This window comes from Rutidosis leptorrhynchoides, unplaced genomic scaffold, assembly GCF_046630445.1.
Source record: "Rutidosis leptorrhynchoides isolate AG116_Rl617_1_P2 unplaced genomic scaffold, CSIRO_AGI_Rlap_v1 contig189, whole genome shotgun sequence".
In the NCBI taxonomy this organism is placed as follows: domain Eukaryota; kingdom Viridiplantae; phylum Streptophyta; class Magnoliopsida; order Asterales; family Asteraceae; genus Rutidosis; species Rutidosis leptorrhynchoides.
This window is the reverse complement of record NW_027266438.1, coordinates 5,381-77,469: the sequence shown is the minus strand read 5'-3', so window position 1 is coordinate 77,469 and position 72,089 is coordinate 5,381. Positions and strand designations below refer to the sequence as shown.

The 72,089-nt window shown below is 39.3% G+C and overlaps 6 protein-coding genes, 1 non-coding gene and 1 pseudogene across 7 annotated transcripts; 5 read left to right on the top strand and 3 right to left on the bottom strand.

The window, feature by feature from the left end:
• Window positions 1-987: 987 nt before the first annotated feature.
• LOC139881737 (uncharacterized) lies at window positions 988-1,545 on the bottom strand. The gene has a single exon (XM_071866159.1). It carries the CDS (start codon window positions 1,543-1,545, stop codon window positions 988-990), a length of 558 nt encoding a protein of 185 aa, XP_071722260.1.
• Window positions 1,546-9,218: 7,673 nt separating this feature from the next.
• On the top strand, window positions 9,219-9,980 carry LOC139881736 (zinc finger protein AZF3-like). Its single transcript, XM_071866158.1, has one exon. The coding sequence runs from the start codon at window positions 9,219-9,221 to the stop codon at window positions 9,978-9,980; it is 762 nt and encodes a 253-aa protein (XP_071722259.1).
• An 8,088-nt stretch (window positions 9,981-18,068) lies between these two features.
• Window positions 18,069-19,078, top strand: LOC139881735 (uncharacterized). Its single transcript, XM_071866157.1, has 3 exons — window positions 18,069-18,149; window positions 18,374-18,538; window positions 18,647-19,078. The coding sequence occupies exons 1-3, from the start codon at window positions 18,069-18,071 to the stop codon at window positions 19,076-19,078; spliced, it is 678 nt and encodes a 225-aa protein (XP_071722258.1).
• A 19,324-nt stretch (window positions 19,079-38,402) lies between these two features.
• Window positions 38,403-38,798, top strand: LOC139881734 (uncharacterized mitochondrial protein AtMg00860-like). The gene has a single exon (XM_071866156.1). The coding sequence runs from the start codon at window positions 38,403-38,405 to the stop codon at window positions 38,796-38,798; it is 396 nt and encodes a 131-aa protein (XP_071722257.1).
• Window positions 38,799-48,618: 9,820 nt separating this feature from the next.
• LOC139881733 (uncharacterized) lies at window positions 48,619-52,348 on the bottom strand. The gene is made up of 7 exons (XM_071866155.1): window positions 52,121-52,348; window positions 51,673-51,833; window positions 51,207-51,553; window positions 50,502-50,987; window positions 50,260-50,312; window positions 50,123-50,176; window positions 48,619-49,413 (listed from the first exon to the last, which is right to left on the bottom strand). The coding sequence occupies exons 1-7, from the start codon at window positions 52,346-52,348 to the stop codon at window positions 48,619-48,621; spliced, it is 2,124 nt and encodes a 707-aa protein (XP_071722256.1).
• A 72-nt stretch (window positions 52,349-52,420) lies between these two features.
• On the top strand, window positions 52,421-52,530 carry LOC139881740 (small nucleolar RNA R71). Its single transcript, XR_011771751.1, has one exon. It is a non-coding gene; the product is annotated as a small nucleolar RNA R71 (small nucleolar RNA).
• A 7,805-nt stretch (window positions 52,531-60,335) lies between these two features.
• On the top strand, window positions 60,336-63,462 carry LOC139881738 (phototropic-responsive NPH3 family protein NPY2-like; annotated as a pseudogene).
• Window positions 63,463-64,352: 890 nt separating this feature from the next.
• On the bottom strand, window positions 64,353-68,505 carry LOC139881739 (QWRF motif-containing protein 2-like). Its single transcript, XM_071866160.1, is given in 10 exon segments — window positions 64,353-64,468; window positions 64,569-64,677; window positions 64,765-64,851; window positions 64,941-64,970; window positions 64,973-65,059; window positions 65,182-65,301; window positions 67,057-67,629; window positions 67,632-68,009; window positions 68,012-68,151; window positions 68,154-68,505. Coding segments are annotated over 10 exon segments (1,992 nt in total).
• Between the last annotated feature and the right edge of the window lie 3,584 nt (window positions 68,506-72,089).

Below are 72,089 nucleotides of genomic sequence, written 5' to 3'. Positions count from 1 at the left end.
AAAATAACGATATCGATCCCATAAGCAAGTTTGAAGGGTTTTTCACCGGTTGCAATTTTCGCAGTTGTCCGATATGCCCAAAAGACCTTCGACGATTCTTCAACCCATTTATTCTTTGGCAAGTCGAGGAGCTTTTTCTTGAGCCCATAGAAGATTAATCGATTGTAACCTCGACTTGGCCGTTGGCGGATGGGTGTGCAACTGAAGTGAATCTCTGCTCTATTTCATACTTCTCGAGGAAGTCTTTGAATTTCTTGCAGTCAAATTGCTTTCCATTGTCCGATATGACGAAGCGAGGAAGTCCGAAGCGACAAATGATGGATTCCCACACAAAGGATTCGATCCGTTTCTCGGTGATTGTGGATAAGGCTTTGGCTTCTACCCACTTGGTGAAGTAGTCGATGGCGACGACTACTCACTTCTTTTGACCCGATTCGGGAGGAAAAAGGCCAAGAATATCGATGTCCCAGATATCAAATGGGATTGGGGACATAATGGGAGCAATTTTTTTGGCTGGTTGCCAGGGATAAATGTAAATCTTTGGCACGGATCACATCTTTTGATGAAGTCCAGGGAGTCCTTTTGAATGGTAGGCCAATAGAATCCTTGTCGGAGTATCTTGTAAGCGAGGGATCCCGATCTCTTGAACAATGCGCCGTCAATGATCGCATATTTTGCCGCTTTTCGGGTGAGCTTTAATGCTTCGGCAAGATCATTGGGCACGGTCCCATCAAGTATGTAAGAACGGATCGGCATCATCCAATCAGAAGGGCACATAATCGGTGCTACCATCAGAATGTCAATTGATGGTTTCTCTAAGACTTCGGCATAAACGGGACGGTCAAAGTCTTCTAGGTCACCCGATGAAAGCTTGGATAGCGTATCGGCCTTTGTGTTCTGATCCCTTGGGATGTGAATAACTTGGAACTTATCGAATTGGCCCAACATGTTTTGCACCATCTTTAGGTACTAAGCCATTCTTTCATTTCAAGCCGTGTAGTCTCCGGTTACTTGGTTGGCCACCGATTGAGAATCACTATAAATCCGAATATTTTTCACGTCGACACTTTGTGCTAGGCTGAGTCCGGCTAACATAGCTTCATATTCGGCCTCATTGTTTCTGGAGTCAAAGTCGAGGGCTAGGGCATATTGGATGGTAAAACCATGGGGACTTGTGAGAATAATGCCGGCTCTATTTCCCAACTTGTTTGAGGCTCCATCAAAGTACATGTTCCAATATTCAATATCTAGTTCTTCAGACCCAAGAGTTTGGGTGGGATTCTTAGGCTGGGTCTTCTTATCATTGGTCTTGGTCCTCTCGATCGGCCTGTCTGGGATAGTACATTCGAGGATGAAATCCGCCAAAGCTTGACCTTTCACTGATGGCTGAGGGTGGTAAGAAATGTCGAACTCACGCAATTCCACATCCCAATTGATCATCCTTCCGCTAGACTTGAAGTCATGGAGGATCTTTCGCAGCGGTTGTTCCGTGAGAACTCGGACTGAGTCTGCTTGGAAGTAGGGTCTAAGCTTTCTTTCGGCCATTACAAGTGCGAAGGCAAACCTTTCGACCTTAGAGTATCTGATCTCGACTCCTTGGAGGACGTTGTGAGTAAATTGGCTTCTAAGATCGGCCTTCCTCTTTGACTAGTACAACACTGACTGCGACTTCGGAAACGGCAAGGTACATGAAGAGGGGCTCACCCTCGGTCGGCTTGGCTAACAAAGGAGGCGATGCTAAGCAGTTCTTGAGCTCTCGAAATGCCTCTAGGCACTCGGGCGTCCACTCGAAAGCCTTCTTCAATGCATTGAAAAATGGTAAGCACTTATCTCCAGAGCGTGACATAAATCGGCCAAGTGCGGCAATCCGACCAATGAGTTGTTGGACCTCTTTGGTGTCGACCGGCTCGGCCATCTCTATGATAGCTAGGATCTTGTCCGGGTTCGCTTCGATTCCACGGCTGGAGACCATTAAGCCGAGGAGTTTCCCCAACTTGACTCCAAAGGTGCACAGGCTGGGTTCAGCTTCATCCGATATTTGCGAAGTACCGAAAATGATTCAGCGAGGTTGGCCATATGATCTTCCTTCCGAATGCTCTTGACGAGCATATCGTCAATGTACACCTCCATGTTTCAGCTGATCTGAGACTTGAAGATTTTGTTCACTAGCCTTTGATACGTCGCCCTGACATTTTTTAGACCGAAAGGCATCACGATGTAGCAGTATAGCCCTTTATCGGTGATGTAGGAGACTTTCGGCACATCAGATTAGAGCATAAGGATCTGATTGTACCCCGAGAAAGCGTCCATGAAGCTTAAGAGCTCATGTCCGACCGTAGCATCAAAGAAAATGTCTATGTGGGGAAGAGGATAGTGATCCTTCGGGCATGCATCATTAAAATCTCTGAAGTCGATACAAGTGTGCCATTTACCGTTTGACTTCTTGACCATCACGGGGTTGGAAATCCACTCCGGGTAATGTATCTTGTTGACGAAACTAGCATGAAGAAGCTTATCGACCTCTTCGTCACTAGCGGCTTGCCTTTTGGTAGCATAAGCTCTCTTCTTCTGCTTAATCGGCTTTCTTTATGGGTCGACATTGAGCTCGTGAACCATAACATCGGGATCAATCCCAGGCATGTCGGTCGCGGACCAAGCGAAAACATCATTGGTGGTTCTTAGGAAATCGATGAGGTCGTCTCAGAGCTAGCATCGAAGCTCGGACCTGATAAACGTCACTTTTTTCGGGTCGTGTTCTACTAGTTCCTCTACGGGCTCGGCACGGGGCATTGTGAACTCATCGCGAGCGTCGAAATCTATAACCATTGCGGAACCGACAACCTTCTCCTTTCCCTTTGAAGATGAACCAGGTTCTATCTTGATTTGCTTTCCTTTGGCATCCTATGGACCCGAATCGGTGGGCTTGACTAGAGAGCCTGACATGATCAGCTCATGATATTGTCGGTGCTCATTTGATTGGAAAGTAGCCAGGTGACACTCTCGGCTGCGTGTCGGTTTCCTCGGACCACTCCAATGCCATTAAGAGTAGGGAACTTGAGGGCTTGGTATAGAAATGACACTACCCCACGGAAAGTAAATATACCTTCCCGTCCGAAGATCCCATTATAGTGAGTCGGACCTTTGATGACAAGCCAATTAATGAAATGAACGACCTTTTGATCACCGGACCCGAGAGTCACGGGCAGTCGGATGGTGCTCTCGACGGGTACTTTAATATGGTTCACTGCGTAAATGGGTCCGGGCGAAGGGGCTAAGTGTCTATCAGCAAACCCCATCTTCTTGAAGGCATGATATTAGATGATGTCGACAAAACTCCCATCGTCGACTAGAATCTCCACACATCAGTTCCTGATATGATCATGGCCACGACCAAAGGATCGGAGTAGGGGTATAACACATTCGCCAAGTCTTCGTGCGAGAAGCCGATGGCCGAAACATGCGCCAAGACTTTTCTCTTCTTCTGAGGGATACCGATCGACACCACCTCTCAGACTCTCTCTTTCTTCTTTTTATTACTCATTCTGAATTCTTCACTAGCTATTACATGTACTTCACCTCCACCTTGGGGCATGTCAGCCTCGGAAGGAGGAGTCCTCTCTTTGTCGGCTTTCTTCCCTTTGCCTCGATGGTTGTCGTTTCGATGTCTGTTTTTAAACTTGATCGGACCTCTTCTCCTGCGCGTCACGGCCATCTTTAGCATGAGAATCGAGTTTTTCTTTTTGAATGAGATACTCGATCTCATCTTTAAGTTGTCGGCATTCGTCCGTAGTGTGACCGTAATCCTTGTGGAATTGGCAATAAGAGTCGGACTGCTTCCGATTCGCCCCCGCTCTCATGGGCTTTGGGTAGCAAATGTAGTTGGGACTGCACTGTTGGATCGCCATAAGGATGCGACTGCGTGGAGCATTCAAGGGAGTCTAATTGTCATATCTCGAAGGATACTCTGATCGGGAGTTATCCTTATCTCTGTTCAGCTCTCAGTTATCATCCCGGTTGCGCTTCTTATCATGGTTTCGGTTTCCTTGGTTCTTATCATTGGGCTTTCTCTTCTTATCGGCCTCCTTGTGCTTGTTCGTCTCTTGCATCACATCTTCCACTAGAATCTCCTCTATGGCCTTGGCCAAGAGCTCAACCATAGTTCTAGGGGCCTCTTAGCTAAGGCGGCTATTAGTGCTTCATTTGTTGTGTCGATGATCATAGCTGCGTTGCTAACTTCGAGCGCGAGGTCTGGGAAATCATTGTACGCGCCCATAAAACGGGCAACGTAGTTCCGCAGACTCTCGCCCCGACGCTGTTGGACCAAGAAGAGAGAAGTCGAGCTTCGAGCAGGGGTTCGCTAAGAACTCGCTGAGTAAATGGAGACGGAGCCATCATATATCCATGGTTCACGAATGCCATCGGGTTTAGCCCTAGGAGGGGTTGGTTCTGGTATGCCGCGGGAAGCAGATACAAAGGAGGAGGCATGTTCGGATTGTAGGGGTACTGCACTATCGGCGCTTGTCCTTTCGGGGCTTGTTGGGCTGGGAGGGGAGCTTGTTGAAGCTTATCAGTTCTGCCTCTCAAGCGTCGACAAGCCGATCCAAGGTATCTAATAGATAAGAGTGAGCGGGTGCGACACGCTGAGGAGCTTGTCGGCTTTGGTTCAAGCTCTGGCATAGGTCTCAGGATCAAGGGGATCGACTTTCTACAGTACCCTGGGGCAAGTCCCCATAATTTCTCGCGTCATACAAAATGCTATTTCGACGACTTTCAGACAAGAGTCGCTCTCCAAGGTCTTCCGTTATCCTTCCTCGGGCATCATGGTAGGCTGGCAATCGGTCATCTCTTTCATGTCTTCGGGTAAGAGAGTCACGCAAGTCATCATGTGAGTTAGCTTGGCGATGAGTATTAATGTCGTCTCTAAGATCTCCATCGGCGCGTGGAGCCGCTGGGGGTCTCATGGACGTTTCTCCGGCGAGGATAGGCCTTTGAGCATCATTATCATCAGGCCTAAGAGAGAGGCCGACTCGACCTTCGAGAGAGGTCGATCTTCCCTAAGGGGATCAGACTTGGTCATCACAAGGGCGCGACATATTTTTTGCAGCAGCGGCAATATGAGAAAATACTTCTGCTTCTTCATCAGCAACCTCACGGTTTCCGGCAGAGGGTCAACCATGGCGACGACGACGCGGAGAGGGAGCGACGGCACGGGCCGTCTCGTTCTCTCGGTCTTCGTCCGGACGTACCACTTCAGATCTGGTCCTAGGCGGCATTTTAGTTGTAAAGATGCAGGCCTGACCAAGAAAACGGCTTGAAACAACGAAAAAACCTAATATTCATGATTCCCACGGTCGGCGCCAAATGTTTCGTCCACAGATGGATAGTAGAGAGTGGTGAGGAGCACGCGCTTTCTCGTATGGTTATAGCAGTTCTTGATGAAAGAGGGGAAAAGACTCTGATAAGAGTGGTTGAGCGTCTACGGCCTATACGGGCCAGCAAGATTCACCCAGAGACCGATAACTTGGTTAGGTCTCGGGGGGCGTGGACACGGTTCTCGGATGAGACGTGTCAACTTGTGTGTGTGAGTGTGATTATGTCTCTAGAGAGAGAGATTGTACGGAACCGAGCTAGTGAGTTGTGGTTGCGGATAATAGAGTGACTCTGTCTCTCTGTTCCTTTGTGGCAAATGTCCCATCACGAGCTATTTATAGGGGATTATTAGGGTTCTCCCAAAAATGACCATTTTGCCCCCGAGTGAGAGTCGTGAGAGTCAAGAGAGGGAGGCCGATAAATCCGTGCTGAGACGGAGTATCTATCGAGCTCTGTCTAAGAATCTCAGAATTGACAATCCTATCAGCCACTCTCAAACTCGATCTTTCAATCCTTTTCCCATCAAATTCCAAATAAATGTCACTATTTTCTGGCAATGTCTCATAATCAATTTTCACGTTTCTTAGTTACTTCTTAGATGAGAGTTACTTTTTGGTGTAATTTTAATTCAACATCGCAAGGTAATTCTCAACTTGTTTCTAGGGCAAGTTAATTAAAGCACAGTAGTACGAAAGAAAATCTATTTAAAGCTTTTATAAAATGCAACTTTTACCCCTTAAATTGTTTTTATGCATTTGAATCCCTCAAGTTCAAATGGGAGGAGCAAATGTGAAGATAAAGATAAGTGAGATCTAAGCATAATATTTGACACTAAACCGATCGATACTATGAAACATGTATACACATGACATTTGATTTGAACAACTTCCTATTGTCGTGGACCACAACAAACCAGATGTTAAAAATATCTTGAAAAAAAATGTGTTCGTTTCTCAACTTCATTTTCCTCCGAATTAATTAAATTATTTTTTATATTCCTATAAGTTTATTCATTTTCAAAATGTAAATATCCTAAGGAATAGCACTTTATCATAGTATATGTTTGTGTTATTATTTTTTTGACAATCATGTTTGTATTATTTGAGAGTGACAAAGTAAACAACATAATTTTATTTTTTTTGAAATTAATATAAATTAATTATTCCCATGTGATAATAAGCATACATAAAGTGGGAATGGCATAGAAAATTAGCCTAAATGACCCTCTAGATAAGTTGACTATTAATCCATAAATACCATTGTATATATAGTGATTATTTAGACAAATGTAATAACATCATATTAAAATGTTGTATTTTGGTTAAAAAAATAAAAGTCTCTGATATCTAAAGTGAAACAATCTAGAACATTTAGTAACGCCGTATTTGGATCTATATAGTATAGACGCTACTAACGGCCAAAAGTAACAGTTACGTGGCATACTTTCCTCAGAAGAATATACGTGGCGGCATGTGAAGCACGTATCTGCAAATGGACGGCTTCGATAGGAATTACTTGGCGACACCGACAGGTGAAGTTAAAGAAAAAGATACAGATGCCACGTGTCAATCAAGGAAGCATCCAACCCACACAGCTACGCGTTGCTTGTCAATGGAGGTGTTAACGGTTACGTGGGCGTCGGTATAATTACTTACGGTAGTAGTCAACTGCTCTTTCTTCGCTTCACTCCACACTCACCTTACTTACTTGTTAATCATCCACTCTTATTATACGTCTCAAATTCAAGAGCTATGAATTTAAATGTCCAAATTAAATTATTATTATTAATATTTTTTTAATTCAACGATTTTTAAATTATATAAAAAAAAATAATCTTTTTTTAATTCAAACAATTCTAAAAATTACGATACTGAAAAGTCGACCAATAACTTTCAAAATAAAAATCCATCCGATAACAATATTACTCTGTATATTTGGAGCATATAATTTTTATCATTATACTTTGAATTGATAAAATGATTTATTTTAAGGGTAAAATGATTATTTAAAATATATATTTTTCTCTTTTTCTGAAAACTAATCATTTATTTTAATATAATAAAGTGAGAAACTGAGAACCATGGTCACATGCATGGATGGGGGAAATGAAGAAAACATTGAAACTGAATTTTAAATATCTTTATATTTTTTTTTTAGGATCAATAATAATATCTTAAGTTGATTCTAGAAATTAATGAGACGAAAATATTGAGTGTTATTACACACGTGGCTATTATAGGAATATTAGCTGTCTTATTTAGCTAGAGAGGCAACTAACTAACACTGAACTATCAGCAATGAAGATTTCATTCATATGAAACTTCTTTTCAAATGAACATTTCAATGATCAACTAAATTAAACAAAGAATAATTAATTAAAAAAAAAATAGAGTTCACTATGAACAAGTTAATTAAGATGGGGACGCATTTTTCATGCGTGGCTGCACATGTTATTGTTGAGTGCGAACAATTAATTACTTAATCTCATTGCCTTTAGAATCCAACATCTACCTTTTACATGCATTGCATTTAAATAATACTCCTATACGCGATATATTAATATGTGAAAGAGAAAAATGATACCACAATATTTAACAAAATAAATTAGTAATATCAATATTTTTTTTTTTATTTTGACTCGTATTTTTTACAATTTCACGCTATTTTCATGATATGATCAGATCAATTTTATAAATAATATCTATACTGATATGGGTGCTTTTTTCTTTTTGTTCAATCTTTCGTAACTCTAGTATTCCTTCCATATATATACTAAAAGCAGTGTACTGCCAAATTTACTAAGAAAGTGAGCATATGAATTTCCTTTTTTCTTGACCTTGCAAAGAACTAGAAAATGACAAGATGATCCATTAACTACTGATACATGTTCGATTTGGTTAGAGCCCCACCGACTTTTAAACAGAATCGATCAAAACTAATCGAAAGACAAATTTTGCCAAACAATACCGGCCACCATACATTCGACCTTTAAACCGAATCGATCAAACCGGCCATTAAGTTGATCAATATATGTCACGCATAGTTACTAGGATTAATGAAAAATATTGCCTGCTACTGAAATTTTACGACAAGTCTATCTATCTATCAAAAAAACAGAGAAATAAAAAACGATGACCAAAAGATCTCCGAAATCCACAAACTTAAATATTCTGATTTTTTTGGATGCTAATTAGTTTCATTTGATAATTAAAACTCCACGTCCCACGAGTCTCATCCAATCTTTACTAATATCCATTATTAATTTATTTGCTAGACTTTTCAGATAAGTGATTTTCCTCTACTGAAAAAGGATTTTTTTTAACCCTTTTATATTATTACTATGAAATATTATTTCCGTCTTAAAATATATATCGTTTTATCATTATAAATATATTTAAAATTAATTAAATTAATTATTATTATCGTATAAATACATTAAATTTCGAATGTATATAAAGACAAAAAGAGTTTTATTAATTTTGAGTTTGCCATAAAAAATCTTGAAAACATTTTTTCTCCTTGACCAATACCTTTTTTTCTTTTAATTAAAATAAAAAAAAGAAGTCTCTAAGTAATTTTTTTTTAATACTTTTAAATTTGTTAAAAAATTGAAAGGTGTTTTGCTTTGACCTAGAATAGTCAAATTAAAAATAGTAAAACTCCACAGTCCACATTTTCTTCAGTCTTTTTCACCAAACTCTTTCATCGCTTTCCTTCCAACCCCCTCTATCAATTCTATTCCTATATATAAAAGCCCCATCACCACAATCTCTCTCACTCACCCACTCAAACTCTCATTACAAGAAAAAAAAAAATCTCTCTCTTTCGTCGACGACGGCTCTCTAGAAATGGCTCTTGAAGCTTTGAATTCTCCGACGGCCACAAGAAATCCAATATTCCATCAAAACGTCGAGGACGAAGATTATTTCGATCGTACTTGGGCTAAAAGGAAGCGATCGTCGTCCTCGACTTCTGTTAGAGATGTGGGGATTATAACTCAATCAGGCGGCCGGTCGCCGCCGTCTGAAGAGGAATATCTTGCTCTCTGCCTCATCATGCTCGCACGTGGCAACACTACCAGCAAAAAGACATCTCCCATCCCTCAATCTCATCAAAATTACAAGGAAAAACAAGAAAACAAAGATCAACTAGATGACAAAAAGACGTCACCTACCTATCAATCTCACCATGATAGTTACGAGTGTAATGTTTGCAACAAAGCTTTCTCTTCGTACCAAGCACTTGGTGGTCACAAAGCCAGCCACCGCATCAAGTCCTCCGCCGCTGACAACAATCAATCCACCTCTGCCTCCACCGTCGCCGCCATCTCCGGCAATAAGGCTCACCAGTGTTCTATATGTCAAAAGAGTTTCCCCACCGGCCAGGCACTCGGAGGACACAAGCGCCGTCACTACGACGGCGGAAATAGTAATAATAATACTGCCGCGACGAAGACGTCATCATCCAATAGCCGGAGTATTCACCTGGAGTTCGATCTGAATTTGCCGGCTGACAGCTGTAATTATACTATTGGCGGCGGCGAGCAGGAAGATGAGGTGATGAGTCCCTTGCCGTTCAAGAAACCCAGATTGTTGTTGTTTGAAGAATAAACCATCATCATCGAGACTTATTCAACAGATTTATTTGTACAGCATATGAAAAACAATTCAGGTTTAGGCAAAAATTTATTGAATTTCTAAGTCTTTTTCTCTTTTAATTATTATTAATTATCATAGATTTGTAATTGATATGATCGATTGATTTGTTGTAAATAGAAATTGATTTATTCGTTCGTATTTGTCAACTCTTCACGGTGTTATTAATCGGATATATTAATTATTCACGTTTTTCTTAAGATAAGAAAAAGTATATTTAATAAATTCCAAAGGAAGGTATAAATAAATACTCCATACTAACTAGCTTGAGTTTGCCGCGTGAACACCAAAAAGACAGCAACGCCAAAAGCAAGAGATAGATACACTCCACTCGTTGAGCTTTTGTAATAGTACGTCTTGTTTTACAAACGATTTCGTGAGATTTACTGCTTACTCCAAATATCAACTCATCATCTTTCTATTATAAAGATTTCGTGAGATTGATTCATCAAAAGAAAATCTTTATAATATAAAGTAATTTCAAAAAATAAAATAAAATATTTATAATATAAAGATCCAAATCATTTTACCGACTAATTTATACTCCCTCCGGAATAGATGATATTTTGATAATGGTGTTTGGTGGTGTTAAATTTGATCAAATGATAAAGAATATGTTTGGTGATAATAATTTGATATATGTATAAATTTAAGAAAAAATATGTACACATTTTCAAAGTATAATTAAAAATATAGAAGATATATATATTTTTTGAAATAATGTAAGAAATGTTTTTTAAAAAATTAAAAAAAATTCACTAATAAATAAAATATATTTTCTAAATTAATTAATAATAATTTAAATTTGAAAAATTAATTAATAAAAAGTTTAATTGAAATAAAAAATAATTATTAAAAATAATTATTTTAGAAATTATTTTAAATAATTAATTTTAAAAAAAATTGGAATCAAACTGCCCACATGACAATTTTTACATATAAATTGACATGTATAATCATTTTATTGGTTAGATGACACGTGTCAACCACATCGATGATATCTCAACAAAAATTTAACTTCAAAATAACATAAGGATCTTCAAATCAAATTTTTTTAATACAAAAACCTCCAAAATGTTTTTTTGACACGAAAACCTACAAACCTATTTTTTATCGGGAGAAAGACTTGAAACTTAAATATCCAAATTAAAATTAAAGGTGAGGTTGCTCTATATTTTCATTTACGTTATTGAAACTTTAGAAGGGGATTATTATTCTGGTATTTCCTCCTTCAACTGCAACTGGATGCTACATAAAGGAAATCCTTTATCAAGAATGAAGCAAATAATTAAAGATATTATTGGTTTATTTTATTTTCTTCAATGTGATTAAGAATAAAAAATATTTTTAGTATTGTTCTACTCCCTTTTCAAGTTCGAATATTGATAGGGAAAGGATTTTCGAAAAGATTGAGCCCGAGACTTGAGAGGAATATCGATAGAAAGAAATGCTCGGTATGGGGACAGAGCCTGATAGTCGGTTGGCTACGAGTCCCTAGACAGAGCCCGATGATCCTACCCTCTCGGCAAGGGCTTATCGGCCTTCCTCTCCCGACTTTCATGCGGGGGCAAAACGGTCATTTTCGGGAGAACCATAGGAACTCTCTATAAATAGTCCTTGACTGGACATTTGTCACATCATTCTATTATCCGCAACCCTAGCTCACTAGTTTGGTTTTGCACACTAAGTCTCTGTAAGAGACAACACCCATAAGACATATACACTCTCAACACCTCTCTCAGGAGACCAGTGCCAATGCCTCGAGACCCAGTCTACCTATCGGACTCTGGGTGAGGCTTGGAGGCCCGAGTAGGCCGTAGACACTCAAATCTCTTTACCAAATGTCCTCTCCTTCATCTGATCCAAGCTTGCTACAAACTAGCGAAATAACACGTGCTCCTCACCACTCTACTTATCCATCCGTGGACGAAACATTTGGCGCCGACCATGAGGAGCCGGATAAAAGGGGTTTTTCGCTCTTTTCAAGCTAAGTTTTGGTCATAGTTGCTTTTTCGCCACTAAAATATGCCAGCTAGAACTCGTTCTGAGATTGTGCGTCCTGACGTTGACCAACAGGGCGAGCCGACCAGAGCCGCCGCTTCGTCTCCTTGTTGTGACGTCATGGTCGGCGCTCTTCAGGTAACAACAAAGACGTTGATCAAGAAACTCGATTGTTCTCTCAAAATGCTGCTACAAACAATGTGTCACGCCCTTGTGATGACCATGTCCGATCCGCTCTCGGAAGATCGGTGTCTCTGGAAGGTCGAGTCGGTCTCTCTCCCAGACCGACTGATAATGAAGCTCATCCCACTCGAATCTACTCTTGAAGACCTATCCTCGCCGGAGAGACATCTCAAAGACCCCGAGTAGTACCGCCCGCTGGCGGAGACCTCCGTGATAATCTCAACTCCCGTCGCCAAGCTAACTCATGTGACGATTTCGTGACTCTCTGACTCGTAGGCGTGAAAGGGATGGTCGACTACCGTCTAATCATGATGCACGAGGACGCGTGAGGGAAGACCTCCGAGAGAGACTTTTGTCGAGGAGTCGCTAGAATAGTATCTTGAATGATCCACGAAACGACGGCGATTTTCCTGAACGTAGAGCTGAAAGCTGATCTTCCAGGTCCCGAGACCTCCATCACAGTTTGAGTCGGAGCAGACATGCTCCATTTATCGGGCCCCATGCCCCAGTCGGCCCCGCCCTCTCTTTATCTTTTGGACACTTTGGATCGGGTCTTTGAAGATGAAATTCAAAGGCGTTTGAGGGGCCGAAACGACATACCCCCACCAGCTCCCATCCCGCCACAATAAGCTTCGAATGGACAAGCACCTATAGTGCATTATCTGTATAACTTAAATGTGCTTCCTCCCGCATATCAGCTTCTCGTGGCATACTAGAACCAACAAGCCTATGGTACGCGCCAACACCTCTCCCTGGGCCGGACCCGATGGCATTCGCCAAGCATGGATACATGATGGCTCCATCTCCATTCACTCAACGCGTGCTTAGCAATCCTCCGCCCGATAGGCTACATATGCCGAACATAAAGAAGTTCACCGATATCGGGGACCCAAGGAGCCATATCCTCGTCTTCGAGTTGGCCATGATCCTTCACGGCTTCTCCGATGCAATCGGCTACCGTGCCTTCCCGACAACTCTAGAAGATGCCACGTAAATTTGGTTTTGCATGTTACCACCTAGGTCTATAGACAACTTCTATGACTTGGCTAATCATTTCTTGCACCGTTTTGGTGGGGGGCAAGTGCAAGGAAGGAGCTCGGCTTCCCTCTTCCTAGTCCGGCAACGTCGGGGCGAGAGCTTGCGCTAGTACATTGCACGATTCATGGACGCTTGCAATGAGATCCCAGGCCTCGCACTGGAAGTTAGCGTCGCGGCTTTGACCGCTGGTATAACAAATGAAGCGTTTACAGCCGCTCTAACCAAAAGGCCTCCAAGAACCTTGGTCGAACTCTTGGCCAAAGCCGGAGAAGAAATGTTGGTAGAACATGTGATGCAAGAGAAAAACAAGAACAGGCAGACCGATAAAAAGAGGAAGCCCGACAATAAGAATCAAGGGAACTGAAATAATGAGAAGAAGCACAATCGGGATGACAACCGCGAGCCGAACTGAGACAAAGACAACTCTCGATCGGAGTACCCTTCAAGATTTGATAAGTACACCCCCTCTGAACGCACCGTGCAGCCGCATCCTTATGGAAATTCAGGAGTCAAACCCTAACTACATTCGCTACCCAAAGCCCATGAGAGCGGGAGCAAACCGGAAGCAATTCGACTCTTATTGCCAATTCCACAAGGATTATGGCCACACCACAGACGAGTGCCGACAACTCAAAGATGAGATCGAGTATCTCATCCAGAAGGGAAAGCTCGACACTTATAAGGAAGGCCGCGAGACACAAGAGAGGGGTCCAATCAAATTCAACAACGGTCGTTGAAATGACAACCGTCAAGGTCGATATGCCTAAAGGAGGAGGAGTAGTGCATGCGATAGTTGGCGAGGAATATAGAATGAGTAACAAGGCAAAGAAAGAAAAGTTCCAAGAAGTAATGTTAGTCGACATCCCCTAGAGGAAGAGAAAAATCTCGGCCCAGATACCAACCATCGATTTCTCGGACGACGATTTGACAAATGTGTTGTATCACCATTTCGACCCATTGGTCATGGCCATGTTTATATCCAAAACTGATGTGTGGACGATTCTCGTCAACAACAGGAGTTCTGTCGACATCCTCTACTATCACACATTTAAGAAGATGGGCTTCGTCGATAGACAATTAGCTCCTTCGCTCGGACCCATATATGCTAAAATTTGATAGCCCTAACTTTTTTTGACTAAGTCACCTAAGAGGCAACTTAACCAGTTACAACTCAAATCTAATCTAATAATCACATGTATATATCTCGATTTTATTAAAATGATTAATCAGATGTAAAAATGATCTACTTAAGAATAATCTTAATACAATAAAGATGAACCTATTCTTAAGCTAGATATTAAACTACAACGGATAAACACCCGGTACTATCTTGAATAGTTAACTACTTAAATGTAAATCTGAGAACGATAACTCTAAAGCAATAGTGCAGTACAAACTAACACAGTTTATAATCAACAATCTAATGACAATTCAGAGAGTGATAAACTGTGAAAGATAAACTATTACTTGGTCAGTAGCAACTGGACCAGTACTTACAAACAACCTACAGCCTACAAATAAATTAAGTGCTGTGAACAGAGTATAGTGAGTTCAGTAGGAACTAAATGAGAACTTACAGTAGACTCCTAAGCTCCTGCCGATGTACCTTAGTTGAGTAAGCTGATGACGCCTAAGTCCTTTTTGATAGTGATCGTGACTTAGCGTTCCCAAGTGTCGAACTAGCTCGGTTAACCTGATCCCAAGTTAGAGCCCTCCTAGTGTCAAACCAAAGCAGTCAATTGAATCCTAAGTTAGTGCCGGTTTGATCTGATTCAATTGAGTTGCTACTGAACTAGAACTTTCTAATCTAACTCAGTTAAGTGATTACTGAATCAGATACGTCAGTAACAGTTGAGAATGCTTATGATCTTCTATATCTGATAATCTAAAGATCAAATGGACCGTTTGTGCTATGAAAGTCTCCTCTAAGTTAAACACATTTATGTTTGTTGCTAAGTTAAATGCAATTGTGCTCGAGACTTTAAGTAAATGAATCAGTTGTAATTAGTAGAGTTAAACTGATTTAAATGACTGACGTATAAAATGATAAGTCTCTTGAAGACTGGTGTCGAGGTTTAGAGACTTATAAACAAATCAAACTAATAATATTAAGTTAAATGTGTAGGGTTGATTTGAGCGATAGATGTAACACCTCAACGAGTAGATACTCGACCAGTTGTTACGATTGAAGGATACGTATACAATCCTGAAACAAATATGGATTTGCTCAGATTTGTAAAACGTGATTGAATGGATATAATAGTTCTCACTTAGAATATATCGAACTGTTGGAGCGTATAGACGTTATAGTATTTTGGCAAAAAATAGATTAAACAAAAATAAGAATAGTGAAGATTAACCCGAGATATTTTGTACGAAAACAAACACACCTTTGTTTTATTTATCAATAACAATATATCGCGATTCGGCGTTAAAGAGCCAACACCTACGTCCACGGACCAAAAGGGTCGGGTAGAAGTTCTTTCAATTGGGAGAGTAATTTCCAAATTACTTAGATGCTTTATACAAGCCACACAACAAGACTTTGTCTAGTAACTTGCTTAATCTCCTATGTAAATTCTAGACCTAGGACCAACCTATTATAGGACACTACCAATCACAATTGAAACCTGGCTGGAACTCTTGATCTCCACACACCACTCTTTGATAATTGGATAACCTATGACAACAAATGAAGGCTAGAGTGGAATGGACGTCACTCTACTTTAATCTCCTTCTTGTGCTCTGTTTGTGCAAAAACTGTCAGGTGGGAATACATCTTCTATTTATATGTGCGTCCTTCCTTGTTTGTTACTCAAATAATCGAGAATGAACTTAGACAAGATATGATCTCCGATATTCCAATTTCCGTATATAATTATACTCCATATATTTAGAGATCCTTGAGGACAAAGAAACTTCCATATGATTATCCTCCGTGTATGAAAACATATCTTTCCTTTTATATGTAAAATTTTGTTTCCTTTTATATCCAAAGTCTTCATGTCTCATGACAGCGTTTCCTTCTTGTTGTGTTCCTTTTGATCTCACACCTTTGCCTTGGAAAGCAAGTCTTTGATTGATAGCCCCTTATCATGCCACTTCATCAATCCAAATCGTTAATTGTATCTGGATCTTTGGTCGTCGAATATTCCAACATGACAATCCTCGTGATAGTATTGACATGAGCTTCTTATTAATTTATTTTTTATTACCACCATTCAACAACTATATTACATGGACTTATAATACTCATACTACTAACTTATTAGCATACATTATACGATCGAATACAAGGTTTATAACTAACTCTATTTTTTGGTCAAAAAGTGACAATCCTTAAATCGCGATCATGTATTCACATATGCAGTGAATCATATCGAAGTACCCGTCTTCGGCACCATCCAATTGTCCGTGGCTCTTGGGCCGGGTGATTGACGAGTTACTTAGTTTATCAACTAGTTCGTGATCAAAGGTCCAGCCCACTACAATGGAATTTTCGGCCGAGAGGGCATTGCCACTTTCCGTGGAGTAGCCTCGTTCTTATACCAGGCCTTCAAGTTCCCAAAAGGCGGCTTGAGAATGTCACTTAGCACCTTTAAATATGACGAGCACCAAGGGTATCACGAGTTGATCATGTCAGGCTCCTTGGTCAAGCCAGCTGACCCAGGCCTGTGGGGCAAAAGAGTGAAGTCAGAGCCCGACACATCTCCCAAGGGAAAGCAGAAAAAAGTTGTACCCACGAAGTTGAAGTCAGAGTCCTTCTCCATGCTCCACGAGTATCGTATGAATTTGAACCCACGAAGTGCGCTTTCGGTGTTAAGTCGGGAAAGTTTGAGTTGATGATCTCTTAGTGAGAAATCGAGGCAAACCCCGATAAAATCCGCGCTATTATCGATATGGTCGAACCGACTAACACCAAGGGAGTTCAATGCCTTAAGGGTCAGATCGCGGCCCTCGACCGATTTATGTCACGCTACGGAGATAGGTGTCTGCCATTTTTCAACGTGTAAAAGAAGGCTTTTGAGTGGACGCCCGAGTGCCAAGAGACATTCTGAGAGCTCAAGCATTATCTAGCTTCGCCTCCTCTCTTGGCCAAGTCGACTGATGGTGAGCCCCTCTTAATCTACCTTGTCGTATCCGAAGTCGTCGTAAGTGCCATGCTCGTCAAAGAGGAAGGCCGATCCCAGAAGCCTATCAATTGTGTGAGCAAAGTTCTCCAAGGAGCCGAAATAAGATGCTCTAAGGTTGAAAAGTTAACTTAACACTCGTTATGGCCGCAAGAAAGCTCAGACCCTACTTCCAAGCACACCCCATCCGAGTTCTTACAGAACAACCGTTGCGAAAGATCTTCCATGACATCAAATCTAGTGAAAGGATGATTAATTGGGCTGTGGAGTTGGGTGAGTTCGATATTTCTTACCACCCCCGACCGTCAGTAAAGTGTCAAGCTTTAGTGGACTTCATTCTCGAGTGTACAATCCCAGACAGATCGACCGAGAAGACCAAGTCCGATGAGAGGACCCTGCCCGATGATCCCAACCCAAACATCAATTGGTGGCCAACCAAGTAACCAGAGACTACACAGCTCGAAGTGAACGAATGGCAAAATACCTCAAGATGGTGCAAAACATGCTCGTTCACTTTAATAAGTTTCAAGTTATTCACATCCCAAGAGATCAGAACACGCAAGCCGATACCCTCTCTAAGCTAGCTTCAGGCGATTTGGAAGACATAGACCGACCAGGTTATATGGAGGCATTACAGAAGTCGTCGATCGATATACCTATGTTGGCCTCGATGATTTTTCCCCCTGATTAGATGACCCCGATTCGCTCCTACATCATCGATGAAGTAGTGCCCGACGACTCTGTCGAAGCACAAAACCTCGTCCGCAAAGTTGTAAAGTATACAATCATCAACGATGCTCTATACAAGAGATCCGCGTCGGATCCTTTCCTTAAGTTCTTGTTCCCGAAAGACGCTCATTACGCTCTCCAAGAAACTCACGAAGGCATATGTGGACAATACTTAGGAGGCCGATCCCTCGCTTACAAAATACTTCGACAAGGACTTTATGAGCCCACTATTCACAAAGACTCATTAGACTATGTGACCCATGCCAGAGGTTTGCTTCAATCCCTAGGCAACCAGCCGAAGAAATTGCTCCTATTATGTCACCCAGCCCGTTCGATATATGGGGAATCGACATACTTGGTCCTTTCCTTCCCGGCACGGGTCAGAAGAAATGGGCAGTCGTTTCTATCGACTATTTCACAAAGTGGGTACAGGTTGAGGCTCTATCTACAATCACCGAGAAAAGGATCGAGTCATTTGTTTGAGAATCCATCATTTGTCGCTTCGGAATTCCTCGCATCATAATTTCGGACAATGGAAAGCAATTCGATTGCGCCAAGTTCAAAGATTTTCTTGAGAAGTATGAGATAGAGCAGAGGTTTACTTCTGTTGAACACCCATTTGCCAATGGCCAAGTAGAGGTCACGAATCGATCAATTTTCGATGGAGTTAAGAAGAAGCTCCTCGATTTGCCAAAGAAGGAATGGTTCGAAGAATTGTCGAAGGTCCTTTGGGCCTATCGGACTACTGCCAAGATCGTAACTAGTGAAACTCCTTTCAAACTTGCTTATGGAACCGATGCTGTCATCCCCATTGATGTTCCGCTTTGTTCTTATCGGATCCAGCACTATGATCCGACTCCAAACAAAGAAGGGATCCTTCTCAACTTGGATTTTATTGACGAAGTCCGAGAGGATGCAGCAGCTAGGATAGCAGAACAAAAAATTCTCACCGCCAAGTTCTACAACAAATGAGTGCGTGGCCGAGCCTTCAAGGTGGGAGATCTCGTACTTAGGAAAACGGAAGAATCCAAGCCAATAGAAGCAAGTGGTAAACTAAGTCCAAATTGGGAAGGCTCGTAGTTGTACACATGTCTTGACCTAGCTCTTATCGTTTAGAGGAATTGAATGGCACCCCGATCCCACGAAGTTGGCACGCCGCCAATCTTCGCATCTACCACCCTTGAAACTCTTCGATCCTACGGATTCGAGTCGAGAAAGCCTGACCTCTATGATAATGACGGCATTTTCCCTAGTAAGCCTAACACTTCCAAGCGAAGTCGGCATTTACTTAGTTTTTAACGAAAAACATTGCAATTTGACCTTTATTGGCAAACTATCAGTATGTAAGTGTAACGACCCGAAAATTCGAACTTAGATAATCGTGTATCGACAACGACGTGCTAATATTTTAGTAATAAAATTTAATCGAGTGATATCGACCCGCGACTATTTTCATTGAATCGATTTGATTTTTCTTCGCGTAGAAAATGGATTTGTTATTTTTTCGAAAAATCTATTAGCGTTGTAATGTGAGTAAATTGTCGAGTAACATTTCGACCTAATACTGCAATATCGCGACTGGAGATCGAATTGCGGAACGGAAGATCTACTATTAATGGTCCACTAGTGACTTATTATATATAAATAATAATTAATGTGGTGGGACCCACAAGTATAATTGTGTTTCCCACCACCACCGACACTCACTTCTTTTCCCCTAATACTTTCTTTCTTTTCCTATCCATGCACAATAGAAACATGTATATACTTCCACCGTCTCGCCATTTCATTCTTCTTTGACAACAAACAAACCACACAACAAGCAACCACAAGCAAGTAAAGTTTCTTTCAAATCAAACCAATTCAATACAACAATTACATCCCAATTGTTCCGTAACAAGCCTACGGAGAAATAATTTCACGAAATCGACACATGCAATACACTGTTCAAACTCGAAATTTCCAGAATGATCCCAAATTGACATATGTCGTATTAGAGACGGAACGAAACATTTTTCATAGAAGGAGTATACCGATTCGATGGCCGGAAACCACTGAGTCACGACCGAGTTAAGATCGGGTCGTGACCGAGTTGGAAGAATCTTGACCGAGTTCGTGCACCAGAACCGTCCAGGAGCTTCGGCGAGTCGAACCGTGCATCAGCCGACGTGAAAGCTGGTGGCCAGAATTTTTCGAAGGTAAAATCCAAAGCTTTCCTGTGTGTAATTCGGTCGAATTTTAGCATAAAAACATTCCCAAACAACCATAGAACAACATACTAACAGCTTAGACCTCAATTCGACGATTTAGAAAAAATTAACCGAAACGTAGAATTGAAATTAAAGACTAACGGAGCGAAATTGAGAGGATCTAACCGGATATTCGTGATCCTTGAGACGAGACGAGTCGATTGGTATATGGATCGGAGGCAGTCGTCGCCGGAATCGGCAAGAACGACGACGACACAGTGAGTCGGCACGGAGAGATCGGGGAGAGGAGAGAGAGAGAGTTGTCCAGGGAAGAAGAAGATGAAGAAGTGATTGGACCGACCGGTCCAATCCTTTTTATAGCCAATCAGAAAAATCGATTTTATTGTTCAATTACTAATATGCCCATTCCAGTTTTAAGTATTTACAAAAATGTTAACGTGTTTTTACCGGTCAAAGAAAAAGTCAAAGGTTATATTTGTCTTTTCACAGAATTAAAATCGGTTCTTTCGGTTTATTTCGGTTCAATTTGGTTTATTTTAAACTGATTGGGCCGGTTTGATTTTAGTTATCCGCACCTGGGTTAAAAGACTTTTATACCCTTCACTGTCCTATAAAATTACAAAATTACCAACGAGTTAGATTTCAGTCAAAGGTTATTCTGGTTATTTTACAAAACCCGAACCAAATTTATCTTCCGAACTTAATATAACCTAAAATATATGTTCCGAACCTATGAAATTTTCACAGTAAGTTGAAAATATTATTTTGAACATAATATCAAAGATTCAGAAGTTTTAGAGAACAAATTTATTTTATTTGGATTTCTGAGCTAATTAAAGTTATAAGAATAATTCAAATGTAATTAAGTGTTTCCAAAATTATTTAAAGTAATATCTCAGTTTATAAAATTATGTAAAAATGACGGAATATTATTTTAAACTATTTGGACTATTATGTGAATTTTTAAATATTTTTTTATTATATAAGTATTTGGTTAAATTAAAGAAATGATTTTGAGATAAATATTGATGAATTAAATAAATATTTCCGTTAGTAATTAACTAACTAATCAATCGTGTAGAATCTAACAAGTAAGACGTACGAATTTCTCGTATCAATTCTATTCCGATGTCATTAATTAAGGATTTCGGATTAATAAATTATCGATGTCATTAAGTCGGTAATTCACGCAGATCGAGACGAGATGTAATATCTAACAACGAATTAACATCGAACTTTTCAAATACTTGAAATTTCTTTATCATGTAGAATTCGATGGTTATTAACGTTAGTATCGATTTCAGACAGAATCGCGCAAGCTACCCTACGAGGGACGTACACGACTTCAACGACTGTGAGTGTTACTTTCTTTTTAATTACGAAGAATATGTTGATACTTTATGAAATATATATATTACTATGCCATAGTTTTGATTACCTTGCTGCTTAAGTTTTATTTAAATATATGGCATAGATAAGTATTATACTTTTGAAAACTGGAGAGAACTTTCAAATACCCTAAAAGCAAAGTTTTATTTGCTTCTTAACGACGAATTTAAAAGCAAGTTTTGCTTTATTATACATAATATATATAAATGCGAACCCAATATAAAAGTTTTATTCGAGGGGGATTCGGTCGACTTCGTGGCGACCAATCCAATAGTACTTGGTCCTTACGCGACCCCATGTTTACGGTCTGATCAGAGGGTATGGTTTCATTAGTTTATCTAATGGAATTTATTATTACTTCCATGTTTACGGAAGTCGAGGTTATTAGGATATTATAACAGGTCATCCCTGTTGTAATTCCTAATGTTTTTCACGGAAAGGGGTTCGAAAAGTTTATATTGTTTTCGAGGGATAGTAATTTACATAATGTTATCAATGAATTATAAGTTTGGTAAAGTTTTATGAATTCAAGTTTTCCGAAAGAATGTTTTATGACGAGTTCTAAAGACAAAGTAATTCAATATGTTTAAGAATTCAAATATTTATCATTGAAAATATTTCATAAAATTTTGTCAATTTAAAACCTCACTAAGCATTATAGCTTACAGTTTTCTGTAAATAAAATGTTTTCTCCAGGTACAGGTTATGAGGCATGGCTAGGGCCCAGATTCCGCAGACGATAAAAGATACCAACGGGTCACACACTAGGCCCACAGGAGGGGTCGAAATGCGGGCGCCACAGTAAGCCCTTATGTGGCACTTAAGACTTACTTTGTTATCATTTATGTAAGCCCCGAGAGGCATTTATTGCACATTCAGTCTTAAATTTGCCTAAACATGCTTTGATGAAGGCGCCAAAAAAATTTTGGCCAAAATAGACCTAGTGTCTTAGCTAAATTGTACTAATCCTTAGGCTTTTCAGCCAAAATTTGAAGGATACAAGGCCAAAGACTGACAAAAGCAAGTTGGGATTCATCGCGAGCCGATTATCCTCAAACTTTAGTCATTCAGCCACAAGGACAGAGGCCGACGAAGATAGGAATGAGTCGAACTCGCTCAAACGCGAAACTCCTGTAACCTTAGTCTCCCTAATCCTAGGGGAAAAACGTTAAAAATCCTCTGTAAACACGCGAGAAGACCCGATAATTTCTTAGGAATTAAGCCGAACCGATAATATTTGGTTTGCTTCTTTTGGTCGGGCAATATCGCACGCTAACGGTTAATTCCAATCGAGCCGACTCAAACCGACGTCTAATTGATGTGGATTTGACTCCTTTCGATGGGGGCAACTGTATAAAACTAAGTGCAAAAATAAAAAACCCACGAGATACAACAAGTCATCCGACTATCACGAATAACCGATCACTTTGTTTCGTTCAAGCAAGTACCATAGACACAGTGAAATTTGACGCAAAATTCGCTAAGTATGCAAAAACTAGAAATGCAAGTAGGATTAAAAAAGTTCAAAACGAAATAATCCGAAAGCATGAAAAGTTAGAAACAATCATCCAAAAGTTAGGCAAATATCTGATACAATTATCCATAAATTGTTTCCAAATACAATAAGGAGACAAAGCCTGATAGAGGAGAGCGGGGCAGAGAGATGGTCGAGTCAGCTCTTGGGAAGCTCGGGCTTAGTCGAGATCATCTGGAGGGACTTGGCTGAAAGATTTGAGGTCTCGATTTTCGTGGGCCGCGACTTTGCCGACCGAGGTCTCATCGAGCCTGGTCTCTCCCTCAACCTGGGTCCGGTTTGGGTGGACATTGCCTAGCTCGAGCTGATCATCGGTCTCATGACCCTTTCCAGCGACCTCAACCTCGACATCCCCCTCAGCTGATGGAAGATCCTCATCCTCATCCTCAATGGCATAAGGATTCGAGACCGCTTCCTTCACCTTCACCTCTGGAAAGGCGGCTGCCACCTCATCCAGAGCTTCTTGATAGTATTGGAAGGCAAGTCAACCCATGTCATCTTCCATAACTTCATAGGCGTCCCTTTGGAACTCCTCGGACTGCTTGTACTCCGCGATGGCGTTGGCCGATGACTCCTCCAGAGCTCGGATCCTCTCCTCCGCCGAGGTCAGCTGCTCATCACGTACCCCGATGGCTTCCATGATATCTCGCCTCTCCCTCTTTAGCCCAGCAACTTCATTGGCTAGACCCTCAACCTCGAGTCGAGCTCTCCTTAGCTCCCTCTGAGCATCGGCTCGCTCTTCACGGGTACATGCAAGCCAACAACTCAGCTCAAAGTTGTGGTCAAAGACCTACAATAGAAATATACAGAAGGGAATTAGTAGAAGACGGAGTTCGAAAATAGAATGAAAACGGAAGACAAACACCGAGAGAATAGCGCTAAGGTTGCCGGAATCTACTATCCCACAGAGTTTGACCTCTGCCCAAGCCTCGGTGCCGAAACTCAAATTGGAGTCAAACTCCATGGATAACAGAACATAACATTGTCCTCAACCTTGGAGTACCGTCCAAAAGGAGGGAAACCGATTAAGATACTCAAAATTACCATCTTAGAGAGTGCGCAGGAATACTCCACCAACTGCTTGTCACTTTTCTTTTCCATGTGGGCTAAATCTCCCTTTGTTACAGTCTTGGAGGCGAAGTCCACAGCCTTCCGACCATCCTCAGCAATAGATATCGTGTTAGGGAAGGGGATGCGCACATTCCATTAAGCCGGGGCCTTAGTTTTCTTGGTCGATGGAGGAGGCTCGCCTATTGGGGTGTTTGCAGCTGCGAGCCCGATAACAACATTGGCCTTAGATGACCCAGCATCGGCTTTCCTCTTCAAGGGCCAAGCCTTCTCAACATCGGCCTCCGTCTCTAGTACCAGCTCCTTGTGCTTGTTCTCGTTGATATTCCACATCCTCTGCCGCTGCTCTCTCTTCTACTCTGCCTTCTCTCTCAGTCTCTGGCTCTCTGCAAAAGAGACACAAGTCGGAAGTATTAGAGCCGAAAGACAATTACAAGTAATTATAAGAATAAAAGGCAGAATAAAACTATCAGGTCCCCTCCCATAAGAGGGAGAGAGCCCGATAATGTTAGTAAGCAGTAAGATCTATCGGGCCCTAGCCATAGGAAAGACGGAGCCCGACATCTTCTTGATTGAATCGAATCCTCACTAGTCACTAGACAAAGACCGATAGAACCCCCGCAAATAAAAATAGGCGAGGAGCTAATTCGACACTTACATGATGGATCTGCCACCATTCTTCCCAACCTATGGAGATTGGTATCACTCATTAGGTCAACCTAGTGGTCTTCATCACTAGCCCCCTCGATGAGCGCATCAAGCGTGTCCTCTTCATCGGTGTCCAAATCCTCCACCTGATCAGCTTGTCAATGGGATGACTCTCGTATGTCCCTCGAAACATCCGAATATAATCAACCGGACCCTTCATCATGGCATACTGCCTACGCCAGTGTTGACACAAGGGCCTCTTAACGGGCGGGATGATTTTCTTGGTGCCTCCTCGCTTTTGGAAGCCTACCCAACCCTTCCACGGTCAGGTCTGGCTTTCTTCTTCTTCTTCATCTTCTTGCCTTTGGGATCATCGAGATCTATGTCTGCTTCCTCACCATCAGAGTCGACAGGATGAGTTTCCTCTTCATCAGACTTGAAAATTTTCCCCTTACATCGTCGGGACGAGTCGATAGTCAAGCTTTTCTTGTTTTTCCTTGAGCTCGCAGCTTTCGCTTCGGCTTTCCTCTTAAGCTCCTTAGGCTCAACGGGAACTTGACTTCGAAACACTCGAGGGAAAGCCTCGACCCCAACCGCTAGGCACTGCATCTAAAAAATGGAGATGGTCTCGATGGCCTTAGGAATGAACTGTTGGTGAACCACTTGGAGTTGATTCATTAAATGCACAAAGAAGCTTGAATAAGAAACCCTCAAGTCGTGCTTAAGATGAGACTTAAACATGGCCATTCCATTGATCGGCCAGTTATAGATCCGTTCTTCTAAACTCATCAACTCAAAACTGTAAGACTCTGGTGGAAAGTCGTAGAGCTCGAGCCATTCATCCAATTGACTCTGATCTCGGATTGTAGAGTTGATAGTGCTCATCTCAGTGAAGCTCATATTGATCTCCCTCTTGGGGAGTATCAGCATATCAGCCTCAACATCCGGGGCATATATAAGCCCTTCATCCTCTTTGCTCTGACCATCGGCCTCAGGCTCATAGGAATCAGAGTCATCGGTCTCGCTCTCCTGTTTCTCACTCAAATCATCGGCTTCTGGCTCTGACAGCCCATCATTAACGCTATCATCAAACCCTTCACTCTGATCAATATCACTCTCGGTCTCCTCGTCATTACTGCTATCACTCACGCTTTGATATCCTAAACAGGCCACCAAGTAAAGCCAAAACAATACAGATTTTTCCAAGACAAGCGTCGATACACGCAAAACTATTCACACTATGCAAATGCAAAGGGGTAGAGAAATTTACCTTCTTCTTGCAGGGAGCGCTTCATCGACAAGGTCAACTTCTTCTGAGCCGACAGTTGACTTCGCTACAGGCCCTTTCTTGGCTATTGTCAGATGATCATTTTTGACAACGGAGGGCTTCAGATCTCTAATTTGTCGGATGTTGACTTAGGCCCTTGTATGGTGATGAGATTGTCGACATTAAAAGGGACTGAGCCGGATTTATAGCGGTGACGCCAATGTTGTCTTCTGCCGACTAGCCTCGGCATGAGACAAGGACCTCTTCTCCTTCATGGCATCGTGCATTGTCTTCCCAGGTGAAGGCGGGTTCGACGACGATAGGGAAGTGTCGCTAGACTTAGATGTCTTCTTAGAATAGGTTGAGCCTTTGGATAGCTTGATTGAAAGTGGATTGATGAAGGAAGCCTTTGGAAGAGTATGATATAATCGGATAGAAAGCTCGATGAAATTGGAAGCAAAGACGAAATTGTCGGTCTCCCTCTAAGTGTCGGGCTCTGTCTCTGAAAAGGTGGTTAGAGTTCTGCTGAATTTTCTAAAAGTAAAAGAATGAGAAGAAGGGAGCCCTATTTATAGGGAGACGAAAAGCATGATGAAATAACTTGTACACAAAGTGGAAGACGGAGGGACTCAATATGCATTATTATTGCATCGTTCCTTGTGCCTGGGTCGACCAGAGAAAAATCGATTTGCCTCCTTCAGTCACAAAGGCCAACCTGGCCCAATTTTTTTGGTCAACCCGCTCTTTGAACCGGCCTAATTCGGTTCACTTTGAATCAAGTCAATTAATCTCGATTCTTCTTCAATTCAACCGATTCATTTCACCCAAACCGTCATGAGGCGGGATTAGCTCGAGATAATCGTCGGCTTTTGTCCGCATGACCCCGAGAGATTATCTCTACACCTCTCGATGAACTTAAAAGCCTTTGAAGACGCTCAGGGGCAGATCACTTGATAGAAATTCCATTAACACATGACGCATTGAAGCATGCACAATGCTCCGGAGCCTTTGAAGCACCTCACAGGGAGATGTCTCCACAACACAAAGTATGTATGCCATGACGAGCTAAAAACTTAGAGCGTACTCATACCTTCTTTACTGGCTCTAACATTCTAGGCTTCAACGGGATCGAAACATTCTGGAAAGCCCTTTACAAATTCATTTCTTACACGAAGATAAATCTTCGTACAAGAAAGGGGGCAAATGATAGGGAAAGGACTTTCGGAAAGATCGAGCCCGAGACTTGAGATGAATGCCGATAGAAAGGAGTGCTCGGTATGGGGATAGAGCCCGACAGTCGGTCGGCCCCGAGTCCCTAGACAGAGCCGATGATCCCCGCCTCTTGGCAAGGGCTTATCGACCTTCCTCTCTCGACTTTCATGTGGGGGCGAAATGGTCATTTACAGGAGAACCCCAGGAACTCCCTTTAAATAGTCCTTGACTGGACATTTGTCACATCATTCTATTATCTGCAGCCTTAGCTCACTAGCTTGGTTTTGCACACTTGGTCGCCAAGACATATACATTCTCGGCACCTCTCTCAGGAGACCAGTGCCAACCCTGAGACCCAGTCTACCTATCGGTCTCTGGGTGAGCCTTGGAGGTCCGGGTAGGCCGTAGACGCTCAAATCTCTTCACCAAGAGTCCTCTCCTTCACCTGATCCAAGCTTGCTACAACCTAGCGAAATAGCACGTGCTCCTCACCACTCTACTTATCCATCCATGGACGAAACAAATATGAAGTTGATTAATTCGATCATAAGCAATCAAGAGAATCCTGGTATATATTTTATGAAGTGAAAAAACTCTATTTGGTTAAGTTGTTGTGTAAACATAAGAAAAATTAAGGAAAGAAGATAATCCAATCAATTTAAAATATGGAGAGAAATCTAATTTGGACTAACTAGTGTGGTTAATGGTGGTTTAACTTTAAATTCTTGTAATAAAGTATTTTAAATTATTTTTATATTAAGAATTTTATTGGGTGTAATTTTACACTACATAAACTCATATAGTATGTATATATATATATATATATTTCATCCGTTTCACAATATTTGATGTTTTGAGTTTTAATGGCATGTGTAATTAATCAAGTGCATTAAGGGTATTTTTATGAAAAAAAAATTCTTAAACTTCCCCAAATTGAGCAAAACATCATGTATAGTTTAACACATGCTTTTATTATGAAAAATACCCCCTATTATATATTATAATTACACATGCAATTATCCAAAACATCAACTATTATGAAACGGAGGTAATATATATATATATATATGTTTTTGCATTATACTGTGCGATTTTACTTTTTGTTTTTGACAGATGATAGAAGCGGTAACGGATGTTGCATATAGATATATACATCGATAGCATGGGGCTGGAGTGGAAACTATTTAAGTGTGAAATTTGTTTCAATAGAATCCTATTTTAGTTATATGTTGCCTGCTATTTTAGACTTTGTTAAATTGGCTGGACTGCAAGGTGAAGTGTTATTGGATCCTTGTTGTCAAACATTATGGCCCTCGTTATTTTATGATCCAGTATATGAGCCAGCTATTGTGTTGTGCCATATAAAGATGAACATTCCAGACATTAGGTCTTTATGCTAAGAAATATAAAATCCGATATTTACGTCTCTCTCATTTATTTTTTTCATTTCGTTCATTACATGATGTGAATGTATACAATTCGAGGGCCTCATGGCTTTAAGTATTGTCACTTTTTGATCCACTTGGTAATACTAGTCATAAGAAGGTTATAGTATTGTGAAAACACAATGTCATGGAATCAACGTGACTTTATGATCTATCTTATTGGTCTGAATAATATATGGTTGTATAATATATGTTTGTGAATGCATCGTTGTAGAATATATGGTTAAAATAATGATCATGGTTAAACTTGGCAAAAGATTGATGACATGGCGGATGAAAGGCTACGAAAGGAATCAAAAGAAGAATGCAAGCAGGATCGATGACATGTACAAGATCAATGGACTCAAATTAAACAATACAAGTTGAGATCAATCATCTGGATACAATGTAGGGGACTAACTAAAAAGGAAACATAATTAAGTACAATTAAGGAAACAAATATCGTAATCTATTCCTTGTGAATCAAGCATGCTACAAGGTTGAAAAGTTGAAGATTGGATCATAAAATCATATCAGATCATATCATCTTCATTATCGCAACTATGAGTAACGACCAAGGCACTGAAGTAGTATAAATTAAAGACGATTCTTCATCAGGCGACTTTGCACAAAAACGCACAAGAAGGAGTTTAAGTAGAGTGACATCCATTCCACTCTAGCCTTCGTTTGTTGCCATAGGCTATCCAATTACTAAAGAGTGGTGTGGAGATCAAGAGTACTAGCAAGTCGAGGCTTAGTTTGGTAGGGTCCTAGAATAGGTTGGTCCTAGCTCTAGAATTTACATAGGAGATTAATCGAATTACTCGATAAAGTCTTTTTGTGTGGCTTGTACACACCATCTAGGTAATTCGAGAATATAACTCTCCCCAATGTAAGCAACTACTACCCGACCCTTTTGGTCCGTGGACGTAGGTGTTGTTTATAGCACCGAATCGCGATATAACATTATCATTAAATAAAACAAGGTTGTATTTGTTTTTGCACTGAATCTCTCGCATTTAATCTCCACTATTCTTTTTTTTGTTTAATTTATTTTGTGCCAACAACCAACAATATTTATATGCTTCAACAGTTCGATCTAATCTAAGTGAGAACTTTTCTATCCATCTTATCGCATTTTACAAAGTCTGAGCAAATCTTATTTGTTTCAGGATTGTTAACGTATCCACCAAATCGTAAAACCTGGTCGAATAGCTATTCGTTGAGGTGTTACAACTATCGACAAATCAAACCAGTTTCACTTAAGTATTATTCGTTTGATACAGTCTCTAAACCTCGACACCAGTATTTAAGAGACTTAGTTATAAGTCTCTAAACCTCGACACCAGTATTATTCATTTTATACGTCAGTAGATTAAATCAGTTTAACTCCAATAGCTAGAACTGATTCACTCATAAAGTCTCTAAAGTACAAACACATTTACTTAGAGAGACTTTCAACACATACAATTCATAGCACAAACAGCCCATTGGATCTTTAGATCATCAGATCTACAAGATCACATTATTCATAACTGTTGCTGACGTGGCTAATTCAGTGATCATCTAACTTAGTCAGATCAGAAGGTTCTAGTTTAGTATCAACTCAATTGAATCAGATCATATATGCACTAACTCAGTTTCCAATTAACTGAGTTGGTTCGACTATAGAAGGGCACTAACTCGGGATCAGTTGATAGAGTTAGTTCCAAGGGGATCAGTTGGAAGAGTTAGTTCGCAACTTGGAATGCTAAGTCACGATAGCCATCATCATCCTAAGGAAGGACTTAGGCATCATTAGCTTACTCAACTAAGATGCATCAACAGGAGCTTAGGAGTCTACTTTAAGTTCTAGTTCAGTTCCTACTGAACTCACTTTACTCTGTTCACAAGCACTTAGTTTATCTGTAGGTTGAAGGTTGTTTATAAGTATTGATCCAGTTGCTATTGACCAAGTACTAGTTTATCTTTCACAGTTTATCATACTCAGAATTATTATTAGATTGTTGATTATAAACTGTATTAGTTTGTATCGTACTATTGCTTTACAATTATCGTTCTTAGGTTTACATTTTAGTAGTTAACTATTCAAGATAGTACTGGTTGTTTATCAGCTACAGTTTAAAATCTAGCTTAAGAATAGGTTTATCTTTATTGTATTAAGATTATTCTTAAGTATATCATTTGTACATCTGATTAATCACTTTGATAAAACCGAGATATATATAAGTGATTGTCATATTAGGTTTGAGTTGTAACTGGTTAAGTTGTCTCTTAGGTGACTTAGTTGAAAAAGTTATGGCTATCAAATTTCACATGGTGCCGACCATAATTCCGGCGAGTTCTTACTTACAACAGTGGTACCAGAGCAAGCCGAGACTGAGACCTGTGTGATTTTTCGTTGAAGGCTCATTGAATGGAAGAAGGTATCGATACAGAGCAAGGAAAAGGGCTTGTTGATGTAAGGCAGGCGATTCCACTTATGGCTGTTTGTTTAGTAGTCTATTGATCTCCCCACCAAACATTTTCAATGGAGAAAATTTTGACATGTGGTCCTTGCAAGTTCGTAATCATCTTCGTCTCCACAAGAGCTGGGATGTAGTGGTGAATGGAGTTTTTCAGCCACCTCTTGGTATGGAGCTCTCTGACACACAAAGGAGGGAGATTGAAAGTCAGAAGGAGAAAGATCTACGTGCTCTTATTTTTATTACTCAGTTGTCTCTATTGATGTTTGAGAAATATTGCCTCTGCAAAAGAAGCTTGGGATGCTATGAATCGGCAATATGAAAGAACACGTATGCTGAACGCAGAGCAGATTCAAATTTTAGAGCAGAAATTCGAAAATTGGCATATGAAAGAAGGTGAAACCCCAAGCAAAGCTAAGAAGAGTTTTATTTCTCTAACCAGTCAGCTGTAAAACCTTGATGCGAGTATTACACTTGATAAACAAGTTGATAAGCTCCTTTTCAGCCTTCCTCTCGATATGAATCAACAGTTAGACCACTTCAACTTGATAAAGATTTTAATAAGAATAAGTACTATGTGTCTGTTGAGGAGATATTTGTTGCTCTAGAAATATATGAAGCTCAATATGGAGCTGAGAAGAAAGAACACGAGGAGTTTGCGTTAAAGTGTTCAGAACAATTTGGAAATTCTTAGTCACCCGTGTTTAATCATATCACTTAATCTCAGATTTCAAGTGCTTCTGGTTCAGTTGATAGAAAAGATGGTGGTCGAAGAGGTAAGCATCCAGAACAATCACCGAGAGGATGATTGTTATTAGCACGAGAATACAAAGTGCAACTATTATCAACAGAGGGGTCATGTAGAAAGAGTCTGTAACACCCATATCAAACTCAATAACATGTGAGATATTTTTTTTATATGTTTATGTGAGATTTTAATTTTAGACAAAAAACTCTAACTAATAATTAGTTTAATACTGATTTGGATTCGGCCCACAGCTGGTCCCATTCAAAATTACAAGTTATATTATTTGAAATAGTTTTTTATGGCCCCATACTTACTTTATATATAACATCAAAAACATTTACTTTATTATATATAATTATTGGTTTTAGATTTTATTATGTAATTTTTTTCCTCAAAAGTTTTGGGTGTTCAATTGAATACCCATACAGTAACGTGGCTTCGCCACTGCCCATAACCAAACCATTACAAGCCCACAATCTGAACATCGGAGAGAAACAAAAGATGATGAGTTGTTTGTAGCTGAAGCGAGGGTGGCCGATCGAAAGACTAGAGACGAAAAGAGTGGCTTATAGACACTGGGTGCAGCCACCATATGACGAATGACCCTGATCGGTTCATCACAAAAGACACAAATGTTAATATTGAAATCAGAATCGAAAATGGGGAGAAAATGGGAGTTGAATGGACCGGTGACTTGGCTGTAAAGACAACAGAGGATGATTTAGTTCTTAACGATGTCTACTATGCTGATGGGCTAGACCAAAATCTTCTCAGTGTTGCACAAATAATGGAAAAAGACTATGGCTTGTGGTTTAAGGGCGATTCTTGCAAGATTTATGATGGTTTTGTGCGTGAAGTGGTGGAAGTTAAGGCTGTCTATAAAATGTTTTGCTTGAATATAGAGGATGTTAAAGAAGATCCATGGAGCAATGCTAATTGTGTCACAAACTAATCTCTAAAGCCTGTGGCATAAGAGATTCGGTCATCATTACTCTGAGTCGCTTGCATTAATGTCTTGAAAGGAAATGGTGGTGGGACTGCCTACACTGAATGATAGATTGAAGTGAGTATGTGAGCCTTATGCAGCTGGTAAGATTCACATATTGCCTTTTGTTTCTAGTACTTGGCGTGCAAAATAAAAATTGGAATTGATTCACATGGACGTTTGTGGTCCGTTCAAGACTTTTACATAGGGAGGTAATTGCTATTTCTTGTTGTTTATAGATGACATGGCTCGATTTACTTGGATATACTTCTTGAAGAATAAAAGTCAAGTGTTTGGCATCTTCAAAGAGATGGTAGAAAATAAGAAATGTGAAACCCTACAATCGTAATGCCATAAAACCCCTCAACCAAGCGTGTAATAAAAATAAGACACGTAAACAAGCGGAACGGAGCTAAGAACATTAACCAATAAACCCTCTAGCTCTAAGACTAGGAACCTAATAGAATAAGGGTGACGAAAGGTGCAATAAGGAACTAGTCAAGCCCCGCTTGATTTCACTACAAAGAATTAAAACAAACCCCATTTGTCTAACTCTAAGAACACGAAACGTCCGTCTCAAACAAGGGGAGAAAACACACATAAACACATTTTATTGATACATCATTGTCTGTCTATTACCATCGAGAAGTGGGCTATTTTATAATGTAAAGATATAACAAATTTAATTAGGAAACTAATCATTTCTAATATATCAAATAAATATATCTATACTATAAAGAGGAAATAAATAAATAAGATAGTGTCAACATAAGGCTAAGATATAGTATGATTTGTAGCCTTTTCAATATCCCTATCGTTCTCCCTTTTAAAAAAAAAAAAAAAGAATTCGTCCTCGAATCAGATAGATGCGACATTTGATATGAGACGAGACCGATTAATCTGATTTTTCTCCACGAGCAACGAATGATTTATCATGAAGAGGATGAGCATATTGTGGTTTACCTGGCTTTACAAACATGCATTATTTTTCTTTAAATTTGATTTCCACCATGTCATCATAGCCATCAAATTTTTCTCTAACATCCACATGCACGGCAACTTTCGAAACTGCCTCAATTTTAATTTTTGATAACACACTTATTTCTTTTTCAACATCAATTCGGACCTCGTTATCAAAATTTGGACCTTCATTAAAATTTGGCTCTTCATTCTTATTTTTGTGTGGAACAACTGATTCATATATAATTTCCTCAACAAATTGAACTTCCACAATCGGCTCATCGTCAAGAACATGTGACATATTTTCCTTCGTAACGTTTAGAAAGAAGTTGATTTCCTAAGGTTATCGATTCATCGTGTAATTGATCTAATGCAGTAATGATATGTTGCGAATCTTTTAACGAAAAACGACTTGATTCATTTAAGCAACGAATCTCTCGTAACTGTGATGCACTAAAGAGCGATCGTGACATAATGGTATTTTCTTTTTTTTTATAGGTGTAAGAAAAAAAAAACAAGCAAATTGTTTTTTTTTTTTTAAAATGAAACTAAAGGAAAATGAAAAAAATAAAGAAAAAAATGATACAAGAGTTGAGAATGGAAATGTAGTGACCAAAACAGAGGCAAAAAAATGGTGAGAGAAAAAGAAAATCAAGAGAAAAATAAATAAAAAGAAAAATAGAAACAAATGAAAGTAAAAAAGAGAGCACCTCTTTACGTACCGGCTCTGATTACCATTTGATGAGAAACCCTATGATTGTAATGCTGTAAAACCCATCAACCAAGCGTGTAATAAAAACAAGACACGTAAAATACCAAAAACGGAGCTAAGAACCTTAACTAATAAACCATCTAACTCTAAGACGAGGAACTTAATAGAATAAGGGTGATGAAAGGTGGAACAAGGAACTAGTCAAACCCCACTTGATTTCATTCCAGAGAATTAAAACAAACGACATTTGTCTAACACTAAGAACACGAAACGTCTGTCACGGACAAGTGGATAAAACTCACACAAACACATTTTATTGATGCATCATTGTCTGTCTATTACCATCGACTAGTGGGCTATTTTATAATGCAAAAGATATAATAAATTTAGTTAGGAAACTAATCATTTCTAATATATCAAATAAAAACATCTATGATATAAAGAGGAAACAAATAAATAAGATAGTGTCAACATAAGGCTAAGATGTTCAAAATTTGAGGGTTTTTGAGTGCGTATCTTATATGCATATCCCTCAAGAACATCGGGACAAATTGGATTCTAAATGTAAGAAGATAGTTATGGTTGGTTATAGCTTGAATATGAGTGGATATCAGTTATATGATCCGATTTTGAGGAAAATTATTGTAGAAAGGGATGCTTTGTTTGATGAAGAAGAAAAGTGGGATTGGAGTATAAAGAATATTGGTGATGTTGCAATCAATTCCGTTCGCTTGCCAGTTCATTAATCTATTCTAATTATTCATGACATGCCACCAAGATTTGACAGAGCTAAATCTAGTTCGTCTTCTGCCTCGCCACGAACACCTACTAATCGGTTTCCATGTCGAGTGCCTCCTAGTCCTCTCATTCTTTCTTTGTAGGGGAGTAGTAGTCTTGGTTCTCAGAAAAATGAGACTCTTGATATAGAAACACCTGCTCTGCGGTCTCGCAGACTCTCCAATATATATCTTGAGCCATTGCCACGACTAGCAACAATTGATGAAGAGGAAGAAGCTGTTGAAGCAATGGTTGCATCGGTTGAGCCACAAACATTCAAATGTGCTGTGAAAGGTGAACATTGGATCAAAGCTATGAACGAAGAAATAGATGTTATCGAAGAAAATGGGACTTGGGGCCTCGTAAAAAGGCCTGGAAATGTCTCTATTTTGGGTCTCAAGTGGGTATATAAGCTTCAACTGAATCCCGATGACAGCGTAAATAGATACAAAGCAAGGTTGGTGGTAAAGGCTACGCGCAAATGTATGGTGTTGGTTATGGTGAAACATTTGCGCCGGTAGCAAGGTTCGATACAATTCATTTGTTGTTGGCGTTGTCAGCTCAAAATGGCTGGTTTGTGCATCAAATGGATGTCTGATACTGCATAGGGGCTTTTAGGTAATTTGGACTATGGAGTCTTAGGTGTCTTCGGCTTAGGACTGAATAGGTACATGCAGCGGCTCCATCCCCTTTGCGAGGCCATGAGCCCTAGGGCACGGATATCGCCGGTCTCGTCCTCCTTAAGAGGTCGTAAGCACCCAAAGTCGTGGTCCCTACTCTGGATAGGTCACTTTCACAAGTACTGAGCATCCAAGAAAATCCTAAAAGCTCCCCTATATAAAGACCCATCTCAGATGTCCAGAAGATATAACATTCGTGAGAGACACACAAGAGATTATGGTCACTTTCTTACTCTAGAAGTCGGACACTTCCCTCTTTAGATTCGAGAACCTCCACGAGGCCCTCGGCTTCGTGGTGAGCCTTGCAGGCTAGCTCCAGGCCGTAGACGCTCAAATACTTCTCAACCTCCATTCTATTCTAAGTCATTCAAACCTAACTCGAAGACTAATCGAAAGAAAGCGCGTGCTCTCCACTTCTATCTCGTCTCAACGCAACGAAACATTGGCACCGATCGTGGGGAGTTCGTGAAAAGTTACCTTATTTTGCATTCGGGTAACTTCCTTCATAGGTCTATCAGACTTACTATTACTATTCTACCAGGATGAGGACCAAGTCCGTTATTGTTCAGCTTGATCCTAAACCTGAAACCATGCCATTTGCTGCTCCCACCTCGACCAGAAATGGTCGCCGCCGGAATAGAAATAGGAGATCTTCTTACGCTCCTTCTAAGGAGCCGAACAATACTTGCATTAGGATTACAAATCTCGAACGGTATGCACATGGGAAAGCACATGATAATAACTTGAGTTACTCCTCTAGCTCTTTTGGAGGAAACCCGCACACTACGGCGAATAGACAGCTAGCTGTGACTCCATTGACCCCATGCAGCACTCCTCCTGCTATGATAGAGTCGAGACATCATGCACAGCCAGGTCTTAGCTTCCTCAAGACTGGAGGCACAATACATATGCTAGAGGAATGTAACGAACCGGCCCCAATATCACGGTTAAAGAGAAAGGCCTATGTCGACACTGGTCGCGTAACAGCACCTGGCACAGCCCTGGATTTTTCGGAGGAGGACTTGGAGGGTATCCAGTTCCCACATTTGGACCCGCTAGTTATCTCAATGATGATAGCCAACACACCGGTCAGAAAAGTTTTGGTGGATGACGCAGCTCCATTAACGTCCTTTACCATCCCACATTCTAGGCTAGGGGCCTGGCAGACGTACATCTGTCACCGTTACCAAGGTCGATATATGCTGTTAACAGGATCGAAATCCCTAGTAGAGGCCAGATCCGGTTCCCTGTGACCCCTTGGGACCGGGGCTCACAAAGCCCTGCAGATGATCAATTGGTTGGTCATAGAAGGTCTAATAGAATATGATGCAATTTTTGAAAGAAAAGGGATATCATCCTTCTTCGGCGTAGCATCTTTCCTCTACCAGGCCTTTAAGTTTCCTACTTCTGATGGTATTTGTACTGTTCGCAACGCCCAAGCCGAAGCTAGAAAATGTTAGATGGCCACTTTAGAGTCGATAGAGCACAAGGAGTTCGTTGATTTATTGAAGAACGCTTCCCTCGTACAGCTGAGAACAATCACTGCATCAGGGTTTCCATGTCGAGCCCCTAGATAATCCTTAGCTGTGCACTTCAACACCAGTGATGATTTCACCACGCCCCGAGCCAAGCCAGTTGAAGACCCGGTACCAGTTCGGATTCATCCGACCGACCCCAAGAAGTTAACCATGATAAGCTCCAAACTCAAAGGGAATATTCTAGATGAAATAATATAGTTCTTGCATACAAATGCTGACGTCTTCGCATGGACAACCGAGGATATGCTGGCATCGATCCTTCAATGATGGTGCATCGACTCAGTGTCGATCCTCCAGCAAAGCTGGTGAAAAGCAGAAGAAAAGGTCGTATGCCTCAGATAGACAGGCTGCCATCGCCCAAGAGGTAGATAAGCTCATGAAAGTAAAATTCATCGAGGAAATCAAAAACCCCGTTATGGTAAAGAAAAACAATAGGAAATGACGGATATGCATCGACTTTCATGACCTCAATGCCGCATGCCCCAAAGATCATTATCCTCTGCCTAGGATAGTCATCTTAATAGACGCGACTGTCGGTCACAAACTTCTCAGCTTCATGGACGCCTCCTTCAACACGGCTACAATCAAATTTTAATGTTGCTATCCGATGTGCCCAAAGTCTCCTTCAACACGGACAGAGGTCTATACTGCTACGTAGTCATGCCCTTCGGCCTCAAGAATGCTGGGGCCACATATCAAAGGTTGGGGACCCCTTATCGGCCATAACATGGAAGTGTCCGTGCATGATTTGGCTCAATCATTCGCTATTCTCCGAAAATATCAAATAAAGCTAAACCCGACAAAATGCGCTTTCGGCATAAGGTCCGGAAAATTTCTTGGCCTTATGGTCTCTCAAAGAGGGATTGAAGCCAAACCTGATAAGATTAGGGCCGTAATGGGAATGGCAGAGCCGACCAGCATCAAAGAAGTGCAGAGACTCACCAGCAGGATCATTGCCCTTGGCCTCTTCATGTCCAGGGCCGGAGATAAATGCCTCCCATTCTTCAACTCCCTCAAAAAGGCCTTCAAATGGACTCCTGAATGTCGGGAGGCTTTTTTGGAGTTAAAACGATAATTGGCTTCACCTCCCCTCTTGGCAAAGCTGAAGGAAGGAGAGCCCCTATTTATCTACCTCGTCGTCTCGTCCGTAGCCCTTAGTGTCGTCCTGGTGAAAGCGGAAGGCCGGGCTCAAAAGCCCATGTATTACATCAGTAAGGTCCTCCAAGGGGTTGAGGTTCGTTACTCCAGAATCGAGAAATTCGCACTGGCTTTAGTTATAGTTTCTCGAAAGTTGAGACCGTATTTTCAGGCACACTTGATCCGGGTACTTACTGAGCAGCCCCTTAGGAACATCCTCCATGAATTCAAATCTAGTGGCCGCATGATTAACTCGATGGTCGAACTGGGCAAATTTGATATATCTTATCACTCTCGGCCATCCATCAAAGGCCAGGCTCTAGCAGACTTCATTGTAGAATGCACCATTCTAGAAAGAGAATCGGAAACAGTCGATGCCGAGGGAACCTCAGCTAATCCTTATATGGTTCTGGGATCTGAGGGAGCCCCGGATGAAGAGTGTTGGCCATTATGGCGCTTCAAACCAGTCAGAAAATGGAGCTAGAGTAATCCTATGTAGTCCTGATGGCTTTAAGATAGAGTACACTCTAACTCTAGACTTCGTCACCACCAACAACGAGGCCGAGTATGAAGAAATATTTGTCGGCCTCGCCCTCACCAGAAGACTTAGGGCAAAGAGGATTCGCGTCCACATCTATTCACTGTTGGATGTAAACCATATATCCGGGGATTATGCAGCCTGAGAGCCAAGGATGGCTAAATATTTGGCTATAGTAAGAAACTTACTTAGCCAGTTTGAACGGTCATGGGTAGTCCATGTGCCGAGGGAAGATAATAACGAAGTCGACCTCCTGACAAAGCTCGCCTCGAGGGATCTTGAAGAATTTGATAGGCCCGTCTACATTGAAGAGTTAGACTCGACATCCATTGACAGGCCGGTAGTGGCCCCCATACATCAACAAGCAAATTGGATGACTCCCATAATAGATTACATCTCGTAAGGCATCATCCCAGACGATCCGGACAAGGCAAGACGGCTAGCACGTAGAGCCGCCTATTATACCATCCTCGATGGAAACTTGTACAAACGCTCGCTCTCATTACCTCTACTCAAATGTCTGACACCGAACGAAGCCGAATCCACACTTAAGGAAACCCACGAGAGAACTTTTGGCCAAGACTTGGGAGGTCGTGTAACACCCCGATTATTTATTAATTAGACGTAGAATTCCAATTTATCATCATACATGCATTTATCATATAATAATATTCATGATCAGATTAAACTATATCGTAACATGTTACGAATTGTTATAACTTTATATTATATGGAGATAAAGACTAAATTGTAATTTAGTAAACTTGGAAGTAAAACTAATTAACTAATCAAAATGTGGGGATGTTTTTAGATTTAGTGGAATCTCATGTTTCTATACACTTCCACCCAACGGTGGAAGTTTTTCACTTAAAAAGAAAAACAAACTTAATTAATTAGGAAAGAGATGAAGGAAGCTTTGTGACAAAGGGAGAAACATTCAAAGAAAAGAAAGAAGGTTGTTTGGTTTGAGAATGGTCAATTAGTTTGAGATGGGTCTCCGAAACTCTATTAGATCAAAGATGATGGCTTTGAGATTACCTTCTTATGCTGAAGTGGTAGATAGAGCTTTACTTCTTGAAATTGATGACAATGACAGAAGAAAGGAGTAAGACCAACAAAAGAAAGCCAAGAAAGGTAATAATTTTCATGGTGGTTTTTGGGTTGTGGCAGGTCGAGCATTAGCCTTGAAGATTATTTGCCAACTATCAAAAAGGATTCAGCATAATATGTGAGGCAATGCGAGGCCTGTCAAAGGTTTGCACCCATTCCCCGCCTACCAGCCGAAAACCTTGCGTATATCCTATCCTCAATGTCCTTCGATGTGTAGGGAATCCATATTGTCGTTCCTCTACCCCCATCCAAATGCCAAAAGAAATGGATTATAGTGGTTGTGGATTATTTCACAAAGTGGGTCGAAGCTGAAGTCGTACCTACCATCACCGAGCGTCAGATTGAATGCTTCGTATGGGTTAACATCATAACTCACTTCGGCCTCCCGAGAGTGCTCATATCCGACAACGGCACACAGTTCACAAGTGACCGATTTACTTAGTTCTTAGAGTACTACCGCATTGAAGGCAGGTTTACGTCCATAGCACATCCTTCAGCCAACGACCAAGTTGAAGTCACTGACAAATTGTTGATGAAAGGGATAAAATAGAAACTGCTGGAAATGCAGGGAAAGAATTTGTCGGATGAATTCCCTAAAGTAATGTGGGGATACAGAACCACTTGCAAAACAACGACTGGCGAAATGGCATTTCGACCGACATACGGCACTGAAGGCGTAATCCTATTGGACATTGAGCTACGTTCATTCAGGATACATTGCTACGAAATCGACTCTGTGGACAACGCCGAAGGACTAAGGCTTAACCTCGCCCCAATTGGGAAAGCCCCTATTAGATTGCCCGAGTATCGTGACCCGAATCCTATCGCCTCGAGACCATGGAAGGTGAACTCATCCTGAAGAGCTGACATGCAACAAACCTCTGCGCCAACTATCGATGAAGCCGGAGGAGTAATCCCGGCTTCTCCTTAGCTAAGAAGCCCACTATTTGGCCCTTTGAGGCACATTTTGTAAGAAGTCCTATCAGGCATTAAGTTTGTAAATTAACTATGTGTAAGTCCCATGAGTGGCATCATTTATATTACTTAGAGAAGAATGGTGGGGACCGAAGCCAGGATGAACATAGACCATGAGTTTTAGTCTGTTTGGCTTGCACCCCAAACTAGCCCCGTTGGGCCACAATACTAACAGGTGAATTGGAAGGATTTCGGTGAACATAGACAAGGAAAGAGGCAATCCCCCAAGCGAGCGACGCCATCTTTAGTCTTAGCCAATCCGCCATGGAGGGAGGCCAAGTTCTTTCGAATTGTTAATCTAAGCATCTATAAAGTACCTCAAAGACGGGAAACAAGATACGGCGGCCGGCAGTTGATCCTTGTCCGCCAAAGTTGATTCAGTACTGGCGACACCGCTAATCTTTAAAGAAGCCGAGCAAAGAGATTGTTAACTCCCAAATACGTTATCATTTACACTCTAATTTTGTCATTGTTTTGTTTGTTCTTGTGCAAATAGTTTCGGTTTTCAATTAGTTTTCTTTATTTGTTAGATTTTACATTTGTATTTTCTTTTTATGTTGTGAATGCAGGAATTAGGGTTTATTTTCAATGGTTTGAAGTGCTTTTGAACTTAACGAAGTGATCGTCGCATTTTGAGAACTTAAAAGAAGAATTGTAGTTTGCTGAAGCCACACGAAACCCACGCATATGTGGGAGTTCTGCGTGAGTTGACGGAAGTAAGCAAGACCCACACATAATCCCACGCATACACGTGGGATTATGCGTGGAGGGACAAAGATTTTCACACATAATGTGTGGGACGACGGGCAAAAGACAAACGCACGCATAACCCACACATATGCGTGGGGTTATGCGTGGACACTATGACAGAATTTTCTGGTTTGATTAGGAGTATTTATTTCGCACTTTAAACCTTATAACTATAAAAGGCGAAACCCTATTCTATTAGAGATAATTTTGAGACATCTTGAGATCCATTCTACAACTCTGAAGCAAGGAGATTGTGACAATTGAAATACTTAGGTTAATTTCTTAATTCTTCTTTATGTTGTTAAACTTTAACTCTTGTTCAATGGAATCCTGTATGAACTAAATCCCCTTGTCTAGGGTTTATTGATGAAGCAGTTGCAATCCATTATGTTGTGATTTATTGTTATTTTTATTAATCGATTCGTAGTTTGCTTTTCTTAAATTGAACTTAATGCTTTAATTTGCCTGATCAACAAGTTAATTGAATGGTTATCTTTATCAAAACCTGAGAATAGTGAGACTAAGATTAGAACTTGTTTAACAAATAACTTATTGAACTTATGTTCTATTTGTCGACAAAGGTAGGAACATAGCTAGTTGACTAGTTAATCTAGCCTTGACACGAATTGAGAACTTAATGCAATTAGGGTTAGTTCCCACACATTCGGAAGACATGGTCGTTTAATCCTAATTAGGGGCATAAGCCAAGGGTCGGAAGACACTTATGAACAATTGTGGGTATTGGGAGAGCAAACGTGGATTCGTAAACTCTAGATGCTTTATCATTAATTGTCTCATTCATTTAATTGCTTTGCTATTTTATTGCTTTAGTTTAGTTACAAACTCTCACATTAGATTCTGTCTGAACAATAGCCGAATTTCGGTTGCTAACAAATTAATTTTGATATCAATGTTCCAACAGTCTAGTTTTACTTCATCGAGGTTTTGCATCCTAGAATATTGCAACAACACGTTCATACTCATGACACATTATTCGTGGGCAGATCCTAGTCCCAAATCCACATGCTTATAGTACAGTTAGGTGATAAACTAAAAGCGAATACATCGCCCTATCTCATGCCTAATTACCCTCTCGCTGCAACACTCCCCCTAAACTCTAGTAGTGCTTTCTAGAGCTCTTCTCTAGTATATTACTTCAACTAATGATAACGCCTAAAAACATTATCATTTACGCTCCGATTTTGTCACCGTATTGGTCGTTCTTGTGCAAATAGTGTCAGCTTTTAGTTAATTTTCTTTATTTGTTTGATTTTATGTTTGTATTTTCTTTTTGTGATGAGAATGCAGGCATTAGGGCTATTTTTTAAGGTTTAAAGTGCATTTGAACTTTATGGAATCGTCGTTGCATTTCAAGGACTTAAAGAAATATTGAAGTTTTCAAGACCGATGCATAACCCACGCATAAGCGTGGGATTATGCACAGACGGACAGAAAGTCTCACGCATAATGCGTGGATCTTGCGATAGTCCTACGCATATGCGTGGGATTATGTGTGGCAGGACAGACAGTCCCATGCATAATGCATGGGAAATGAACGAGATAAAGAAAGTTCTATGCATAACCCACACATATGTGTGGGATTATGCGTGGATGCGACGAATGATTTCCTAGATTGATTTCTTTGATGTTCTTTAAGTGCTAAAAATGGAGTCCTAAACAAACTACGAAATCAGTCATCGCATCCACGCATACGCATGGGTTATGCGTAGAATTTTTCTTTATCTCGTTCGTTTCCCACGCATATGCGCAGGTTCCACGCATTATGCGTGGGACTTTCTGTCCTGCCACGCAAAATCCTACGCATATGCGTGGGTTATGCGTGGATTCTGCTGATGTCCGTCCATAGTCCTACCCATATGCGCAGGATCCACGCATTATGCGTGGGACTTTCTGTCCGTCTGCACATAATCCCACACATATGTGTAGGTTATGTGTGGGACTTGAAAATTTCAATATTTCTTTAAGTTCTTGAAATGCGACGACGATTCCATTAAGTCCCAATGCACTTTAAACCATCGAAAATAGCCCTAATTCATGCATTCTCATCACAAAAAGAAATACAAACATAAAATTAAACAAATAAAGAAAAATAACTAAAAGCCGACACTATTTGCACAAGAACGAACAATACGGTCACAAAATCAGAGCGCAAATGATAACGTTTTTAGGCGTTATCAAATACCCCCACACCCGAACTTTGCTCATCCTCGAGTAAAATAGTGAGAAAACAAAGAAAAGAAAACAAGCAAGAATGACAAGAGTGGGCATCAGTAAAACCTCAGTGAAGGAAAAGATTACCAAAAATATTCATTAAGCATCCCTTGACTCAAATGCGACTCATGCAAATCTACCTAAATATGCAATACAACCTAAAACATGTCTGGAAGTATAGTTATTATCAAGTCATCGAAACCCCGTTATCGTGCAATGCAAGCATGACATATATGCTAGCTAATCCACAATCATGCACCATCAAAAAGTGAACTCCTAGCTGAAATCACGATTTGAATTAGATGAACACTTAATCTCTCAATATTTAATTAGTCAATTCACTCACAACTCACAAGAGATTACTTTTTTTCCTCACGAACTCGTGCACTCAACATTTATTTCAGTAAAAGGGTTCATCCCTACGCAAAAGTTTCAGTATATCAACATAAAATTCGAGTTATGCAATGCTCATGAGGATGCCAAATGCTAGTCTTTCATCACAATTTCCACTAATACAGCAACACAATCATAAGATCAAGAAGGTCTTTGGCTTCCGGTTGTAACGTAGGGTCAAGTGTTTGGAAAAGTTTGGCTTATAAAGGTTTGAGGTCTCTAAATCTTATGTGCCACACTCACATCCTAATGCATCGATGCCCCAATTACTTCAGATTTTCAAAGCAACCTATACAAATGACTACCCGACACTCAAAGAGCACCTACACTACCCGAAATTCCTCAACTTAGACAATGTCAATACTTCATAAGAACAGAATTACTAAGCTCTTTTATTTATAGTATTTTCCTTTTTCTCTTTTTCCTTTTTCTTTTATTTTCGGATTTTGACCCTTTTTTTTTTTGTCAAGAGCTCAGTAATTTCATACAATAATTTTTAGGAGCATGGCATGGTCTTTTCTTTGTTCTATCCACATACATAACAATCCCCCAAATTATACTCTCAATAGCACATAAGACATTAAAATAGGGACTTTGGTTAGTACACAGAGAGAGGCTTTGGCTTGTAATAAGGTAGTCAAAGAAGTGGTCAAGCTCAAATTGTCTCACTAATGATCATATGTTAGGGTGGCTTTTTGGATATAATAGCTCAAACCTAATTTGCCTTCTATCACATCCTAAGATTGCGTTATCTCAAATATCATTTCAAAAGCAAATCAGACCCATTTAGCATTCAACTCATGAAAAATCCTAATTTTCAAGATTTTAATCAGGCAGAGCATCGACTTTTCTAGGCATAACTCAAACTTTATATCTCAATCCTACTCATTAAGCACAGTTGCATCATAGCATGAAATTAGTTCAGTTTCAACAATCATCCAGTACACTCATGCATCATAACTAGCATTTCTTCCTTATTCAAGTTCAGTACATTGCATTTCAAACGATACCATCGACTTCTTAACTCAAACCACATTCCACACATGCGACTCAAACAAATGAACATAGAAAATGCAATGCAATAAGCGAAAAAGTAAAAACTATACTAAAGACAAAATAAGTACAACTAACCTTGGAGCTGATCACTTATCGGGATCAGCTCCCTTTTGTCGGAAATACTCCTCAGGTTCATAAGGAGCTTGAAGAGGGCTCACAACATCACGCTCCTCATCGATTCGCGCCAAGAAGAGAGTCTCGAGTTTAGCTATGTTGCGAAAAGATTGCTGACCGAGATAGCCAGAGTAAGATATGCGGTCCGCAATAGACCATTATCCTTGTGGAGGAGCTACCCCTTAGGAGGAGGAAGCCCCATGTGCCGGTTGATCGGCTTGAACATTCCCCTCATCATCATTATTATTACATACATCCCTTTACCCAAATGTAGAACAACACTCTGGGTTTTAATGGTATCACTCCTTATCTCTTCTACAGCCTTATTACGACAAAGAGCTGTAATTAGACCCCCGAAACCAATGCTTTCCCTTAGGCATGTGCAAGATCTTATTACGAATGACTCGTCCCACATCTATTGATTGCCCTATAAAAAGACAATAAACAACCTTGGCTCGATCCTTTTGGACCTCACTCTCGTTAGAACAAGGCATGAGTCGAGAAACAACAAAACGATGAAGCAATTTTGGAATATCTTTAAAAGAAGAAGCATGCATCCACTTCCTTTCACCATCCTTAACTTTCCAATTACCATCATCAACTGTTTCACAAAGCACCGCAGCAATTTCATCCCAACTTATCTCTAATCGGGACAAATCATCATCACAGTTGTAACGTGGAACATTAAGGGCGGTATTAATGGTCTTACGATCATAGCTAACCGATGTCCCTCGGACCAACTCTAAGTCAAATTTGTTCGTAGGATTCAAGTTAGCATAGAATTCGCAAGCCATTGTGAAATTTACCTTTTCTTCCTTTTCATAGACCCAATCCCAGTTCTGGTCAACAAAGATAGCGTTGAAGGCAGCATGGTTTCGGACGTCATTCTCGACATCCTTCTCAACGATGAGGCTCCTTTTCATAAGCAACTTGAATCACTCTCTGGCATCTTCGTTGACGAATCGACCAATGCTTTGGCGAGAAGTAGAGGCGGCATTCTTTGTATGAGCCATTGTGAAAACTATAAAATATCAAAAGCAAAACACACAAACCCAAACACAAGTAATAACCACAAGTTTACAATCCTAATTCTCAGCTCCAACTAAGTCAAATTTCAACAAAATTAAAGGTTTAGAGTTGAAGATATAGCAAATACAAACCAAATTGAACTATTTCTTGAGTTATTGCTTCGAGTTGGACGATTATGATCGTTGGATTGAAGCTCGTGAACAGTGGTCGGCGAAGGAGAACAAGTTCGTGGTGGAGACGAATGGCGACTTAATTCCGGTAGTTCTTGTCTATGGGAGTGAAGAGAATTTAGGGATTTTATCCTGATCTGAAGTGAAATGACCAACTTACCCCTTGCGATTTTGAAATCCACGCATATGCGTAGAACCCACGCATCATGCGTGGGACTTTTTAGTCCGCAACGCATAATCCCACGCATATGCGTGAGTTTCGCCCGTTCTCGGTCTGCTCTCCGACGCATATGCGCAGGTTCCATGCATATCCGCAGGTTCCACGCATCATGCATGGGACTTTCTGCCTTCCCACGTATATGCGTGGGTTATGCATGGCTCCGCCAATTTGCAGCTTTTCCACTCATATGCGTGAGTTATGCGTGGCCTCTCCAAAAATCTGTAAGTTTCTACAAAACTTCAAAACAACCGGTTAGTAATACCTATTCAAAACCAAAAATAAAACATAGTAAGAAAAGAAAACAATGAATCAAAAACAGAAACAAATGATAGGTTGCCTCCCATCTAGCGTTTGGTTTAACGTCTTTACAACTCAACGGGATTGAGGATTTACTCAGCTAAAGTGATCGAACTCTCGATTTTATCGAAACTTCAGCCAAGATAAAGCTTAAGTTCTTGCCCGTTTACCATGAATGTGCATCCCGAGTGCGGTTTCTGTACTTCAACCGCACCATGATCCTTCACCGTCATAACTTTGGATGGCCCGGACCACCTGGATTTTAACTTACCTGGAAAGAGCTTAATCCAAGAATTGTAGAGTAAACTAGTTGCCATGGTTCAAAGTTGCGGATGATAATGCGCTTATCGTGCCACCGCTTCGTTTTCTCCTGTAGAGCTTAGCATTCTCATAAGACTAATCGCGAAACTCCTCCAACTCATTGAGTTTTAAGAGCCATTTTTCGCCGGCTGCTCCTGAATACATGTTGAGCTTCTTGATTGCCCAATAGGCCTTGTGTTCTAACTCAATTGGTACGTGACACACTGATAAGTATTTTAAAGGCAGTTCTATACGCCCATAATGCATCATCCAAATTCATGGACCAGTCCTTCCGAGTAGTACCAACAGCTTTCTCCAGAATGCGCTTGATTTCCCTGTTAGACACTTCAACCTGTCCACTAGTTCGGGGGTGATAGGCAGTTGGGACCCTATGTTTCACATTATACTTATTAAGCACAACACTAAACAACCTATTACAAAAGTGCGAACCACCATCACTGATAATGGCTCGCGGGGTTCCAAATCTTGTAAAAATGTTCTTTTTAAGAAAGCTCGCCACATCTTTATCATCATTCCTTAAAGTGCAACTGCCTCCACCCATTTAGATACATAATCAATACCAACAATAATGTATTGGTTTCCTAAAGATGGAATGAAAGGCCCTATAAAAGCTGATTCCCCAAACATCAAAAATTTCAACCTCCAGGATAAAATTCAAGGGCATTTCATTCCGTTTAGAGATATTACCTATTCGTTGGCACCTATCACATCTCTGCACAAAAGCATGTGCATTCTTGAATAGAGAGGGCCACCAGAAACCACTTTGAAGCACCTTTGTTGTCGTCTTGTCACTTCCAAAGTGTCCACCATACGATGTAGATTGACAATGGTATAGAATACTATCAAACTCCTCCTCCGGAACACATCGTCTAAGTAGTTGGTCACCGCATCTCCTTAACAAGATGGGGCCATCCCAAAGGTAACTCTTGCAATCATGGAGAAACTTTCTCCTTTGTTGGTTAGACAAATCAGAGGGCAGAATACCACCTGTAACGTAGTTCTCATAAGCTGCAAACCACGGTAAAGAATTGACTATGAGCACTTGCTCGTCCGGAAAGGCATCATTGATTTCTTGCTTGTCCTGTACAACCTCACCGTTTTCTAGCCGAGAGAGATGATCGGCTATTTGGTTTTCTATCCCCTTACGGTCCTTTATCTCCAGATCAAATTCTTGGAGAAGCAGGATCCACCTGATTAACCTTGGTTTTTCGTCTTTCTTCTCCATCAGGTAGCGAATTGCAGCATGGTTGGTGTAAACTATCACCTTTGTATCGACCAAGTAAGCCCGGAAGTTCTCAAATGCAAACACTACAGGTAGCAACTCTTTCTTAATGGTTGTGTAATTTTCCTACACACCGTTGAGAGTTTTTCTAGTGTAGTAGATCGAGTGGAACACCTTGTCCTTCTGTTGCCCAAGCACAACTCCTACTGCATAGTCACTAGCATCACACATAATCTCAAAAGGTAAAAGTCCAGTCAGGAGCAATAATAATAAGAGCATAAATTAATCTCTTTTTCAGATCATTAAAAGCAATCATCCAGGCCTCATCAAATTTAAATTTCACATCTTTTTCTAAGAGATTGCATAATGGTTTAGAAATTTTAGAAAAATCCTTAATGAATCTCCTATAGAAACATGCATGTCTTAAAAAGTTTCTAACTCCTTTCACAGTTTTAGGTGGTGGCAATTTTTCAATAATCTCAATTTTAGACTTATCCACCTATATACCTTTCACGAAAATAGTATGGCCCAATACTATACCTTCTTCCACCCTGAAATGATACTTTTCCCATTTTAGAACCAAGTTAGTCTCTTCACAGCTGGCGAGCACTAATTGCAAATGAGCGAGACATTGATCAAAACCATCACCATGGACTGAGAAATCATCCATAAATACCTCCATGATTCTTTCGACCATGTCTGAGAAAATCGCCAACATGCACCATTGAAAAGTGGCGGGTGCATTGCATAGACCAAAGGAAAGCCTTTTGAATGCAAAGGTCTCGTAGGGACAAGTGAAGGTAGTCTTAACCTGATCTTAGGGAGCAATGGATACCTGATTAAAACCAGAAAAACCATCTAGCAAGAGAAATATTTCTTGCCCGCTAGCCTGTCAAGCATCTGATCAATAAAAGGTAAAGGAAAATGGTCTTTCCTAGTTGCCTTATTCAGTCTTCTATAGTCCATACACACCCTAATCCCGATAAGAGTCCTAGTTGGAATTAGCTCATTATTCTCATTCTTAACTACAATCATGCCACCCTTTTTAGGAACACAATGCACATGTCTTACCCACTCACTATCAGAAATAGGATAGATAATACCTGCGTCAAGGCAATCTCACTCCTTACGTTTTCTTGCATGATGGGATTTAAACGCCTTTGTTGGTCAACATAAGGTTTTAAACCCATTCTCAATCTTTATCTTGTGGGTACAGAATAAGAGACTGATTCCCTTGATGTCGGCTACAGTCCAGTCGATGGCTCCTTTGTGTTCTCGAAGGACTCTTAACAACTTGTCTTTCTGTAATGGGGTTAGAATTGCGGAAATAATGACCGACAATGTCTTAGATTTGCCTAGAAAGGCGTACTTGAGATGTTCAGGTAACTGTTTAAGCTCTAAGACAGGTGGTTCCTCCATAGAAGGTTTAGGAGCTTTATAACCCTTGAAACCTAATTCAAGGGGCACATTGTTCATCAACCTCCTATATTTCAGATCCACAACGTCGAGATCCTCTTGATCCTCATAAAAAATAAGAGCCAATTCAAGAGGATCTTTCGGGTGAGTTTCGAGACACTTACCTTTGGCTTCCCAAACAAGTGAGTTGATCATTGAGCATTCTTCAGGCTTGTTTGGATGTTTCATGGCTTTATAGATATTGAGGACAATCTGCTCATCATTCAGCCGTATCGTGATGTCCCCTTCAGCAACATGAAATATGGCACGATCAGTTGCCAAGAAAGGTCTCCCCCATAATGAGAATTAGGGGAACATTTTGATCGACCTCGTAATCCAGCACTACGAAATCTATAGAAAAAATAAAAGTACCAACCTGCACGAAATATCCTCCAAAATGCCCTCGAGGTGAGTAATAGACCGGTCAGCTAATTGTAGTGTTATTATAGTAGGACTACACTCACCCAGGCCCAATTTTTCAAACACAGACAATGGCATAAGGTTAATGCTAGCTCTTAAATCACAAAATGACCTTGTGAAAAACAAATTACCGATCTTGCAAGAGATAGTAAAACTACCCGGATTTTTTAGCTTAGGCGGTAATTTGTTTTGCACAATGGCCGAATAGTTTTCACTTAAAGCTATTTCTTCATGGTCAAGAAATTTCCTCTTCTTGCTTATCATGTCCTTAATGAATTTTGCATACCCTAGAATTTCCTCAATAACTTCTACCAAGGCGGTATTAATGTGGACTTGTCTAAGTAAGTTAAGAAATTTCTTGAACTTACCGTCTCCTTTCAGTTTCTGCAACCTAGCCGGATATGGGACCAATGGCACAACTTGCCAGACCGGTGTTTAGCTTCTTTCTTATTCTCGACTTTAAATTGTTTACCTGTCTCCTTTTTAGGAGTCTTCTATTCTTGCAACAACATTTTTTCATTATTAGAAACTAAAGCAGGTGGAGAGCTTACCTCCTCTTTACTATTGCGCAGTGTTATGGCTTGACACTGCTCGTTCTTCTTATCCCTGGGATTTTCCTCCGTATTTCTAGGCAAAGTCCTAGGTAGTCTCCCATTAATCTGAAGAGACAACTGCCCAATTTAATTTTCGAGATTCTTTATGGCAGCTCCATAACTGGCCTCAGTTCAGGCCATAAAGGACATCATCATATCCTTCATCTCATCATTACTGGTTTCCTTCTTGGCCAGTTATTCAGGGGGAATCGGCCGTTCTATAAACCAGGTGGCGGTAGTGCTTGTGGCCTTTGGAAATGAGGTTGGCCAACTGGAGCAGGTTGATTTCTCCACCTAAAGTGTGGGTGGTTCTTCCAACCTTCATTGTATGTATTAGAATAGGGGTTAATGTCCCCCTTACGTACGTAAGGGCAACAATCGTCCGCATGTTCACCCCCATACCTGCTACCCACAACAGGTAAACAAGATACATCATTAACATTAGGATTATTTACCTGCCCCTGGGTCAAGGTCTGGACGTGCTTGGCGAGCAACGTCATCTGTGCAATTAAGGCGATCATGGGATCCACTTCGTGAACCCCTGCAACATTTTTTAGAATTTCCCGCTCATTGCTCCATGAGTTGGCTGCCATCGTGTCCAAAAGCGCGTAACCTATTGTGTAAGGTTTCCATTATAGAAGGTTGAAATGACTATCTCATTTGGCATCCCATGATGTAGGCACTTCCTCGGCAATTCCTTGAACCTCTCCCAAGCCTCGTGGAGAGATTCACATACATAATGTGAGAACGATAGAATCTCGTTCCTCAACCGGTTAGTCTTAACTGGAGGAAAGAATTTATGCAAAAATTTATCGGCTAGATCATTCCATGTAGTAACTGAATTAGCCGGCAAGAAGTTAAGCCACAACTTACCTTGTTCCCTTAAGGAGAATGGGAATACTTCCAACCGAATAGCTTCATTAGTTACCCTATTCTACTTAAAGGAACTGCAGATATCTAAAACGTTAGAGAGGTGAACACTCGGGTCCTCAGAGGAGTGTCCACTAAGCAAACCTGCATCCTGCAGCATTGTGATCATGATCTGCTTGATTTTGAAATTATTAGCCTCCATGGTAGGGCTAACAATGCATGAGGCAAAGCCGTCAAGTTTAGGCATAGAGTATGCCTCAATCGGTTGTTCTTGGCCAGCCATAGGAACTTGTCTAGCGTGATTCTCTCTCAAGAGTCAATGCAAAGTTCTTTTTGGCTCATGATATGGTTCAACTAAATCTCCTGCAATGCGAGTTCGTCGCATAAACTAGAAAACCTAGCTACAAAACTTCAAAGAACACCGTTACGCAGCACCGTTCTACAAAAGAAAATTAAATAAAATTAAAATGACAGAAAATAAAAATAAAGTCTGAGCCAATAAGAATCCCTACTTCTAATATTAGTTTAGATCCTAGGGTTGATGAAGCGTTTACAATATAAGATGTTTTGAGATTAATTGTCATTCCTTTCAATTGATTCATGGGTTTACTTTTGTTAAATTGTTCTTAATGCTTTAATTTACTTGATCACCAAATTGATTGAATTGTTATCTCTATCAAAACCTAGGAATAGTGAGATTGAGATTAGAACTTGTTTAACAAATAATTGATTAGACTTAGGTTTAATTTGTCAATGAAGATAGGAATACAACTAGTTGACCAATTAACTTAGTCTAGATACGAATTGAGAACTTAATGATATTAGGATTAGTTTGTACACATTCGGGAGATATGGTCATTTAATCCTAACTAGGGGCATAAGCCAAGGGTCGGAAGACACTTATGAACAATTGTGGGTGTTGGGTAGTGAAGTTAGGAATCAAGAGATTGGAATTGACATTAATCATGCATTGAGTATAGTAAACGTGGATTCGCAAAACCCTAGATTTCCACCATTAATTGATTACATCTTGTTATTTAGTTTTACATTGTCTTAGTTTAAAATCAACAATCACCATTGCGATTTGTCTGAACAATAGCTGAATTTTAATATCTAGTACATAGTTCATTTACTCCACGATTCCCTAAGATCGATAATCGGACTTCACAGTCCTATTACTACTTGAGACGACACGTGCACTTGCTTGTAAGTGGTTTTAGCCCAACAACTAACACCAGTTAGCTCTACGTCCTCTTTTCACTCAACTCTTCAGTAAGAAGTTGAGGTTCAAGATAGTAGAATATGTCTTTACTCTACCGTTTGAGAATCAGCAAGGTTGTGCAATAAGGAGAAGAGTTCCTCTCGATGAGCTTTTTAGATCTAGATTATGTCAACTTGTTTGTGCAACCAAGAAATGAGATAGAGATCGCCTATTTATAGGCAACACAATGAATAATCATGCCGTCTTTTTACTTAGTTGTTCATTGTGATATGAAGAAATTTTATTTGATCCATATGAATTAACGAGAAAGAGAATTTTCTTACAACTTACTTAGCCATTAGATCGATTTGTATGTGCTTTTGAGTTGTTGATTAAGAGTAACCAAATCCTTGATCTTCTTGAAACTAGTTTAAGTTGATGTTAATCGTAGATTAAGGTTTTGATATGTGTGACAGTACTAAAGTATAATCCTCTGAAAAAATTCTCCCCAATTAGTATAAACTAAAATTGTCCCAAATAAAATTTTCCGAAATGAGATTAAACTAAAATTGTCCCAAAAAAATTATATCCTTAAGTACGAGAATAAACTATTCTATATTCTTCAGCTAAATACCGGGGGCATATAACCATAACTTGTGATGACTTGATTCCTTTGAAAAGAGGATACATAAGCAACATAAAGATTTTATATCTTGAGTACAGACACAAAAATAAATAAATTCATTTTTTTCATCACAAAAGAAAGAAGGAAAATGCGAGCAACAAAGAAGAAGAAGAAGATAACAACCTCGACCAAAGCTGAAGACAAAAAGGGGTTTCAACACTCGCCTGCTTAGACACTCCAAAGAAATTAGTAGTTCGCAGCCAAGTCTTGAAAAGGGGCATCTGTAGACTTAGAAACTTTGACAGCCAATGAGGCCTTGACCAGTCCAATAAGAGCTTTTATGGACTACATCCAAAGATGGAGGACACTTAGCATCAATTGCAAAGCTATAATTACCGAAGCAAAAGCAATAAAGATGTGCATCCAATGAATGATTTATATCCTTCGACGAAGCCTAATAATTTTCAAGACCAAATCCTTCACCGACTTAGCGGCTCTTGCTCATGGAATTGAAGAAACGGTGATAAGTGACAACTCCCAACAAATTGAAAATGGCTTTCAAGAAGAAAGCGAGTCGGACTCCTCAACAAACGAAGAATGAAACTCAAACCTCCTGAACATCAGAGGATAAATTGTTCAACAATCTCTGTAATGAGGATAAACTAAAATTTTTAAAATTCCAACCTCATAGGAAAGAGGATAAACTGTTCAAAATCTCCCTAAGTATGAGAAAAAACTACTTAAACCCTCAGCTAAATGTTGGGGCATCATTGAACTACAAAAAGACTTGATTCCTTGTAAGGATATGTAAGAAGTTTGGCGCCAAATGCCGAGTTCAGTCACATGACCACTAAACACTATGTAACAAGTAATATTAAATTATCAAATAAGCACTCTGCAACGAGTATAAACTAAACTTTTCAAACAAATACTCCGCGATGAGTATATACGAAAATGCCCGAATTAATTCTCTACAACGAGTATAAACTAAATTATCCATATTAATACTCTGCAATAAGTATAAACTAAAATCTATGACGGAATTCTTCTCAATGAGTAGAAATTAAAATTGCTCAAAATCAAATTCTCCGAATTGAGATTAAACTAAAACTTTCCCAAACAAATTATCTCCTAAGTACAAGAATAAACTACTCCATACTCTTCGGCTAAGTATTAGGGGCATATAACCTAAACTACGTGATGACTTGATTCCTTTGAAAAGATGATACGTAGGCAACATAAATATTTTATATCTTGAGTATAGTCATAAAAATAAATAAATTCAATTTTTTCATCACGAAAGAAAGAAGAAAAAGGCGAGCAAAAAGAAGATGAAGATAACAGTGTCAACCAAAACTGTAGACAAGAGGGGTTTCAACACTCACTGCTTAGACACTCCAAAAAAATTTGTGGTTCGCAACCAAGTATTGAAAGGGGGCATCTGTAGGCATTGAAACTTTGAAAGTAAATGAAGCCTTGATACGTCAAACTGGGGTTTAAAATAACTAAATCGAAACCCTATCGCAACCTTAACCCGGTGTGAAAATGGAAGTACAGTGCAAGCCGAATTTTGATAAACTCTAGATTTTAAAGTTTATTACTTCTTTGTACTTGGGGTTTTATTAGTAATTCGAGTGTATGGGTTTATTTTAGTCGTTATTATGTTTGTTTTTGTTTTTGTTAAGTGTTTGCAGGTGTTTAGGGCGAAATCGAGTTAATTTAGGTACATTTGGAGCTAAATAGAGCGGGAGGACTAAATAGATTATCGAGTAGAAGTCGCAAGACGAAGATGGAGAAAGAAGTGTCGCCCCGCGATAGAGTGACAGGGACTCCTCGAAAATTGAAGAAATCATGTCGCCCCCGCGGCACTAGAACTTCTGAAGCAGTTGCCCCTGCGGTAGTCGGGCGACTCAGAAAAAAAAATATCAATGACACTAAGTGCCGCCTCGCGATGCTTCTAACAAAAAAATCCCAAAATTTCCTGTTTTCGACTAGGTTTTCGTTTTAAGTATAAATAGACATGTAGAATAGGATTTTGAACATATAGAGAGGAGCTGAGAGAGAGCTAATTGTTGGGATTTCTTTCGTTCTTCATCATTTGAATATTGTAATTATGCTACTCTCTTATAAGTTTACTATGGTTATGCGTAGCTAAACGCTTTGTTTTAGGGCTTTAATGGATCTACAATCTAATTGATGTTTCTTACTTAGTTCCATGTTTAATCTAGTCACTAAATTCTGATATTCTATATTGTGTTCTTAATGCTTTCTTAGACTTGATCACCTTAGGAATTGATTGATTATCCTTAACAACAAAACGAAAGTGTGAGTTTTGGATTAGAACCTGAATGTTAGAATTGCAAGTTTAATGTATTCACAGAGATGATGAGTTAATTGCTGTTAGCATAGACATATAGCTAATAGACTTGCGAACTTAGCTCAATATAGCACTCACTGCAATTGCTTTACCTTCTAATACCATAGACATATAGGGTTAGAGTAAAGTGATTAGGGTTAATTGACATAGACATATGCTTTTAACTGTTAATGGGTATTGGGTAATTGGAATGATATGACGAAACTAAGAATGAATTTTGTAGGAACATCGATCATGGTTATAGTGAAGTTGAATCCTCTGGAAACTTCTCATCTCTGATATCACTTGTTACTTTATTTGCTTTGTCTTAAAATTACATGTTATTTACTTTAATCACGGTTCAATTTAATAGTTTGACCAAGTCCGTAAAGGGTTAATACCGGTGTCTTGTAGTTGCTGAAACACATTTCTTTATGGGATTGACATTCTTTCTTACCATTAAATTACTTGTGGCGACGTGTACACTTGCGTGTGGAATTTAGCGCAACAAATTTGACTTGGGCCTCTTCATAAAAGTTATAGATCTTTTTTTAAGCTTTCCAACAAGCCTTAGATCAACCCAGTCGAATTTATACATCACAAGATATCAATATTTGACGAAAGCTGACTTAAGTTTGACGAAGACCGCCATATACTTAATTAAATGGATTTTTAATTAATTTCGATGTTAGTGGCACACTATTATTATAAAAAAATGGTTTAAGCCCAAATTAATGAAGAGATGGCGTGAGTAGTAGCATGCATTGCCGTGGACTTCAATTGTATTACTGCTTTGTGATTTAATTAATTTTTTTATATCATACAATAACCTACCTATTCCACTCTTCCTGAAGTCGAACTCATGACCTCCCGAAAGAGAAAACGCCTTAATCATTGAGCTACATTCTGATTGGCGTGATTTAATTAATTAAGATAATATTATGTTATCTTATTATTATCTTATTTAATACAAGTGATAATACACTTATATTTAAATACTAAGAATAATAGTCAACCACGACTTGGTCGAATGGTTAAGGCATCCACCTCCCTCCTTGAGGTTGAAGGTTCGACTCCCGGTGAGAACATGTCAAAAAAAATACTAAGAATAATATGATATTATCTAATTAATATAAAGTTTAAATCTAATTAATATAAAGTTCAAATGATATGGATTGATGAAGAGTTGTACTTCTTATTCGCCAAGTCATTTCACCACCATAAATAGGGATTTTGACAAGGAGCCAAAGGAAGAGGACGTCGTTACGCTATCGGAATTCGGCCGCTTCGCATAAACCTCAAAGGCACAAGTGAACTAAATTTCACGGCAAAGAAGATGAAGGTTAGCTAGTGAAGAAGTTGAAGGTAAGCTAGTGAAGATCAAAGGATCAAACAGTCGTGAATTCCTACAATTTTTTTGTAAAGTTAAATTAATTATTTTATTCGTGTTTACAGATTGGCGACCATAGTGGGAGGACACTACCTTTCATCATTCACTAGTTAACCCGATATCCAACACGATGACCAAAGGCAAGCCTAGATTAATCCGAATGGCGAGATTCACGCCCAAGGCTGTCCCTAATAATATATTTGAATAATTGTCACTTTGAAACTTTTTACACATACCAATATCACTAATTCCAATGCATAAATTATCGTTACTTTACAATTCTACCATTTCTCTCTACCTAAAATTATTAATTATTTGTATGAGAAGAGTGTGTAAAGAAAGTTAGTGGAAAGATAAAAAAATATATATTGAAATTTAAAAACGTCAATTATTTAAAAACAGAAGAAATCATAAAAAACGTCATCTATTCAGATGGAATACATTTTTTAATACCATCAAAAATTCAACTTGTGATACTTTATGTCGGATGGAGAGAATAATAAATAATATTTTTTTTCCATTATTAACGATTTCGTTACGTCCACGTGGTCGGAGGGAGATTTAGTTTTTAATTAATTAAAAATGACAATGGCACAAAAGAAGCAACTGGATGTCAGCTTAGGCGTGCATCGTTGAGCAAACTAAAGCTGGTGAGTCATCATCATTCATATTTGTACCCTGCAAATCTCAAGGGTCCCCTAAAGCGAATGTAGCCAATTTTCACTTTCCTAAACTCAAATTTAGCGAATCAAAGTCGAAAAGGAAATGTTTGTGTTGTTAGTTGGTGTGTGCCATATAAAGTCGTGCATATAATACAAGTTTGTGTCTAATAACAACTGAAAATAAAAGACAAAAGCTTTAACTTGTGCATATTTTTGGATTTTGCAACTCAGAATACAATCACAGCTCTTAAATGATGTGTAGTTTTGTGTTGCTTATATATAGAGAGCTTATCCCTTGTGGGTTTGTTTAAAGCTTTTTTCTTTTTCTCTTTTTAGATTGGCTTAGTGATGTAAATTCTGTGATGAGTTTTGCAATCTCTTGAAATCTGTTCACATTTTTTAGTTAAGTATTTTTTGAGTGGTTTTGTGCTGTGTATTTGTTGTTTCCTTCCTTGTATTTTGGGTATTAGGTTTTGTTTTTGCTTATTGGTTACACGGAGAGTGGCTTCTGTTGACTGTCTTTGAGACTACAAGTTGATTTTGATTTGGGGTTTTTATTTTAGCATCATAACAGCCCATCATCAGAATAATACCAATGATCATGGGATTCTTTGTTTAACCTGATAATAGTTAATGTGATATTTTTGAGATATTCTGATAGATTCATCAGATTTCATTTTGATTCTCTTTCTTTCTCTGATAGACTTAAGACACAAAGAGAAAAGATTTAGATGCTTGTTGTCTACCGTTTGGTGGTTTCTTCAACTGTTACCGAGATGCTGTTTTTCCGTTGCAGGTTTTCTAAACTTCAATGGAAAGGATATATATAAAAAATACTACTACTACATTGAGTTGCATGTGTTGGGTTTGGAACTTGAAGCATTAAAGTATTCCTAGTGGTAAGTGAGAATCAAATCCTTTTAAAAATTAATTAAAGGGGAGGTAGACAAAAGTAGCAGAGTAATGAGATAAAAGAAATAGTGTAGGAGGATGGAGTCAATTTTGTGCTTGTGAGTCTGATGAATATGTCTCCTTGGCTTGCTGGAAATGACCGCACTCTTTGGGCTTTGCTTCCCTTCAAGGAAACAAGCTCTCTGCCATTCAAGAGTTTAAAATATTAGTCAAATCCATTCTCTCTCTTACTCGGACTCAGTCCACACACTACCTTGATTTCTGTTAAGATTTGATGCTCTCCTCGTTTCAGCATATATCCTTTAGCATCTTTCAGATCTCTCTTTCTCAACGGTCTTGAGGAGGCCTATATAGTAAGTTACATTTCACAAGTTTGGTCCCCACAGACACTTTTGGGCGTTCCTTTCCTTTTGAAGGAATTCTCTCCTCGATCGGAGTAGTCGAAAAGTGGTGCATGGGAAGGTGAAGCATATATAACTCTCAACAGGGATTGGTTGAGTAGTAGAAAAGAATCTCTTTTTTCATGCGTTGGAAGCGGTGGAGGTTTTCTTTTTTGTTGTCAAGATGAAGTTCATGAAACTTGGATCAAAGCCTGATTCATTTCAGACAGATGAGAACAACAGTAGGTAAGAAATCTTATCTTGAGCTGCTTTTAGTTTTTGTAAGCAATCCAGATTCATTTACCTGAGATGTTATTTATTTTTTCTACAATGATTTGATTGTGCCTCAAAGTAATTTTTTCTGTTTGTTTATTTTTCTCCTAGTTGCATTCTATAGGTTTGTCTGTGCATGTATAAACTGATCCTCCTTGGATGTGTCGTTTTTCTGATTTTAAAAAGTTATTATTGGATTGTACCCAGTGTTGTACATCCATAACTACATATATCGACTAGCTAGCAATGTTCATCTCCAGGTTTGTTTCCACAGTCGTGCGAAACACGAGTTTTGCTTCCAGCCATGATGAATCTAGCTTTTTTCCAGTCAAATGTTCAGATGGCCCCCTTTTTTTGCATATTAAATCTGGCCTAATCTGCATGTGACATCTATCTGTCTTTCTTTCCCTTTTTTAAATTAGTATAAGTTTGATATTCTATCTGTTGTTTTTCCAAGAAACATTGAAGACGGTCATAATATTACATGTGCAGGTATGTGGCAAGTGAGTTGGCATCTGACATAATTGTGGTCATTGGTGACGTGAAGTTTTATCTGCACAAGGTAGGACGGTCTTCTATAAACTGAAATTATGCGATTTATGAACTTTCAAGTGTTTGTATAACATAGGATTTAAATGGTTTGGATAGTGCACGGAGACAGAACTGGCATCGTTGGTATATCTATTACAACAATCCGCGTGCTTATGCTCTGTTGCTCTTAAATTTTCTTCATTTGACACCAAGAGCTTGAATATTCGTTGCAGTTTCCTCTCTTGTCGAAATGTGCACGATTACAGAAGTCAGTTGTGAACACGAATCAAGAAACTGCGACGAGGTCGATATCTCCGATATCCCAAGTGGACACTCAGCATTTGAGTTATGTGCCAAATTCTGTTATGGAATGACCGTCACCCTGAATCCTTACAATGTCGTCGGGGCCCGTTGTGCGGCTGAGTATCTCGGAATGCACGAATCTGTCGAAAAAGGAAACCTCATTTACAAAATCGATGTCTTTCTCAGTTCTAGCATTTTCCAATGCTGGAAAGATTCGGTCATTGTTCTTAAGACAACTAAGTCTCTGTTACCATTATCTGAGGATCTGAAGATAGTTAGCCAATGCATCGAATCCCTAACAAGCAAGGCATGTGTTGATACTTTCAGATGTCCTGTGGTCCTACTCATACAACAGGAAAAAGCTTCCAGAAGAGTACAACAACGATCCAAGCTGCAACGGGCTCCCGAACCCGACAAGTACCATCGGACTGGTGGGTTGAGGATCTGTCTGACATTGAGATTGACATGTATAAGCGCTTAATTCTGAACATCAAATCCAAAGAGATAATTTCTAACGAGGTTATTGGAGAAGCATTGAAAGCTTATGCCTACAGAAGATTACCAGGATTCAGCAAGGGTATTATCGAGAGCCGAGACGTTTCGAAGTACCGAGTGATGGTCGATACAATCGTCCGGTTGCTGCCGGATGAGAAAAACTCTGTGTCTTGCAGTTTTTTGCTGAAGTTGTTGAAATCAGCCATTGTTGTGGAATCTGGTGACACGGTTAAGGATATCTTGGTTAAGAAGATAGGGCAGCAATTAGAAGAAGCTTCTGTGAATGATCTTTTGATAAAGGCAGAAAAAGAAACTTCCAAGCATGTATGATGTTGAGACAGTTAAGAGAATAGTTGAAGAGTTCCTGATGAGGGATCAGAATAATGCTGATCAGATTGAAGAAAATGATGACATCGAGGAGGAGATCATAAGAAGGCCTAAGAAATATGGGATTTTATCTGATGCATCCAAGCTGATGGTGGCAAAGTTGATTGACGGATACCTGGCTGAGATTGCCAAGGATCCGAGTCTAGCCTTTGAAACATTTGTCAATCTATCCGAAATGGTGTCTGGTACCGGTCGGCCTGGTCATGATGGGATTTACAAGGCCATTGACACTTATCTAAAGGTACGTGTTCCAAATAAATTTTGGAAAAATTGTACTTTGTACCCCCTATCGTTTGGCCATCACACTGTTTTACCCCTTACGTTTATCCTTCAGCAAAACTAGATTACCCTAGCCGATATATGCCCCTGGGCCATTAGGTTCGACATAGGTGGCATTTTTGCCTCTTCGCCTTCGTCGTAGTGAGTAGGAAGAAGAAGGGTGATGGCAAAACTTGCCACATCATGGACCCACACATGTCACACTCATTCATATTAGCTATAATTCTATATAAATGTCACATAAGCAGTATTAAAATGAGATTCGGTATAAAAATGGTTAAAAGATAACGATTGCATTTTTTTTTCATGACGATAAAAATTAAGGGGTAAAAATGTTGTGTCCGTGTAATGTTAGGGGCATAAAGTACAGCATTTTCATACATATTGGCTATAATTCTATAAAAATGTTGTTTGCAATGTATTAAACTGAACATTGATTATTGTGGTTTAGGTACACCCTGGGGATCAGCAAGAGCGAGAGAAAGAGAATGTGCAAACTGATGGATTGTAAGAAACTATCTGTTGAGGCATGTATGCATGCTGTCCAAAACGAAAGGCTTCCACTTCGAGTGATTGTTCAAGTTCTGTTCTTCGAACAAGTCAGGATTTCTGCTTCATCTGGCTGCTCGACTCCTGACTTACCTAGTAGCATTATTAAGGATCTAAACAACGGTAGGAGCTCGAGGTCTTCAGCAACGACAAACCCTGACCAGGATGAATGGGATGCGACGGCAAGTTCTGAGGAGCTTAAATCCTTAAGAAGTGAGCTGGCTTCATTAAGGATTAATAATAGTAGCAATGGAGTGATCCAACGAAAAAACTCGATTGATCGGAGAAATAGTATCGATAAAGCAGCCATTAGGAAAGTGAAAGGTTTGTTGAACTCGAAGAAGATCCTGACCAAGTTGTTGTCGACTAAAAGTGGTCAAGGAGGAGAGAATAGTACTGGGTCTGACTCGTCGGAAAGTCTAGGTTCTGCTAATCAGCTGGAAGAAGCTAAATTGACGCCTTCGAGAAAAGATAGGAGGTACTCTGTATCTTAGGAGTGGGAAACTAGGCTTTCTGATTGTTTGTTTGGTTGGTTAACACATCTTAAATGAGTTCTTAGCAACTTAATGCTCTAAGTACCTGTAAATCTCAATCATGCATGGAATGAAGCATATAAACCGTTCTCAATTTTTCCTATACTTGTGTTTTGAAATTATCTTGAATACAATCCAGCTTTACAACAATTTTCTTTTTAAAACGAGTGAAAATTTCTTCGACTCATTTGTGGTCCCTAATATTTACTACTACCTCCATCACATTTTCTATACAATATAGGAAAAGTAAAACTAACAATTAATTAGGAACAAAGGAGTGATGTATTTAGGTTTAATTTCGACCATTTTTCACTATTGCTCTTAATATTCGTGTCTTTTCTATCGTTCTATTCTATAATTATATAGCAAAAAAAAAAAAAAAATCTATTGTACTAGCAAAGACTTGCTTAAACTCTGGAAAAAACCATAAAGTAATACTACTATTAGTTACTTTGCAAAGGTATCCGTTTCAAAAGTAAATCCAAACATACTTAAATTGTGGTTCGAGTCCCACTCGCAGACAATGCGATATAACCTAATGTGGCAACACTTCAAACGTTTCCGACATTTTTGAACTCGGGATGTCTTACAGCATTTGAAATAAGAATTCTTATGTCCATTTTTAGAGTTCTCAAAAATGGATACCTAAGATTAAGAATTCTTACGACAGACTAATCATGATACGTAACATGTAAGCGCCACGTTACTGTTAGCTTTGGCCGTTAAACAAATTGGGATCAACGAACCTGTATATTTTTTATATATGAACCGACAAACCTGTAAATTAAAAGACTAAATGACCTATTATCCCAACAAAGTTAAAAGATTTGTCTTTACATATTTTTTTCTCTTTACAACCTCGTTTTGTAACTTCGCTGTCTAGGATCTCCAAATTGGTCGAACCATCCCTGAGTAGTCGTTGTACATTTAAGTTGTATTATATGCGTTCTCAAGCTACAGTCCTTACCTGGTAAAAATTGGAGCACAAACGTTTCATACAGATGATAGATAAACCGGAAAATTTGTTTGACAAATCAAAAGAACAGAATGATACTCCAATCAAATACCTGCATGGCTGCTAACATGGACAAGAAAATCTTTACATTGTTGAAGCATGAACTTCTCTTTTTCAGTCACATTCACGAGTTCAGCCACCAAAGTGTTCATTTCCTCGACCTGAGTCAAGTACCATGCATTATTTATTATAGCCTTATTGCCAGATTGCTTAAAATAAATAAATAAAAAGGACTGATTTTATTTTACCTTTAACAGCGAGCATATTGAGGATGCCATTGCCTGCATTACATCAACAGCTGAACTCACAGCATCTTTCAGATTTTGAATATCGGCCTGTTATACAAAAAAAATAAAACAAATTCATTTAGATATTCTCTCAGCAGCAGAGATACTTTAATAAGATAAAAGGTGAAGGGAGATACCACTGCTTTTCCGACAATTGGAAGACGGAGAGAGTACTGGCCTTCAAGGCTTCAGTTGCTCCTAGCAGAGAATTAGAGTGATCTCTGTCTAGGAGGGACCATTCTTCCAAGTAAACTATCTACACAACAAAGGTAATCAATGACAATGTTAGGTTTCACACCAAACACATTAGCAAGCCAAAATGTCCACACATTAGAACTTTGAGACAATATAAACTTTAGTTGAAGTTTTGAATCTTACTTGACCCTTGAGGATGGAAGTAAGCTTCAACTTATGCCTAAGCAATAGTAACTTGATTCTTTTAAGCGTGACAGCATGCCGCAATTCTGATATCGTTACCCATGCATTCCACAGATTTTTCTGTTACAGAAACAAATTCAGTTTTATAGGTTAGCGGACAATGATGATACTTGAATTCATACAAGCCAACAGAGCAACTTAAATGTATTCGAAGCCCACTCTGTTAGTAACTTGAGAAAAAACTACTTATAAAAAGCAAAAAACAAAGAGAAAATATTGCAGCTTAAAAAGAATACTCTCCATTCTGTCTTGCGTAATACTCTCTGGTCTGACCTTAACTGTTGCACCTAAATATCCTAGTAGCTTAACTAAAATCCAGCTATTTCTCACCATGTCGATTCCACAAAAGGCAAAAATGAAATCATTAGCGTATGCATGCATGCATGCGTAAAATACAAGGAATTCATATCCCAAGCAAAAAAAATGACATAACCCTCATTCGATCTTACTCTTGATTTTCTGATACTTGCTCACTTTTTTCTTGTACGTTAAAATCTAAGCAAAGAAATGAAAAGTCAACAAGCTACAGAACTTGTTGACCTCAGAGGATGTGTTAGGAAAATAAATGCACCACGAATCTAATTATGAAAAAAGTACCTCCAGACGTTTCCAATATTGTTCACAGACCTCTTCTAATCTATAGTTCTATACTGAGTAGGAAAAAATCAGGAGCAGAAAGGGAGGGATCCTAGGGTTTTACAAGTCCTGATAGATTGAGAGATCTCACTCAACATATGCAGCAAGTATACAAAAGGAAGATGAACCTGTACTAGTGTATCACCTAATATTTTTGAGTTACGTAAAAGGGGATTAGCTCAGTAACAAATCAAAAGGGCAACAGTTTTAGCTCTTGTGAAGTGTACTCCTCTATGACAATCAATGCATGGTTTAATAAAAAAAAAGTATGCCACTATTTTTACTCATATCACCATGACACTTATGCATCTTGCTTTATATGTTCTTCATAATTAAAAATAATCACAGTTGAGAAGAAATGGCCTCCATTTCCCCTCCAAGTTACAGCCTGAATTTTCCAGTTCTAATGAACAATATTGAGGGACAATAATAAGCAGATCTCATCATAACTTTCTCATATTTTTCCTTTGAGCACACTACTGCGACGACAAAAAGTCGATGTGAGGGAACCTGGAAGATCCTCTACTTTGCACAGTGCATACGTCTAGAAGCATAAAAGCAATGCGACATATACACTCCTAGTTTCCGGAGTTAAACTAAACTACAGTTAAGCCGAAGAGTAATAAATTCCATCTACACCATCCTTGTCATTTAATATCTTTGTCGATGAAGACTAGCCCACATCTACATTAAAAGAAGGCCCTTGAGTCACTCAGCAATTCAGAAATCATTTCAAAGAAGCCCCGCTGTGATATGGCTTGAGAATTCCTCAAACTTCTACTTTCTCACACACAGCCAATGGACTACTCTCAAATTTACCATGTATGTGGTTAAGAATTAAGGCTCATATCGACCCTATATCCTGGCATCCTGGGTCAGTCCGAACATAATAGGAAGGCCTTGTCACCACTTTGATTCTAAATGTTACATTACTGACAAATCCATTGCAACAAGTTAAAGACAACTATATTGAAACAACGGAATGCTCTTATAACTGTAACCTAAAAAAACTATCATTTATCCTTTCATATCTAAATAATTATTCTCTCGACTGACATGCATCAAAGATTGAGTCCCACACAGTATTGAGTTGCGACAGCATAAAATAATACAGAAACGGAACTAAATTTTTATGCCATTCGTTTCAATATAAGGAAAGCATATAAGAAAAAAACTTACCTCTGCATTTATTCGCTGCACCATGGAAGTAGCATCTGCTCTTGCATTTACAAACCGCCATTGCAAGTAACGGTTGTACAGAAGCCTCAACATGTGTGCATCAAAAACACGTTCCTCCCCCATCTTCCCTCTCCTCAAGTCAGCCGAAAAGCTAAGAATGGAAGGCAAATTGGTATTATTACCAGAATTCCCACTCAACCCAATTGCACTTCTTACTCGAGAAGGACTAAGTCCTCTGAAAGGAGATGACGTCGATAATGACGACCAAAGCTTACTCGGTGAGGCAGGCCGGGTGCCTCCTCTGATGGGAGAAGCTTGTGACCGAGGAGATGACATCGAACCATCATTGGAAAACCTCGTAGACTGACTAAACTTTGTTGGAGTACCCATTTTCGACCCGAGGCTACTCGATAAAGGCGATCCCGGATCGTTCAACCTCCTAAGCCGGCTGTTAGTCTCTTGCCAAAACCTGGGGGACATAGCAATGTTACGGGGCCCACTTTTCGGTGGCCTACCTTCTTGCACTTCTGAGGTGCTACCAGAAGACACACTATCAGAATCAGACACGGTAGAGTGAAATCACCACTAACACAACTCTCAATTGGGTTAATCCGGTTACTTTGCTTTACATCTTTTTGATCTTTCAACAACTCCGCACTGCCGAAATCCAAACTTAACCTCCTATCACGAAAGTCGGATTGCTGAAGTGCTTTCACAATACTAATACCACCAGATCCAAACCCAACAGGCTTCTTTTTATCATTATTATTATTGCTAAAATCCAAACTCCTTGTCAATGATGAATTGTTCGGAATTGAATTACCTTGTCTAATTCTGGCAGGCCATCTATGCTGATCCAACTGCTTGGCATTATCTGCCGGCGAGGCTCTCCGGCGCTCCGGCGTGGCCTTCCTAGCTAAAGCCATAGTAGGGCTACTGTTGGCAGTCGGTTTAGTTTGCTGATCGGAAGCGAATACGCCTCTCCTTGAAACGAAACAGACAAGCTCCTCGAAGAAGTTAAAAGCATCTTTGTGGCAGCAGACATTTCCGATTCAGCTGATTTAGCTTCAGTGAGTGAAGTTCGTGACGGCGTCCCAGTCGCCGCCGGTCGACAGATTGCGACCGTTTAGCAGACGGCAAAGGAGTGAGTGTGTTAGTGGTCCGTGAAATTAGCGGAGAAGCGAATCTTTTAACAGACGAATTAGAACTATTCGTGGAAGATGAATTCGAAGACGAAGTAGTTGTAGTAGATGAAGGAGAAGGAGATAGATACCGAGAAGAGACTTGTCTTCCTCTGGGTCTTCTTGGGTTAACACCATTTTGATCTTTCTCCAATGGCGGTCTGGAATTACTATGTTGATTTTGATGAAAAGTGGAGGTTTTGTTAAAGGGGGTTTGATGATGATGATGAGGGTTTGTAGGAGTCGTAGATGTTGCAGCAGCCACCATTATCAAAATCTTCTTCTTCTCCTCCCTCCCTCACTCACATTTAGAATTCTATGTTCGACGAGTGCGTCGTCACATTGACACGCATAAATTCAAAAGCAAAATCGAACAGTTTTCGGCAATAGCTTCATTACCCAGTTAGGGATTAAGAGAAAGCATTATGTGGGATTTTGAAGGATTTGTCGGGAGGGACGAAGCTCTCTGCTGCTGTGCTTAACTGGGTTTTAGAGAGAGAGAGAAAGAAAGAGTAGGTAAGGTGAGATTTGGGAAATTTCAGAGAGACAACTTTGAGATTTTTTTTTTTCGTGCAAATTTGTTTTTTTCGCGTTGGGAAGACGTTATGAGTGAAAATGAACAATTTAATCACATTTTGTTTAAAATTCTAGTACTTATTATGGTTTCGGCTATTGAGGTCGACGGCTCAAATCTCATGTATAAAGAACAGTTTAATAATCTTATTTTGTGATTCAATTTTTTACATATTCTTTTTATGGAAAGATATTATCATCTTAATCCGAGTACAAAGATCTCAATTTTGACTTAAAAAAAAAGTAAAACCTTAATTTTGAGATAGTTTTAATTAATTTCTAATCCAAACTATTACTCTATTTACAGCTATTTAAATATAAAACATAAGAAAATATCTATCAAAATCTTTTTAATAGAAAAAATGTCAAACCAATTAAATCATTGATACGACATGAATTTTTAGATAATTTGGATTGTGGAGTCGTAGACGATCTCGGCTTAGGATATATTCGGTAGATGATCGGTTTCGTTCCCTCAGAGAGGGCATGAAAATCCGGAGGCATGAAGACTGTCGGTCTTGTCCTCCTTAAGAGCCCATAAGCAAAGTCGATGAGACTTATGGTCCTCACTTTATACGGATCGCTTTTATTGTACTGTACTCCCAACTAAATCCTAAGTCTCCTATATAAGACCCATCATAAATGTAACAGTAACTAAATGTTCATTATATTAGGACAAACTTCTCTCTCTTTAGAAGAATGACAGTTCCCTCTTTAAAATTTGAGAAACTCCACGAGGTCTTCGGCTTCGTGGTGAGCCTTACAGGCTAGTTTCAGACCGTAGACGTTCAAATATTTCTAAACCTCTATTATGTTCTAAGTTATTCAAATTATCTCAAGACTACTCAGAAAAAAGGCGCGTGCTCTCCATTACTATCTCGTTTCGCATCAGACGAAATAATTATATCGTTTAATAAGCTTTATTCTATTCTTTTTCTTTTTTTGTTTTGAGGTCAATAAGCTTTATTCTTATTAAATTATCAATAGTTTCTTCAAATTATAATATTCGTGATTTTTTAAATTGATGAGTTACACTTAAAGAATTAAGTTTCGTTTGTCCTTTCTTTCTTTCTCTTGTATTGCAATAGTACTATTGTAGTAGTATGTCTACTTCTTTAGATTGTGATGCTGTATCCATATGATTCTTATACTCCTTTTTCAATTTTCAATTATACGAAAGAATATTTCTAGTTATAGTAATTTAGATTTATATCTCTATCAACCAATACATGTATTGATCATTTCATCTTTATAGTCTTCTAAAAGAAGGTAAAATATTGAAGAGGAATGTCAGATTTTGAAGTATCACTGTCCAACCAAAAAAAAATGTGGACTTTGTTGATTTTATTTTTATATAAAAATTAATGAGGAAGATAATTGTTCAGATATCATTTTTTCTTTTTTTTTTCAAATCCATGTAGTTTGTCTTTAACGTTTCATTATAAAGTACACTTCGTTCTCAATATCCCACTTCAGATATTTAATCCCTAATTTTTTATCTCATTTTACTAATGTCCGATGGCATCACAAGTTAAATTAATAAGATGATGACACGTATTATTATTTATTAAATAATTTTTACTCACATATTTGGGTGACTCATTATATTACATATAACTTATACCCAAACAAACATAAATAATCATAAATTAAACAATTCTAAAAAACACACAATCTTCAAAAAAAAAAACACACACGCACACACAATCTATAGATCAGTTTTTGTAATATAAAAATGGCAATCGAAACAACAGATTTTTGTAAAACCAAAAAAAAAAAGTTGAAAATTTAATGATGTCGGTTTTTCCACCGAGTAATCGGTTCGAACCAAAAATTTTCGGTCGATTTTTCTCTTAAATTTCAATAACAGACACCAACAGCTTCAAAATGAAACCGAACCGCCAACGACTTAATTCGTTCGAAACCAATCAATTCAGAGATTTCTGCCCGCCATCAATTTAAAACAATATGTTTGTGGTATAGTGTTTGTTTGAAATTTTTATTATTATTATTATTTATTTTATATTTTTTTATAAAGGAGGAAAGTATTGTTATTAATTAAATTAGTAGCCGAATCTGGTAGTATGAATTGACGATAATCTCCGTGAAATTTAATAGTCCTAACTCTTTTTTAATTAAATCACGTGACAACTCAACAAGCTACAATTGAAACATATCTAATAATCACTTGAATATAATTTATTTTTAATAAAGTGATTAAAAATTTACAATTAATCAACTTACAAAAATATTTTAAATAAAGATCTAACAACCTATTTTTAGAGAAAATACTAATACAGTGCAGCGGATAATAAACCAATACTAAACTAAAAAGTTTACAGTTGACAGTCTAAAGATAATTCTAGGAACAGTAAACTGTAAAGCAGTAGTGCGTTTATAGCTAATAATCTAAAGATAGTCCTGAGTACTAAAACTGTGAAAGACAATGAACAAGTACTTGATCAGTGGTAAGTGAACCAATACTGACTAAATAGTTTACAACCTGATGATAAAATTAAATGCAGTAAACTATAATGAAATAGTTCCTTAGGTATTAAACCAAAACTTACAACGCGAGTTTACGATCTAGGGATGCACTTTAGTCTGGTAAACTATGACGTCTAAGTCTCTCTGCTCGATGACAGTGAAAATAAGGACTTAGCCTGAAATGATGATGGACTAGTCCAGTTGAGTTGATACTGAAACTGAATCAGTATCAGCTGATCTGATTTTGTTTAGTTTATATTGAATCAGTAACGTCAGGAACAATTTGCAATCTAGAGATCTGTAGATCTGATGATCTAATGATCTGATGAACTAGCAGTGCAATAAATTGTTTGTGATGCGAGCCTCTTCTAAAAAGGGAGAACTGATCTATGTGTTGCTCGATCCACTTTGGTTCTTATATGATTGGTTTCACTATACAAGCCACCATTTATGGATTGAAGGGTTGAGTGACAAGAGAGCATAAAGTTAACAAGATTGTTAAGTGTAGTGATATACTAGAGATGAGTTCAAGATAGAATTGTTAGGGCTGAGGGGAGAGTCACACCGAGGGATTAATTTGGCCTGAGATTGCTATTGCGACAGGATCTTGGATAGGCATTCGCACTTGGCATATTGCCAATCCGTACGGTAAGCTTATGGAGTAGGATTGTGATACACCCACGAAAAAGGTAGAAAGCATAGTGTCATGCTGTCATGGTCTCCTAGGTTGCAAAAGCTCGTTGAGTAAAACTAGGTTGTTAGAACAACAATATCAACATATACCACCTATCA

Coding starts and splice junctions, on each gene's coding strand:
- LOC139881736 (XM_071866158.1), top strand. CDS start 9,219: ATGGCTCTTGAAGCTTTGAATTCTCCGACGGCCACAAGAAATCCAATA.
- LOC139881737 (XM_071866159.1), bottom strand. CDS start 1,545: ATGGCCGAAAGAAAGCTTAGACCCTACTTCCAAGCAGACTCAGTCCGA.
- LOC139881734 (XM_071866156.1), top strand. CDS start 38,403: ATGCTGGGGCCACATATCAAAGGTTGGGGACCCCTTATCGGCCATAAC.
- LOC139881735 (XM_071866157.1), top strand. CDS start 18,069: ATGACCCCGATTCGCTCCTACATCATCGATGAAGTAGTGCCCGACGAC. Junction 18,150..18,373: donor AAAACCTCGTCCGCAAAGTT/GTAAAGTATACA, acceptor GACCCATGCCAG/AGGTTTGCTTCAATCCCTAG. Junction 18,539..18,646: donor ATTTCACAAAGTGGGTACAG/GTTGAGGCTCTA, acceptor GACAATGGAAAG/CAATTCGATTGCGCCAAGTT.
- LOC139881733 (XM_071866155.1), bottom strand. CDS start 52,348: ATGGCAGCCAACTCATGGAGCAATGAGCGGGAAATTCTAAAAAATGTT. Junction 51,834..52,120: donor CGGACGATTGTTGCCCTTAC/GTACGTAAGGGG, acceptor TAAATTGGGCAG/TTGTCTCTTCAGATTAATGG. Junction 50,988..51,206: donor GTTTGAAAAATTGGGCCTGG/GTGAGTGTAGTC, acceptor ATGTTGCTGAAG/GGGACATCACGATACGGCTG.